Source organism: Beta vulgaris, chromosome 7 (genome assembly GCF_026745355.1).
Source record: "Beta vulgaris subsp. vulgaris cultivar EL10 chromosome 7, EL10.2, whole genome shotgun sequence".
NCBI lineage: Eukaryota > Viridiplantae > Streptophyta > Magnoliopsida > Caryophyllales > Amaranthaceae > Beta > Beta vulgaris.
In genome coordinates, this window is record NC_079208.1 from 6400628 (window position 1) to 6472716 (window position 72089).

The 72089-nt window shown below is 34.2% G+C and overlaps 4 protein-coding genes across 4 annotated transcripts; all 4 read right to left on the reverse strand.

Annotated features, from left to right (window-relative positions):
- Positions 1-4024: 4024 nt before the first annotated feature.
- Positions 4025-4830, reverse strand: LOC125491741 (uncharacterized). The gene has a single exon (XM_048633834.2). It carries the CDS (start codon positions 4770-4772, stop codon positions 4194-4196), a length of 579 nt encoding a protein of 192 aa, XP_048489791.1. The 5' UTR covers positions 4773-4830; the 3' UTR covers positions 4025-4193.
- A 21952-nt stretch (positions 4831-26782) lies between these two features.
- LOC125491739 (uncharacterized) lies at positions 26783-27361 on the reverse strand. Its single transcript, XM_048633832.1, has one exon. It carries the CDS (start codon positions 27359-27361, stop codon positions 26783-26785), a length of 579 nt encoding a protein of 192 aa, XP_048489789.1.
- Positions 27362-42191: 14830 nt separating this feature from the next.
- LOC125491738 (uncharacterized) lies at positions 42192-42770 on the reverse strand. The gene has a single exon (XM_048633831.1). It carries the CDS (start codon positions 42768-42770, stop codon positions 42192-42194), a length of 579 nt encoding a protein of 192 aa, XP_048489788.1.
- Positions 42771-50916: 8146 nt separating this feature from the next.
- Positions 50917-51495, reverse strand: LOC125499406 (uncharacterized). The gene has a single exon (XM_048648174.2). It carries the CDS (start codon positions 51493-51495, stop codon positions 50917-50919), a length of 579 nt encoding a protein of 192 aa, XP_048504131.1.
- Between the last annotated feature and the right edge of the window lie 20594 nt (positions 51496-72089).

The window sequence follows — 72089 nt, forward strand, 5'->3', positions numbered from 1 at the left end:
TGCGGGTGGTTGGCGTTGCGGTGGTGGCGCACAGGAGGCGCGATGATGGTTTGGTGTGGTAGAATGCGGCGGCGCTGCGGTCTACGAGGGTGGTGGGCAGGGGGTTTGGTTCGAAACAGAGGAGAAAGAGAGTTGCAAAAAAAAAACAGAGGAGCCACATGAACCCCCCTTTTCATGCTCTATTTCTAGTTTTAAATTCTTGTTTATTATAAACTTCATGTATCATCGTTCTCTAAAGAGGATGTGATTTTCTACAGAGGTTTTAATTTAGCTTGTAACTATCTATATATTGCGTTTAATCTCTCTCACATTGTGAGAGTTTGGAGATTTTGTTTTTGGGTTTTCATTTTCGTCTACAGATTAGTTTGTTCATGGGAATTTATGCAATGTCCCATGCAATATATGTTTTTCATAGATATTGCATTGAATTACGTTATTTTGTACTACAAAATCAGATCAATCTTTTTACTCCATCATTAAATATTGTATCAAATAATATCAATGTGACAATGTAAGAGAGGGTTTATATAAGCATTAGATCTCACAAACGATCATGGTTTGACCATAGTAGAATTATATTTCACTAGTACATAAACATCAATTTGTGTCGGATCCCACACCACTATTTGCGTCGAATCTGGGTCCGACGCGAGAGCTCTTGATGCAGGTTGTGCAGAACTAATCTACGTCGGATGACCATGCGACGCAAAAGATGAAAAAAAGCTTATACAAAATCAGTGCCATTTGCGTCATGTATAACACCAAATCTGACGCAAAAGGCCCAAATAGCTGAGCTATTTGCATCAGATGTATTGCCATAAAAGACGCAAATAGTTGATTTTTCATTAAAAAAAATTCTACGTAAATTCATCATTCATCACCAGTATAATTCATGCAAAAATAATCCACAACCAAATAATGAAATTTAGATCTGCAATTCAGAAACTAAACTGAAAAGAGGTTGAATTTATACATTGAGTATAAATTGTATTTTTACAAAACCTAATTACTGAATAATACAAATATTACAGAAAATAAAAAATAAGCAAATCAACAAAAGGAAAAAAATTCAATTGCATAGTTATAGAAAGTATAAAAACAAAATGCCTGATCTTCATTTTTAGTTGGTCATCGCCTTCTTAGAGACATCCGCCTGCTGCGACACTAGTGACGTCTTATAAGTTATATTCATCTACTTTCATTTTTATTTTTTTTCAGGGAAAACAAACTCAATTTTTTTTAATTGTTTGCAAGTTGATTGTTAATCGTTGAACTTGAATACTAAAATTATGTAGAATAGTTGATTCAAATCACTTCGATTTTGAAGATAAGGTGTTTGTTTAATGCTTAGTTGTTAAATTGATAATTTAACACTAACAAAAAATATTTTTCACTTTTGGCAATTGTCTATTACTCCATCCATCCCATAATATAGCGATTGCATTCCTTTTTGAGAGTCGTAAAATGTTGTCCCTATTGTGTAGAGCGTAGAGTATGTAGACTCATTTATGTGAGAAAACATAAGTTAGTTAGTAAGCCCAAAATCAAAAGTCGAAAATATGAGAAAGCCCAAAAGTCCAAGATAGAGTAATTAACTCTCATCACTTCATCAGTCGACTGTGTAAGTTTGTGCATTTTCTGCTGCTTTTCTGTTTCGAAGATGACTGTAAGGATGAACTACTCTCTGCCATAGTTTAGAGATGATTGTGAACTACTCTCATTGTGAACTACCAACTTGTAATAGTTTAGATTTTTGTGCTTGTTTTTCTTAGAAATTTGAGATATGTATTTATTTTATTGTATGGTGTGGAATGTTTTTAGAGATGATTGTCTTTTATAGAGAATCTTTGTATTAATGGTATATTATTTATGCTGAGAAGAATTTGAAATCTAATACTTCCTCCGTTTTTTATTAGATGTTACACTTTCCTTAAATTGCATGTTTCAAAATAGATGTTACACTTTTTTTTATTTCCTAAATTGGAAAGTTTTATGCTGCAAAGTTACTCACTTACCCTTACTTATAATAATTAACCAAAATTAAACTAACTTAATTTAATCTTATTATATACTAATCTAAATTAAATAAACCTCCTCCCTCTCTTCCACCACCCCTCGCTCCCCCACCACCTCAGATGCCCAATCCCTTCTCCCACCTCGCAGCCCCCTTCCCCACCACCACAACAGCCCCACCCATGCAAAACCTCCCCACCACCCCACCCACGAAAACCTTCCCCCCACCCACCGAAAACCACGTCATCTTCTTCGCGCAAAACCATAGGTCCTGCCAACTTCTTCGCGCAAAACCACATGTCCTCCATTTTCAGCGGTAGAGGTGGGGTTTTCGAGGCTGGGGTGGAGTTTTCGGCAGTAGAGGTGGGGTTTTGAGAGGCTGGGGTGGGATTTTCGGCGCGTGGTTGGGGTTTTCGGGTGGGTGGTTGGGGATTTCGGCGGTGGGGTGGGGTTTTCGAGTGGGTGGGTAGGGATTTCGGCGGGTGGGGTGGGCTTTTCGGTGGCTGGGGATTTCGGTGGGTGAAGTGGGGTTTTGGGTGGGATTTTCGGGTGGGTGGTGGGGTGGTGGTGGGAGTTTGCTGGGCTGCTGGGGTGGTGGTGGGGAACCAAGTTGGGGTCCTCTTTTCTCTCTCCTCCCTTCCCTTAAACCCCATATGCAATGGTCCCCACATGCTTAATCCCATACCCTTATTCTCTCCTAATCACTCCTTTAATTTGTGCCTAGGGAACCCAAATTTTCAAAAGTGTAACATCTAATAAAAAACGGAGGAAGTATATAAAATTAGTAAAAAAAATTTGATAAAACTTGATTAACGGTTAATGGTTAAACGGAAAACCGTGCCGAAAAACCGACTAACCGTTTATGCGGTTACCGGTTTGAACGGTTACGGTTCACAAATATGGCGAACCGATACTTTCGGTCACCGTCGCGAAATTTTATTTCGATACGGTTAACCAATCATGAACACCCGTAACTGCAGCACTGCCGACTTCCTATAGGTTATGTTCATCTACTTCCATTTTTCTTTTTTTCTTTTTTCAGGGAAAACAAACTCAAATGTTTTCTTAATTGTTTGCAAGTTGATTGTTAATTTTTGAATGTTGAGCTTGAATACTAAAACTAGTTGAATAGTTGATTCAAATCACTTCGATTTTAAAGATAAGGTCTTTGTTTAATATTTACCCTCCGTTTCCTAAAGATCTTCCCACTTACTGTTCCTACAGATACCAAGGAAAATCAAGTTGTGTGGGGGGCATGGTGTGAGTAAAGTAGGAGAGAGAAAGGGGTTAAAATAAATAAACAAATAAGAAGGGGTTAAAGTAGGAGAGAGAAAGGGAGTAAAATTGAATTAATAATGTAATGGTGGACCATATGATAGTGACATTGGACCATATGATAGTGACATGAGAGGGTAAATAGGAAAATTTGTTTTGCCAAATAAGGAATAAAGCAAAAGAGGGAAGACCTTTTGGAAACACCCTTAAACGGAAAGAGGGAAGATCTTTAGGAAACGGAGGAGTAGTTGTTAAATTGATAATTTAACACTAACAACAAATTAACAATTACTATGATAATCTATGAATGAAAAAATAAGTTAGTTTGAATTGATTGATTTATATGATAAATTGATTATTGGTTATTGATTTGATTTCAAATGAAATATATAGTAGATAATAATTAGTTTGTTTATGAACTGCATATAGGAAATGACATCTGGCTAAAAAAAATAAACGAAAAAAATCCGATCTTCGACTATTTGTATAATTATATATATATATATATATATATATATATATCTATTTTCATATGTTACGATTTATGGCGTACAATATTGAATAATGTTTTAGATTGTAATATTTATGGGGTCAAATATCGAGACCAAGATTCAATTAATTAATTAATTACATTAATGCGATTTGAAAAACTGATCACAATATGGTACGGTCTAATCCTTAATTTTGGTATTTGTTTTAGTATAAGAAAAAGATTTCATAGATATTTTTCACATCATACAACGAAACATTGCTGCTTACCTTATAAGCAGATTTATTGAAACATTACAAGTACATATTAGAAAGATGCATAATACGCAGACTACATGCTCAAGTACATAAAAACAAACAACAGTTCACAAGCCTCGCATCAGCTAGTGTAGTGCAAGGTCTGTTCAAACATTAGCTTAAGCAACAAGTGGAAGCAGGCGACCATAGTTATGAACCCAATTCGGAATAGCTTTGTTGTCGTTCTTCGCATCAATTGCTCCGGCGGTGCTATCACACTTAGGAGGTACCTGGATTAAAGCAACAGGGAACCACGGACTTTTACCTTTATCAGAATCGAACTGAAGGAAGTTGCCTAATTGGAAAACTTTGGCTTCGGTAACTGTCATGACCTCTCCAATTGGTTGGTTACCAAAGGTGAGCGTGACAGTCACTCCCTTGACATTGGTGAGCTGCCGATATTTTATGATCGCTGACATTTGGGGTTGGCAGACGACACGATTACCGATACCGAACATTGTCCTACTAACGGCACAAACACCTTGCAATTGAATCGATAACATGTGGGAGTCTACGTTGATAGGATCGCATCGAAAGTGCTCCACATAATCAGGGAAAAGCCCGGGAGGTATATCGTAATGACGCAAGATGTCAGAGACTGAATCAAAGCCCGGGCAGTCGGTAGTGGCGGAGGACAATGTTATAGTTAGGAGGAGGAGAGCGAGAGAGAGGGAGATCGTGGCTGTTTTTGGAGACATATTCACTGGATGAGTTTTGGATATTAAGAATAGAGATGTTTTAGTGCTAGAGCATGCAGATTATGCTTCTTTATTTATAGAGGGTATGTGAAGGACTTGAGTGTCATTTCATGTAACTTTCCTTGCCAATAATCATCTAAATAAAGAGCATCACGTGGTACAGTCCTTTGTTGATGAATACCTTTTAATATATTAACTAGTTATTAGGTCTGGGTTATGCCCCAAATAAGAGAAAATTTCATTTACTAATAGAATACTTTATAATAATAACACTAAATACAACTTAGCCTAGTGGTTAAGACTTTAGTATATGTACTTGAGCTCTTGGATCAAACCCTATACTATGCGATTCCTAAATTTTTTTATTGACATGGATTACATGAACTAAAACTCCCTAGGGAGAGCACAATGCGGCACAGTTTTTTGTTTATGCACGCCTTTTAATATATTTGTAGAGATATAGTTATTAGGTCCGACTATTTCCCGAGTAAGTTAAAATTTCATTTATTAATATAATACTTTATGATAATAACACTAAATACAATTTAGTCTAGTGGTTAAGACTTTAGCATATGTACTTGAGGTCTCGAGATCAAACCCTATACTACGCAATTTCTAAACTTTTTTTATTGTAATGGATTACATGATCTAAAACTCCATATATACAGAGAGCACCACGTGACACTTTTTATTGTTTATGCACGCCTTTTAATATATTTACTAGATTTTTTGCCGTGACGATGCCTCGGGCCAGTTACAATAAACAATTATGTTATTATTTTTAAATTTCATAATTTATTTTGCTACTTTTCGTATATTTTGTCCATTAAAAATTGAAAAATTCACGTCATGACGTGATAAGTAAAAAAAAAAATTGAAAAGCTTGAGTTTGAAAACAATACCTTAAAAGAAATTATGGTAAAAGAATATGACATCAATATTCTCTTGTAAGTTAAGTATTTTTAGTTAATTATAATCATTACAAGACTTCATCATATTTTATTTGAAACATTAAACAACAAAGTCATTTTATATTGATGGTTAAGCTCTTACTTTTCACTTCAAATATTTGCACCAGAAATAAAACATTTGCATTAGAAATTTGAGGAGAACCAAATATTTAACTAAATGTAATCCAAGAAATACTCATCATGGTAGAATGTTGTTTTGACTTTCATCACTTTCCAATAGTATTGTAGGTACATAAATTTCTCTGGATCCACAATCCATAACGCGCCCTCCAGGATGGGTAATAAGACCATCTACTTTGTTTAGATCGTCGAAAAAAGAATGAAGTTGAGCAGAACTTAAATACATTTTCTATATTTCAATTAATATCCAGTGTCTTGGGTTATGTTTGATAGAACAAAGATTATGATTATTTATCATAATCGTGCATTTTATTTAGAACATCTACATTGCTTGTTTTCACGGTATTGATTCAGGCAGAGATAACGCCTATCTTTGATAGTAACTATTGGATAGAAAATGGTCCTAACATTATTACTGTGCGCATAGATAATAATACATGAATTGAAATGAGTGGCTCATACGATTTAAGACCGATTGATGCGTTGCCATAGCTTGGACTCTTGCCAATTCGTGAAACACATTCCTACACCAGCGTCAAACATGATCGGCTTCTCACATCCCCTTCCTTCTGTGCTTTCATATATTTAACTCTTGCTGATTTGTGATACACATGTCCTGAATGGCGCCAAACATGATTTTTTTTTTTTTGATTTCGGCCAAACATTAATTGAAGTGGGGGACTACTAAGCTTACTCTTGGATCATAACTCTTAATTAAGACATCCTCCTGAATTTCTATGATTCACATGATGGCGTTGAATACTTATGTGTAATTATTTTTAATTTAACATATATAGACCATAGCAGGGGTGACGAGTTCACCTATAACTCTACTATTATTAGAATAACTTTGGGTCTTAACTTTGGGTCAACACAATACTTATGTCTAACTTTGGGTCCAGCCAATACATACTTTATTTGTTTTTGGGTTTCATCCTAAAAAGGCCTCATAATAATGAAGTAGGTTCAAACTAGGAAACTCTTGTTTGAAGTGCTCCCAAAATTATAGGAACATTTCTTAGTTAAGTGCAGGATTTGCTAAATGACGTCCTATTTTTTTTTTTTTTACTAACGCCCTGTATTTTTGTATAAAAATACGAAGGTATATCCTTCTCTTTCCCCTCCATTTCCATTCCCTCACTCATTCCCCTTCCATCCCCATCCATTCCTCCCTCTCATCTTTCACACTCTCTCTCTCTCTCGTCCATTGCATTTCCTCCATTAGGACTACAAGATTTCAAATTTTTTCGACAAGTTCACATTTTCCAACGACTTCAAGTTTTTTTTTACCATCTACTTATTTTACGGAAAAACGCTAATGTAATTAAAAAAATTCAAATAAAACTGATAGAATGTATTGAACCTGGCGCTTCGAACAACTTAGCACGGAGGGTCTCGGTCCCTATTTTGGTCAATTTTATTTAGCTTTATTAGAACATATGAAAATAGAGTAAAATTTAGAAATTGACTTGAATGCCGAAAAAGTGCCCAAGCGCTTAAAATAAGTACCCAACCACAGGTATATGCGCCTAAAATAGACGCCCAACCACAGGTACATGCGCCTAAAATGGGCGCCTATATACCTAATTTGTTGTTGGCATCAAGTATAAGGATGAAATTCTCATTCCTGCTTAAATGGGAGGTCTACATTTATATTTATCAAAATCTGAATACTAGTTCCGCATCGAGCGAGCTACTGCATAGTTAGAAAAAGAGAAGAACAGATGAGAGGAGAGAAATGGCAGAGAAGAGACTGAAAAAAAATCGTAGAGGAAAGACAAGGAATCAAAGGGGATGATCTAATTTTTGAAGTCTTGTGTTGATCTAATAAAGTCACGTGACAATAACCTGATACAATAGGTTAATTTTTTGCTAGGTCCTATTAAGTCATAAGAGGTCATAGTTAGGTTCTCGAGAGAATAGTTAATAGACGGAACCTATAAAAGACGATGGCGAATAGTTGATCCATCTAGCGTCAATTTTTCCTATTTTTTCATATACATTTAATTAAATTAGGCTATGTTGTACGACAAAATTACAACTTAGCTTTTCACCCATTTGGAAAGGATTGTACCAAATAATACCAATGTGACAATGTAAGAGTCGGTTTATATAAATGTTAGATCCATCTCACAAACGATCATGGTTCAGGGATAGGAGAATTATATTTGATTCAATTTAAGATGTATAACTTCATATCAATGAATTAACTTTAAGCCGATTAAAAAAATCTTTTGTTAAATGATCACAACGTGGTACAATGTAGTACTTTTGGTAGTTTTAGTACTAGCACTATATGCACGTGATGCGTGCGACTGTATATTATCTTGTATTTGGTAGATAATTCAACAACTGATCTCCTTTTAAACAATAATTTAGGTTATGTTTTTTATTTATTTAAACATACATATATTTTATAGACGTATTTATGAGTAGTAGTTCAATTTAATCTTATTAGGTAATTTAATATCAACTGATTGTGAGCCCGAAAAAAATTTGAATATTATCTAAGTTTTTTAATTATTTTATGGTTTCTTTATTCATGGTTATTTAAATTGTTATTGCAAAGTTTAGATGGTAAGAATCGTTGTAAATCTTTGTTTTAATAATTGTTTGGAAATTGATTTAGTCATTAGTTTATATTTTCAACTAGTTTTTAACCCGTGCAAAAATTGCACGGGAGCCATATTTGTATGCGATATTATAAACTATTTGTCAGACAAAAAGAGACATGTTATTAATGTCTTCAAAAATTTTGTTTAATGAGATTGATTGAATCAAATTGAATTGACAACACATTATGGAAAAAAAAAAACAATTGCACTTTATCTAAATTGATACATAAAAAATAAGGTCAATTACAACTCAATACACAATTGAAACATTTTGAAAAACTTCCTTATAAACCACACTGGTTGTAACAGATGAGTTGCCACAATCATTGTTATATATCAAGATTTTCAAACCCTGTTTTCTTGTAACTCTTCAAACAACGTTATGCAATAGTCCGTGTCTAAATACATAATCTAGGCTTAATAAGTGGGTAACTTTCTGCCGTAAAAGGGTCAATTTACTTATACAAAGCTGACTTGTTTAACGTTAAAAGTTGTCTTTTATATAAAAGTGACCCATTTTAAACTAAAAAGTGACCCATTTGGACTTGAAAGTGACTTGTTTTGACCAAAAGTAAAATAGTTTGATATAAACTTATTGTACATTGAATGCACATAATAGTAATTGAATATAAAACCCACTAATCCTAATAATTTTATCTTCCACCACTTCGTTATACACCCTCGTTCCTGTATTTTTTTTCCTCTTCTTCTTCCTCTTCCTCTATCTCTTTTCTCATTCTCTATCTTTCCCTTGAAAATTGCCAAAGCAACATGAGTAACGTAGAAGTTATATGTTTTTATTATTATGTTTTAATGAACTTATTCTCATAAATTTTCTAAGTTGTAGTACGTACCTATGTTCGATTTTGAAATATTAAGTTAGTGTTAAATTACTAATTAAAATTGCGAAAAAAGAAGACCTCCTCGTTGTGGAAAGTCTATGGATGTCATGCCAAACGTGCATGATGTGATAAGATATCCCGTTAGCAAGTGCGCTAATTTCCTGGAGAAAAATCAATTGAGCACTTATGGTTGCATCCACATTATGATCGATCTTGGTAATGCCAAAAACCCCACCCATGGTTCTGTAGAAGTGATGATTTAGAAGTTAAAAACAGAATAGATAAATTCATATTACTTTAGAAAGATAATTTCAATTTTTTTAATCTATATAAGCATATCCACCTACAACTTTCATACAGCCTAAAAGGTTTAATTTGTGAATAGGAAATCAGCTATGAGGTTTTCATATACTCTAAGCTTTAGTTTCTTTTTTTGAAGTAGGGATTTCAAATATTCAGCTAATAGGATAATATATCTGCTATTGGCATGTCCTATATTTTTTGGTCATATATGATGGTATCTTTAAATATTAAAGGGAGATAAAGTCATCCATATGCCCATCCATCACCCGTGGCAAGTACAAAATAAAAAATCATCCCTTTTCCACTACCTACTTCTATATCAGTACCTTCTAATACCCAACCCACCACCTATCTTGTCCTCCAAAAGATTCACTTTACATGCCAAAATATCCACCCCAGTTATGTTAATTAATTTTAAGTAAAAGTAACTATATATGTGTACTCCATCACTTTTGAGCAGCGTATATAATGTAGAAGTGTTATTAAAAAAATTCTACTGGCCATATAAATTATTATAAATTATAAAGTAGAACCTGGCACATACAATTGCAGATTATCTATTTAGCAAGTAATTTTGATTATAAGATAATATTATAAATATAGATGATTTGTTGTTTAACACAATTTTTTTACAATAATTATAATAATACATTAAATTCATTTCAAATATATTATTTTATACTTCCTCTGTTTCTTTTAACTTGCAACGGTTTACTTTTACACTATTCATAAACTCTAATTAGTTTATCTTTGGTGATTTATAGTTAATGAAAAACATATTCATGTGTAATTTTGTTATGCTATGATCTGGTAAGCTCAAACATCTAATTGTATTCAAGAACTTTGGAAAGTCTATGGATGTCATGCCAAAGGTGCATGATGTGATAAGATATCCCATTAGCAAGTGCGCTAATTTCCTGGAGAAAAATCAATTGAGCATTATGGTTGCATCCACATTATGATCGATCTTGATAATGCCAAAACCCCACCCATGGTTCTGTAGAAGTGATGATTTAGAAGTTAAAAACAGAATAGATAAATTCATATTACTTTAGAAAGATAATTCATTTTTTTTTTAATCTATATAAGCATATCCACCTACAACTTTCATAAAGCCTAAAAAGGTTTATATTTGTGAATAGCGAAATCAAGCTATGAGGGTTTCATATACTCTAAGCTTTAGTTTTCTTTTTTGAAGTCGGGATTTCAAAATATTCAGCTAATAGGATAATATATCTGCCCAGATATATTATCCTATTAGCTGAATATTTGAACCCGACTTCAAAAAGAAAACTAAAGCTTAGAGTATATGAAACCCTCATAGCTGATTTCCTATATTTTTAGATTTTTGTGCTTGTTTTTCTTAGAACTTTGAGATATGTATTTATTTTATTGTATGGTGTGGAATGTTTTTAGGGATAATTGTCTTTTATAGAGAATCTTTGTATTAATGGTATATTATTTATGCTGAGAAAAATTTGAAATCTAATACTTCCTCCATTTTTTATTAGATGTTACACTTTCCTTAACTTGCATGTTTCAAAATAGATGTTACACTTTTTCTTATTTCCTAAATTGGAAAGTTTTATGCTGCAAAGTTACTCACTTACCCTTACTTATATACAATTAACCAAAATTAAACTAACTTAATTTAATCTTATTATATACTAAACTAAATTAATTAAACCTCCTCCCTCTCTTCCACCACCCTTCGCTCCCCCACCACCTCAGATGCCCAATCCCCTCCCCCACCTCGCAGCCCCCTTCCCCACACCACAACAGCCCCACCCATGCAAAACCTCCCCCACCACCCCCACCCACAAAACCTTCCCCCACCCCCACCACTGAAAACCACGCCATCTTCTTCGCGCAAAACCATAGGTCTTGCCAACTTTTTCGCGCAAAACCACATGTCCTCCATTTTTAGCGGTAGAGGTGGGGATTTTGAGGCTGGGGTGGAGTTTTCGGCAGTAGAGGTGGGGTTTTGTGAGGTTGGGGTGGGATTTTCGGCGCGTGGTTGGGGTTTTCGGGTGGGTGGATTGGGGATTTCGGCGGTGGGTGGTGGGTTTTCGGGTGGGTGGGTAGGGATTTCGGCGGGTGGGGTGGGCTTTTCGGTGGCTGGGGATTTCGGTGGGTGAAGTGGGGTTTTGGGTGGCTGGGTGGGATTTTTGGGTGGTGGTGGGTGGTGGTGGGAGTTTGCTGGGCGCTGGTGGTGGTGTGGGAACCAATTTGTGGCGTCCTCTTTTATCTCTCCTCCTTCCCTTAAACCCCATGTGCAATGGTCCCCACATTGCTTAATCCCATACCCTTATTCTCTCTAATCACTCCTTTAATTTTTGCTAGCCAATCCTTAATTCAAACCCAAATTTCAAAAGTGTAACATCTAATAAAAAACGGAGGAAGTATATAAATTAGTAAAATTTTTTTGATAAAACTTGATTAACGGTTAATTAATGGTTAAACGGAAAACAGTACCGAAAAACGACTAACTGTTTAGGCGGTTACCGGTTTGAACGGTTACGGTTCGCAAATATGGCGAACCGATACTTTCGGTCACCTTCCGAAATTTTGTTTTCGATACTGTTAACCAATCATGAACACCGTAACTGCAGCACTGCCGACTTCCTATAGGTTATGTTCATCTACTTCCATTTTTATTTTTTTTATTTTTTCAGGGAAAACAAACTCAAATGTTTTCTTAATTGTTTGCAAGTTGATTGTTAATTTTGAATGTTGAACTTGAATACTAAAACTAGTTGAATAGTTGATTCAAATCACTTCGATTTTAAAGATAAGGTCTTTGTTTAATATTTAGTTGTTGAATTGATAATTTAACACTAACAACAAATTAACAATTACTATGATAATCTATGAATGAAAAAATAAGTTAGTTTGAATTGATTGATTTATATGATAAATTGATATATATATATCTATTTTCATATGTTACGATTTATGGCGTACAATAATGAATAATGTTTTAGATTGTAATATTTATGAGGTTAAATATCGATACGAAGATTAATTAATTAATTAATTACATTACTGTGATTTGAAAAACTGATCACAATATGGTACGGTATAATCCTTAATTTTGGTATTTTGTTTTAGTATAAGAAAAAGATTTCATAGATATTTTTCACATCATACAACGAAACATTGCTGCTTACCTTATAAGCAGATTTATTGAAACATTAAATACATATTAGAAAGATGCATAATACGCAGACTACATGCTCAAGTACTAAAAACAAACAACAGTTCACAAGCCTCGCATCAGCTAGTGTAGTGCAAGGTCTGTTCAAACATTAGCTTAAGCAACAAGGGGAAGCAGGCGACCATAGTTATGAACCCAATTCGGAATAGCTTTGTTGTCGTTCTTCGCATCAATTGCTCCGGCGGTGCTATCACACTTGGAGGTACCTGGATTAAAGCAACAGGGAACCACGGACTTTTACCTTTATCAGAATCGAACTGAAGGAAGTTGCCTAACTGGAAAACTTTGACTTCGGTAACTGTCATGACTCTCCAATTGGTTGGTTACCAAAGGTGAGCGTGACAGTGACTCCCTTGACATTGGTGAGCTGCCGATAGGATATGATCGCTGACATTTGGGGTTGGCAGACGACACGATTACCATACCGAACATTGTCCTACTAACGGCACAAAACACCTTGCAATTGAATCGATAACATGTGGGAGTCTACGTTGATAGATCGCATCGAAAGTGCTCCACATAATCAGGGAAAAGCCCGGGAGGTATATCGTAATGACGCAAGATGTCAGAGACTGAATCAAAGCCCGGGCAGTCGGTAGTGGCGGAGGACAATGTTATAGTATGAGGAGGAGAGCGAGAGAGAGGGAGATCGTGGCTGTTTTTTGGAGACATATTCACTGGATGAGTTTTGGATATTAAGAATAGAGATGTTTTAGTGCTAGAGCATGCAGATTATGCTTCTTTATTTATAGAGGGTATGTGAAGGACTTGAGTGTCATTTCATGTAACTTTCCTTGCCAATAATCATCTAAATAAAGAGCATCACTGGTACAGTCCTTTGTTGATGAATACCTTTTAATATATTAACTAGTTATTAGGTCTGGGTTATGCCCCAAATAAGAGAAAATTTCATTTACTAATAGAAATACTTTATAATAATAACACTAAATACAACTTAGCCTAGTGGTTAAGACTTTAGTATATGTACTTGAGCTCTTGGATCAAACCCTATACTATGCGATTCCTAAATTTTTTTATTGACATGGATTACATGAACTAAAACTCCCTAGGGAGAGACACAATGCGGCACAGTTTTTTGTTTATGCACGCCTTTTAATATATTTGTAGAGATATAGTTATTAGGTCCGACTATTTCCCGAGTAAGTTAAAATTTCATTTATTAATATAATACTTTATGATAATAACACTAAATACAATTTAGTCTAGTGGTTAAGACTTTAGCATATGTACTTGAGGTCTCGAGATCAAACCCTATACTACGCAATTTCTAAACTTTTTTTTATTGTAATGGATTACATGATCTAAAACTCCATATATACAGAGAGCACCACGTGACACTTTTTATTGTTTATGCACGCCTTTTAATATATTTACTAGATTTTTTGCCGGACGATGCCTCGGGCCAGTTACAATAAACAATTATGTTATTATTTTTAAATTTCATAATTTATTTTGCTACTTTTCGTATATTTTGTCCATTAAAAATTGAAAAATTCACGTCATGACGTGATAAGTAAAAAAAAATTTGAAAGGCTTGAGTTTGAAAACAATACCTTAAAAGAAATTATGGTAAAAGAATATGACATCAATATTCTCTTGTAAGTTAAGTATTTTAGTTAATTATAATTATTACAAGACTTCATCATATTTTATTTGAAACATTAAACAACAAAGTCATTTTGTATTGATGGTTAAGCTCTTACTTTTCACTTGAAAGATCACATGTTCGATACCTTGCACTTACACATTTTTTAAAAGTGAGGAGTACACATATTGACATAAAACATTTACAGTAGAAATAAAACATTTGCATTAGAAATTTGAGGAGAACCAAATATTTAACTAAATGTAATCCAAGAAATACTCATCATGGTAGAATGTTGTTTTGACTTTAATCACTTTCCAATAGTATTGTAGGTACATAAATTTCTCTGGATCCACAATCCATAACGCGCCCTCCAGGATGGGTAATAAGACCATCTACTTGGTTTAGATCGTCGAAAAAAGAATGAAGTTGAGCAGAACTTAAATACATTTTCTATATTTCAATTAATATCCAGTGTCTTGGGTTATTTTTGATAGAACAAAGATTATGATTATTTATCATAATCGTGCATTTTATTTTAGAACATCTACATTGCTTGTTTTCACGTATTGATTCAGGCAGAGATAACGCCTATCTTTGATAGTAACTATTGGATAGAAAATGGTCCTAACATTATTACTGTGCGCATAGATAATAATACATGAATTGAAGTGAGTGGCTCATACGATTTAAGACCGATTGATGCGTTGCCATAGCTTGGACTCTTGCCAATTCGTGAAACACATTCCTACACCAGCGTCAAACATGATCGGCTTCTCACATCCCCTTCCTTCTGTGCTTTCATATATTTAACTCTTGCTGATTTGTGATACACATGTCCTGAATGGCGCCAAACATGATTTTTAAATTTTTTTTTTGATTTCGGCCAAACATTAATTGAAGTGGGGGACTACTAAGCTTACTCTTCGATCATAACTCTTAATCAAGACATCCTCCTGAATTTCTATGATTCACATGATGGCGTTGAATACTTATGTGTAATTATTTTTAATTTAACATATATAGACCATAGCAGGGGTGACGAGTTCACCTATAATAGAAATTCGTATTGTCTAACTTTGGGTCCAGCAATACATATTTGTTTTTGGGTTTCATCCTAAAAAGGCCTCATACTAATGAAGTAGGTTTAAACTAGGCAACTCTTGTTGGAAGTGCTCCCAAAATTATAGGACATTTCTTAGTTAAGTGCAGGATTTGCTAAATGACGCCCTATTTTTTTTTTTCTACTAACGCCCTGTATTTTGTATAAAAATACGAAGGTATATCCTTCTCTTTCCCCTCCATTTCCAGTCCCTCACTCATTCCCCTTCCATCCCCATCCATTCCTCCTCTCATCTTGCACACTCACTCTCTCGTCCCTTGCATTTCCTCCATTAGGACTACAAGATTTCAAATTTTTTCAACAAGTTCACATTTTCCAACGACTTCAATTTTTTTTTACCATTTACTTATATTACGGAAAAACGCTAATGTAATTAAAAAAATTCAAATAAAACTGATAGAATGTATTGAACCTTGCGCTTCGAACAACTTAGCACGGAGGGTCTCGTCCCTATTTTGGTCAATTTTAGCTTTATTAGAACATATGAGAATAGAGTAGAATTTAGAAATTGACTTGAATGCCGAAAAAGTGCCCAAGCGCCAAAATAAGTACCCAACCACAGGTATAGGCGCCTAAAAAGGCGCCCAACCACAAGTACATGCGCCTAAAATAGGCGCCTATACCTAATCTTTTGTTGGCATCAAGTATAAGGATGAAATTCTCATTCCTGCTTAAATGGGAGGTCTACATTTATATTTATCAAAATTTTAATACTAGTTCCGCATCGAGCGAGCTACTGCATAGCTAGAAAAAAGAAAACAGATGAGAGGAGAGAAATGGCAGAGAAAGACTGAAAAAAAATCGTAGAGGAGAACATGAAATCAAAGGGGATGATCTAATTTTTCCTATTTTTCATATACATTTAATTAAATTAGGCTATGTTGTACAATAAAATTACAACTTAGCTTTTCACCTATTTGGGAAGGATTGTACCAAATAATACCAATGTGACAATGTAAGAGTCGGTTTATATAAGTTAAGATCCATCTCACAAACGATCATGGTTCGGGCATGGAGAATTATATTTGATTCAATTTAAGATGTATAACTTCATACCAATGAATTAACTTTAAGCCGATTAAAAAAATCTTTTGTTAAATGATCACAACGTGGTACAATCTAGTACTTTTGGTAGTTTTAGTACTAGCACTATATGCACGTGATGCGTGCGACTGTATATTATCTTGTATTTGGTAGATAATTCAACAACTGATCTCCTTTTAAACAATGACTTAAGTTATGTTTTTTATTTATTTAAACATACATATATTTTATAGACGTATTTATGAGTAGTAGTTCAATGTAATCTTATTAGGTAATTTAATATCAATTGATTGTGAGCCCGAAAAAAATTTGAATATTATCTAAGTTTTTTAATTATTTTATGGTTTCTTTATTCATGTTATTTGAAATTGTTATTGCAAAGTTTAGATGGTAAGAATCGTTGTAAATCTTTGTTTTAATAATTGTTTGGAAATTGATTTAGTCATTAGTTTATATTTTCAACTAGTTTTTAACCTGTGCAAAAATTGCACGGGAGCCATATTTGTATGCGATATTATAAACTATTTGTCAGACAAAAAGAGACATGTTATTAATGTCTTCAAAATTTTTGTTTAATGAGATTGATTGAATCAAATTGAATTGACAACACATTATGGAAAAAAAATAATTGCACTTTATCTAAATTGATACATAAAAAATAAGGTCAATTACAACTCAATACACAATTCAAACATTTTGAAAAACTTCCTTATAAACCACACTGGTTGTAACAGATGAGTTGCCACGATCTTTGTTATATATTAAGATTTTCAAACCCTGTTTGCTTGTAACTCTTCAAAACAATTAGTCCGTGTCTGAATACATAATCTAGGCTTAATAAGTGGGTAACTTTCTGCCGTAAAAGGGTAGTTTACTTATACAAAGCTGACTTGTTTAACGTTAAAAGTTGTCTTACATATAAAAGTGACCCATTTTAAACTAAAAAGTGACCCATTTGGACTTGAAAGTGACTTGTTTTGACCAAAAGTAAAATAGTTTGATATAAACTTATTGTACATTGAATGCACATAATAATAATTGAATATAAAACCTACTAATCCTAATACTTTTATCTTCCACCACTTCGTTATACACCCTCGTTCCTGTATTTTTTTCCTCTTCTTCTTCCTCTTCCTCTATCTCTTTTCTCATTCTCTATCTTTCCCTTCAAAATTGCCAAAGCAACATGAGTAAGTAGAAGTTATAGGTTTTTATTATTATGTTTAATGAACTTATTCTCATAAATTTTCTAAGTTGTAGTATGTACCTATATTCGATTTTGAAATATTAAGTTAGTGTTAAATTACTAATTAAAATTGCAAAAAAAGAAGACCTCCTCGTTGCGGAAAGTCTATGGATGTCATGCCAAAGGTGCATGATGTGATAAATATCCCGTTAGCAAGTGCACTAATTTCCTGGAGAAAAATCAATTGAGCACTTATGGTTGCATCCACATTATGATCGATCTTGAATGCCAAAAACCCCACCCATGGTTCTGTAGAAGTGATGATTTAGAAGTTAAAAACAGAATAGATAAATTCATATTACTTTAGAAAGATAATTCCAATTTTTTTTTTTAATCTATATAAGCATATCCACCTACAACTTTCATAAAGCCTAAAATGTTTAATTTGTGAATAGGAAATCAGCTATGAGGGTTTCATATACTCTAAGCTTTAGTTTCTTTTTTTAAGTCGGGTATTTTAAATATTCAGCTAATAGGATAATATATCTGCTATTGGCATGTCCTATATTTTTTGGTCATATATGATGGTATCTTTAAATATTAAAGGGAGATAAAGTCATCCATATGCCCACCCATCACCTGTGGCAAGTAAAAAATAAAAAATCATCCCTTTTCCACTACCCACTTCTACATCAGTACCTTGTAATACCCAACCCACCACCTATCTTGTCCTCCAAAAGATTCACTTTACATGCCAAAATATCCACCTCATTTATGTTAATTAATTTTAAGTAAAAGTAACTATATATGTGTACTCAATCACTTTTGAGCAGCGTATATAATGTAGAAGTGTTATTAAAAAAATTCTACTGGCCATATAAATTATTATAAATTATAAAGTAGAACCTGACACATACAATTGCAGATTATCTATTTAGCAAGTAATTTTGATTATAAGATAATATTATAAATATAGATGATTTTTGTTTAACACAATTTTTTTTACAATAATTATAATAATACATTAAATTCATTTCAAATATATTATTTTATACTTCCTCTGTTTCTTTTAACTTGCAACGGTTTACTTTTACACTATTCATAAACTCTAATTAGTTTATCTTTGGTGATTTATATTAATGAAAAACATATTCATGTGTAATTTTGTTATGCTATGATTTGGTAAGCTCAAACATCTAATTGTATTCAAGAACTTTGGCGAGTAGATTTCGTGCAATCCCAAGTTGCCTTCTTCTTTAGAAATTGAACTCATATAGACTTTTGTTCTCCTCTGATTTAAATCTGCACAATTTGTACGAAAATTTTTTGTTTCATAAATTTAAGATTTAAGATTTTTTTTTCTATAATCATGGTTTAGCTTGTGATTTGATATTTTTTAATTGTATATTAAATATACATTAAAATTGGCTTATAACCCATTTGTTGAGCGGCTGATTTAGTTAATGTCATGGTGGATCAATGAACCACAATTTTTTTACAAAAAAGTTGATTAAAAAGTACGGATAAAGTACTTCAAACAAATCATAATTTTACATTATCCACTTTGAAGTATAAATTTTTGTTTATTTAATTAAAGGGAGGTAGAACTCTTTTTAATCTATTAACAATTTTGATAACGTTAATCAGATAAACTCCTTTTCTTTTAGTTTGAAATTGAAGTATGAATTATGATAACATTACTTAGGTTTCAACTTTTCATATTTATTAACTTTAATGAACTTGTAATGAACCTTCAGTTTTAGACTACACTCATGACAATAATCAAAATATACAACACATTTAATTATATTGTACCTTATAAAATAACAAATCTAAAATATTACTTCTATGTCATTATTGATAGGGTGAGTAATATATAATGTAACGCCCGACCTCTAAACATTATTTTTAAGTTAATTAGTCCAATGTTAGCAGCGGAACTTAGATGGTCGGTGCGCTACTGTCATATTTTTCGTTCGAGAAAATACAAGGCAAACATTCGTTCATGACGCTAAACATATTATAGTTATTAAAATAAACATCTTAATTATATAAATATAAATAGCTAAGCATAGTGATTACGTAGTTATAGTTAAACTAAGTTTGTGTTCTAGTGATCATAAATTTAGATTACATAACCAATATAGTTTTTTTTCATAACGTAAAGTAGTTGATCATCCTCACTTCGTTCTACGCCATCCCGTCATCTTCATCAGTACCTAAAACCAAAAGCAAAATCGTGAGCCAAGCTCAGTAACATACTACCCTAACAACTTAAATTCATTTCAATTTATTTTATTTGCAAACAGGAGAAGAGAATATAGTAAAACAGATTTCAAATTCGTAATGAAATAATAGCAAAGTAAACAATTATAAATAGCATCTTGATACTTCATAAGTTCCCATTATATATCTTTTCATCTTTTAACATGGTAACTGGCGAGTATAACATGTGGACGTCTCCCACATGGATGATCCTCATGGACCCAACTCCCTTGTTGGATACACCACCATGCGATGATCCTCAAGGAACCCCGCTCCCTTTTTGGATACACCGCTCGCACCAAAATAACATGCGGTACCCCTCAAGGAGCCCGCTCCCTTTTCGGTGTACGGCGGTGCGAAGGTACGTGCACGACCATAAAGTAGATAAGCGTAACATTATACTCCATAACCTCTTTCGTTTCTTTTTATCATGTTTTGTTTGTTTAGCATTCATCGGCTAAGACATAGATCTTCCATGAATCATACTTGAGCATCAATAACTCATAAGATCATTATGTACGAAAATCATTCAAAGGCAATTTAATCCCACAATCCATATAAGAATCACATCGCAAAATTCTTAACATAATTATAAGGGTTTTTCTAATTATGCCCTCGTGTTTTTTCATTTTCTACGTTGTACCCCATCTTCTGGAATTTCTACACTATTCCCTTATGTTATCTATTTTTAATACAAAATGCCATTGCCGTTAAGTGGTTGTTATGTGGCCCGTTAGTGAAATTAATAGATTAATTAATTGAATTAATTTGAGTTGATGTAAAAAAAAACACGTGAGGGAAACTTTCCCACCAAAAAACTAGGGTTTGACTCGCTTTTATTAACTTCTTTCGCCTTCCCCAAATCTTAATCTTCTTCCTTTTCTCTTTGAAGCTCCTCTCCATCATCAACAATGTCAACTGCCATTTTTGCATTTTTTTGTGTGGTTGCACAGTGGACATATGATTAGATGAGGAGATGATGTAGATGTTTTTTTGCTCTGGGATTTTGTTTTTGGACAGGGTGCGAAGAAGAGGGAGTAAGGAAGATCAATGATCAAAACATGAGAGAGAGAGGAGGGGTATTTTATTTTCTTTTTTTTGTTCGAAAAAATTATAAAATTGATGGTAGGTGAACATTTAATGTCAAACCTAACGTCCGTAATTAATAAGCCCTCATTAATGGCATTTTGTTTAAAAATAGATAACACAAGGGCAAGTGAAGAAATTCCAGAAAGATGGGGTACAACGTAGAAAATGAAAAAACACAAGGGCATAACGTAGAAAAATCTAATTATAAACATCATTTCATAAACACATGTTGAAGGGGATCGTGGGTGTTAGCAATAGATGTTACCTCGATTCCTGCTTAATAACCTTGAAAGCCGGGGGAGGCTGTAATATCCTTTCCGTTTAATCTAACCATGAAATGACGCAACAAAATATATAAATATTCGATTTATTTTAACAACTAACCTTTAGTTATTAGTATTACTTTTACTCCCTCCGTTTCATTTTAATTGTTACACTTTGACATTTTACACTATTCACAAATTGCACTTTGACCCTCGTATGTGATTTATACGTGAATACAAACATAGTCATGTGGGATCTTGTTAGATTCGTCTTAGTATGTATTTTATTAATATGTACCTTTTATAATTTTTACAAATACGAAACTAGAGATATATATCGTCAAAGTTTTGCATTGACATGCGTGAAAAGTGCAAGTGTGTAGATTAAAATGAAACGGAGGGAGTATTATTGAATATCGTTATTGACGCTACATATATTCATTAAGCTTACGTTACTTTAATTAATAGAATTATAATTTTACTCGTCATATATTTGTACTATAGGTACCTTATTGATTTTAATAAGTAAATTAGCTTCAACAAAACAATTTTAGTTATCTTAAGCAAGCTAACCGAAAAAATCATAATATTCATTTACGATTTTTTCGGATTACAAGAGTAAATGGACAATTAGTGTTGCATAACTAAATTTGCTTAGTTTATAGAACAACTTGTCAACTTAACTATAATATATCCATTAAGCCTAACAAATTAAGTATGTGGATTTTATTGATTGGTTTAATTAAACTAAAACCAGATTTTAGGCCCATATTATGAATAATTAAAGATGGGTTATACTTGGACTCAAACTACAAAAGAAATCAAAGATTTAAAACAAGAGTGAAGAGGTATTTTCATACCTCTCCTTCACTGGCAGACAAAGAACAGGGGAGGAGGGAAGAAAGTTTGGCGATGGGGTCGGGGGTCCGGCTGCGAGGCGGGGCAACGGTGGTTCTTCGGGGTGGTTCATCGGCGCAAGGAGGAGAAAGAAAGGGGCCGCGAGAGGAAAAGAGAGTTGGGGTGTGAGAGAGAAGAAGAGAGTTAGGCGAGAGAGAGAAGAAGAGAGTTAGGCGAGAAAAGGAGGGAGAATACAAGTATGCGGGTGGTTGGCGTTGCGGTGGTGGCGCACAGGAGGCGCGATGATGGTTTGGTGTGGTAGAATGCGGCGGCGCTGCGGTCTACGAGGGTGGTGGGCAGGGGGTTTGGTTCGAAACAGAGGAGAAAGAGAGTTGCAAAAAAAAACAGAGGAGCCACATGAACCCCCCTTTTCATGCTCTATTTCTAGTTTTAAATTCTTGTTTATTATAAACTTCATGTATCATCGTTCTCTAAAGAGGATGTGATTTTCTACAGAGGTTTTAATTTAGCTTGTAACTATCTATATATTGCGTTTAATCTCTCTCACATTGTGAGAGTTTGGAGATTTTGTTTTTGGGTTTTCATTTTCGTCTACAGATTAGTTTGTTCATGGGAATTTATGCAATGTCCCATGCAATATATGTTTTTCATAGATATTGCATTGAATTACGTTATTTTGTACTACAAAATCAGATCAATCTTTTTACTCCATCATTAAATATTGTATCAAATAATATCAATGTGACAATGTAAGAGAGGGTTTATATAAGCATTAGATCTCACAAACGATCATGGTTTGACCATAGTAGAATTATATTTCACTAGTACATAAACATCAATTTGTGTCGGATCCCACACCACTATTTGCGTCGAATCTGGGTCCGACGCGAGAGCTCTTGATGCAGGTTGTGCAGAACTAATCTACGTCGGATGACCATGCGACGCAAAAGATGAAAAAAAGCTTATACAAAATCAGTGCCATTTGCGTCATGTATAACACCAAATCTGACGCAAAAGGCCCAAATAGCTGAGCTATTTGCATCAGATGTATTGCCATAAAAGACGCAAATAGTTGATTTTTCATTAAAAAAAATTCTACGTAAATTCATCATTCATCACCAGTATAATTCATGCAAAAATAATCCACAACCAAATAATGAAATTTAGATCTGCAATTCAGAAACTAAACTGAAAAGAGGTTGAATTTATACATTGAGTATAAATTGTATTTTTACAAAACCTAATTACTGAATAATACAAATATTACAGAAAATAAAAAATAAGCAAATCAACAAAAGGAAAAAAATTCAATTGCATAGTTATAGAAAGTATAAAAACAAAATGCCTGATCTTCATTTTTCAGTTGGTCATCGCCTTCTTAGAGACATCCGCCTGCTGCGACACTAGTGACGTCTTATAAGTTATATTCATCTACTTTCATTTTTATTTTTTTTTCAGGGAAAACAAACTCAATTTTTTTTAATTGTTTGCAAGTTGATTGTTAATCGTTGAACTTGAATACTAAAATTATGTAGAATAGTTGATTCAAATCACTTCGATTTTGAAGATAAGGTGTTTGTTTAATGCTTAGTTGTTAAATTGATAATTTAACACTAACAACAAAATATTTTTCACTTTTGGCAATTGTCTATTACTCCATCCATCCCATAATATAGCGATTGCATTCCTTTTTGAGAGTCGTAAAATGTTGTCCCTATTGTGTAGAGCGTAGAGTATGTAGACTCATTTATGTGAGAAAACATAAGTTAGTTAGTAAGCCCAAAATCAAAAGTCGAAAATATGAGAAAGCCCAAAAGTCCAAGATAGAGTAATTAACTCTCATCACTTCATCAGTCGACTGTGTAAGTTTGTGCATTTTCTGCTGCTTTTCTGTTTCGAAGATGACTGTAAGGATGAACTACTCTCTGCCATAGTTTTAGAGATGATTGTGAACTACTCTCATTGTGAACTACCAACTTGTAATAGTTTAGATTTTTGTGCTTGTTTTTCTTAGAAATTTGAGATATGTATTTATTTTATTGTATGGTGTGGAATGTTTTTAGAGATGATTGTCTTTTATAGAGAATCTTTGTATTAATGGTATATTATTTATGCTGAGAAGAATTTGAAATCTAATACTTCCTCCGTTTTTTATTAGATGTTACACTTTCCTTAAATTGCATGTTTCAAAATAGATGTTACACTTTTTTTTATTTCCTAAATTGGAAAGTTTTATGCTGCAAAGTTACTCACTTACCCTTACTTATAATAATTAACCAAAATTAAACTAACTTAATTTATATCTTATTATATACTAATCTAAATTAAATAAACCTCCTCCCTCTCTTCCACCACCCTCGCTCCCCCCACCTCAGATGCCCAATCCCTTCTCCCACCTCGCAGCCCCCTTCCCACCACCACAACAGCCCCACCCATGCAAAACCTCCCCCACCACCCCACCCACGAAAACCTTCCCCCCACCACGAAAACCACGTCATCTTCTTCGCGCAAAACCATAGGTCCTGCCAACTTCTTCGCGCAAAACCACATGTCCTCCATTTTCAGCGGTAGAGGTGGGGTTTTCGAGGCTGGGGTGGAGTTTTCGGCAGTAGAGGTGGGGTTTTGCGAGGCTGGGGTGGGATTTTCGGCGCGTGGTTGGGGTTTTCGGGTGGGTGGTTGGGGATTTCGGCGGTGGGGTGGGGTTTTCGAGTGGGTGGGTAGGGATTTCGGCGGGTGGGTGGGCTTTTCGGTGGCTGGGGATTTCGGTGGGTGAAGTGGGGTTTTGGGTGGGATTTTCGGGTGGGTGGTGGGGTGGTGGTGGGAGTTTGCTGGGCTGCTGGGGTGGTGGTGGGGAACCAAGTTGGGGTCCTCTTTTCTCTCTCCTCCCTTCCCTTAAACCCCATATGCAATGGTCCCCACATGCTTAATCCCATACCCTTATTCTCTCCTAATCACTCCTTTAATTTGTGCCTAGGGAACCCAAATTTTCAAAAGTGTAACATCTAATAAAAAACGGAGGAAGTATATAAAATTAGTAAAAAAAATTTGATAAAACTTGATTAACGGTTAATGGTTAAACGGAAAACCGTGCCGAAAAACCGACTAACCGTTTATGCGGTTACCGGTTTGAACGGTTACGGTTCACAAATATGGCGAACCGATACTTTCGGTCACCGTCGCGAAATTTTATTTCGATACGGTTAACCAATCATGAACACCCGTAACTGCAGCACTGCCGACTTCCTATAGGTTATGTTCATCTACTTCCATTTTTCTTTTTTTCTTTTTTCAGGGAAAACAAACTCAAATGTTTTCTTAATTGTTTGCAAGTTGATTGTTAATTTTTGAATGTTGAGCTTGAATACTAAAACTAGTTGAATAGTTGATTCAAATCACTTCGATTTTAAAGATAAGGTCTTTGTTTAATATTTACCCTCCGTTTCCTAAAGATCTTCCCACTTACTGTTCCTACAGATACCAAGGAAAATCAAGTTGTGTGGGGGGCATGGTGTGAGTAAAGTAGGAGAGAGAAAGGGGTTAAAATAAATAAACAAATAAGAAGGGGTTAAAGTAGGAGAGAGAAAGGGAGTAAAATTGAATTAATAATGTAATGGTGGACCATATGATAGTGACATTGGACCATATGATAGTGACATGAGAGGGTAAATAGGAAAATTTGTTTTGCCAAATAAGGAATAAAGCAAAAGAGGGAAGACCTTTTGGAAACACCCTTAAACGGAAAGAGGGAAGATCTTTAGGAAACGGAGGGAGTAGTTGTTAAATTGATAATTTAACACTAACAACAAATTAACAATTACTATGATAATCTATGAATGAAAAATAAGTTAGTTTGAATTGATTGATTTATATGATAAATTGATTATTTGGTTATTGATTTGATTTCAAATGAAATATATAGTAGATAATAATTAGTTTGTTTATGAACTGCATATAGGAAATGACATCTGGCTAAAAAAAATAAACGAAAAAAATCCGATCTTCGACTATTTGTATAATTATATATATATATATATATATATATATAATATATATATATATATATATATATATATATATATATATATTATATATAATATATATATATTATATATATATATATATATCTATTTTCATATGTTACGATTTATGGCGTACAATATTGAATAATGTTTTTAGATTGTAATATTTATGGGGTCAAATATCGAGACCAAGATTCAATTAATTAATTAATTACATTAATGCGATTTGAAAAACTGATCACAATATGGTACGGTCTAATCCTTAATTTTGGTATTTGTTTTAGTATAAGAAAAAGATTTCATAGATATTTTTCACATCATACAACGAAACATTGCTGCTTACCTTATAAGCAGATTTATTGAAACATTACAAGTACATATTAGAAAGATGCATAATACGCAGACTACATGCTCAAGTACATAAAAACAAACAACAGTTCACAAGCCTCGCATCAGCTAGTGTAGTGCAAGGTCTGTTCAAACATTAGCTTAAGCAACAAGTGGAAGCAGGCGACCATAGTTATGAACCCAATTCGGAATAGCTTTGTTGTCGTTCTTCGCATCAATTGCTCCGGCGGTGCTATCACACTTAGGAGGTACCTGGATTAAAGCAACAGGGAACCACGGACTTTTACCTTTATCAGAATCGAACTGAAGGAAGTTGCCTAATTGGAAAACTTTGGCTTCGGTAACTGTCATGACCTCTCCAATTGGTTGGTTACCAAAGGTGAGCGTGACAGTCACTCCCTTGACATTGGTGAGCTGCCGATATTTTATGATCGCTGACATTTGGGGTTGGCAGACGACACGATTACCGATACCGAACATTGTCCTACTAACGGCACAAACACCTTGCAATTGAATCGATAACATGTGGGAGTCTACGTTGATAGGATCGCATCGAAAGTGCTCCACATAATCAGGGAAAAGCCCGGGAGGTATATCGTAATGACGCAAGATGTCAGAGACTGAATCAAAGCCCGGGCAGTCGGTAGTGGCGGAGGACAATGTTATAGTTAGGAGGAGGAGAGCGAGAGAGAGGGAGATCGTGGCTGTTTTTGGAGACATATTCACTGGATGAGTTTTGGATATTAAGAATAGAGATGTTTTAGTGCTAGAGCATGCAGATTATGCTTCTTTATTTATAGAGGGTATGTGAAGGACTTGAGTGTCATTTCATGTAACGTTCCTTGCCAATAATAATCTTCTAAATAGAAAGCGTCACGTGGTACAGTCCTTTGTTGATGAATACCTTTTAATATATTAACTAGTTATTAGGTCTGGGTTATGCCCCAAATAAGAGAAAATTTCATTTACTAATAGAATACTTTATAATAATAACACTAAATACAACTTAGCCTAGTTGTTAAGACTTTAGTATATGTACTTGAGCTCTTGCGATCAAACCCTGTACTATGCAATTCCTAAATTTTTTTATTGACATGGATTTCATGAACTAAAACTCCCTAGGGAGAGCACAACGTGGCACAGTTTTTTGTTTATGCACGCCTTTTAATATATTTGTATAGATATAGTTATTAGGTCCGACTATTCCCCGAGTAAGTAAAATTTCATTTATTAATATAATACTTTATGATAATAACACTAAATACAACTTTAGTCTAGTGGTTAAGACTTTAGTATATATACTTGAGGTCTCGAGATCAAATCCTATACTACGCAATTTCTAAACTTTTTTTATTGTAATGGATTACATGATCTAAAACTCCATAGAGAGAGCACCACGTGACACTTTTTATTGTTTATGCTCGCCTTTTAATATATTTACTAGATTTTTTGCCTTGATGATGCCCTCGGGCCAGTTACAATAAACAACTATGTTATTATTTTTAAATTTCATAATTTATTTTGCTACTTTTCGTATATTTTGTCCATTAAAAATTGAAAAATTCACGTCACGACGTGATAAGTAAAAAAAATTGAAAAGCCTGAGTTTGAAAACAATACCTTAAAAGAAATTATGGTAAAAGAATATGACATCAATATTCTCTTGTAAGTTAAGTCTTTTTAGTTAATTATAATTATTACAAGACTTCATCATATTTTATTTGAAACATTAAACAACAAAGTCATTTTGTATTGATGGCTAAGCTCTTACTTTTCACTTCAAAGATCACATGTTCGATACCTTGCACTTACACATTTTTTTAAAAGTGAGGAGTACACATATTGACATAAAACATTTACATTAGAAATAAAACATTTGCATTAGAAATTTGAGGAGAACCAAATATTTAACTAAATGTAATCCAAGAAATACTCATCATGGTAGAATGTTGTTTTGACTTTAATCACTTTCCAATAGTATTGTAGGTACATAAATTTCTCTGGATCCACAATCCATAACGCGCCCTCCAGGATGGGTAATAAGACCATCTACTTGGTTGACTCGTAGATGAAAGAATGAAGCTATGTAAAACTTAAAATACAATTTCTATTTTTCAATATCCAATGTCTTGGGTTATGTTTGATAGAACAAATATTATGATTATTTTTCATAATCGTCATTTTATTTAATTTAGAACACCTACATTGCTTGTTTTCACGGTATTGATTCAGGCAGATCAGATAACGCCTATCTTTGATAGTAACTATTGGATAGAAAATGGTCCTAACATTATTACTGCGCGCATAGGTAATAATACATGAATTGAAGTGAGTGGCTCATACGATTTAAGACCGATTGATGCGTTGCCATAGCTTGGACTCTTGCCAATTCGTGAAACACATTCCTACACCAGCGTCAAACATGATCGGCTTCTCACATCCCCTTCCTTCTGTGCTTTCATATATTTAACTCTTGCTGATTTGTGATACACATGTCCTGAATGGCGCCAAACATCATTTTTTTTTTATTGATTTCGGCCAAACATTAATTGAAGTTTGGATCATAACTCTTATATAAGACATCCTCCTAAATTGCTATGATTCACATGATGGCGTTGAATACTTATGTGTAAGTATTTTTAATTATGCTCCTTAATTAACATATATAGACCGTAGCAGGACCAACGATTTTGCCTATAACTCCACTATCATTATAATAAAATTGTCTAAACTTTGGGTCCAGCCAACACATATTTGTTTTTGGGTTTCATCTCAAAAAAATTCATACTTAGGATTGGCAAAAGTTGACCCGACCTGATGATCCAACCTGAAACTGATCTTAAAAATCCGGGTTTAGGTTGAAATTTCCGACCTGAAATATAAAATAGGTCGACCCAATCCGACCCGGAAAATATAATGGGTTAGGTTCGGGTTGACTTTTTGAACCTGAAAATAACCCGAATAACCAGATTTAGAGGTCGGATTATTTCTAGGTCGGTTCAATTTGAAATTAACCCTGACATTTATAACTTATACAACCTATATTTTGTTATTCTTATTTTTATTAGGACCATCCCATTCCGGATCACCTAAATTTCATGTCATTAACACATACTTTCATAATTTAGCGTGTATAGTTGAATTCCATTTTAGGTCATTTTGGGGTCAACCTGAAATTGATAAGGTCGGGTTTGAGTTATGATTTTCGACCTGAAATTAGAATTAGGTCGGGTTTGGGGTAGGGGTAATTGACCTGAAATATAAATCAGGTCAACCTGAAACTGACCCAACCCGACCTGATTGCCAGCCCTACTCATACTAATGAAGTAGGTTTAAACTAGGTAACTCTTGTTGAAAGTGCTCCTGAAATTATCGGAACAATTCTTAGTTAAGAGTAGTTGAGTAGTTCCTAAGGTCTAGCAATATGTTAGTGGGTTGTTCATTAAATAATTTAGCATGTGTTAGTTCCATGTTGTTATATAGTATAGGAGCGGGTCTCATGCATTAAGCTACTACCTAGTCATGTGCCTAGATTTTATTTGTTGGTTTATTACTAAGCTTATTTAAGGCCTCATGTTGGTTCATTAATTAAGAGTTTTGCTAAATGACGATCTATTTTTTTCCTACTAACGTCCTGTATTTTTGTATAAAAATACGAGCGTATATCCTTCTCTTTCCCCTCTATTTCCCATTCCCTCGCTCATTCCCCTTCCATCCCCCTCCATTCCTCCTCACCTCTTCCATTCCCTCTCATCTTTCACTCTCTCTCTCTCTCTCATCCCTTCCATTTCTTCATTGAAGGACTACAAGATTTCAAAATTTTTCGACAAGTTCACATTTTCCAACAAACTTCAAGTTTTTTTTTACCATCTCGCTATATTACGGGAAAACGCTAATTAAATAAAAAAATTCAAATAAAACGGATATAATGTATTGAACCTGGCGCTTCGAACAACTTAGCACGAGCTTCTTGGTCCTTATTTTGGCCAATTTCATTTAGCTTTATTAGAACATATGAGAATAGAATAAAATTTAGAAATTGATTTGAATGCCAAAAAAGTGCCCAGGCGCCTAAAATAGGTGCCCAACCACATGTATAGTTGGTTAAAATATGCGCCCAACCACAGGTACATGCGCCTAAAATAGACACTCAACCACAGGTACATACGCCTAAAATAGGTGCCTATACCTGTGGTTCGACGCCTATTTTAGGCACCTGAGCACTTTTTCAACATTTTCAAGTCATTATAGTCCATTTTTTTTATTAAATGAATTATAAAATTTAATTAATATTAATAACGCAATAATGTGCCGGAAACGTTGCACGTAATGTAAACGAAAAGGTTGCCGGAGATGTTGTCGGAGGAGTGACAGCGTGATAATGCCATTCAACCTCCTTTAATGTGTGATGAGAGAGAGTGACCGGAAAATTGGTCGGAGGAGTGGTCGGAGGAGTCCTTGGATGATGAGAGAGTGTGAGGAAGTATGAGAGTGAGAGTGTATGAGAGTGAGAGAGTGAGGGAATGTATATGAGTATAAATACATAAGAAGTATGTATACATGTCGTTAATAAAAAATAGACATTTAGCAACCAAGTATATTAATGGAGTAGAATATAATGCATGGTTAATCCATTATGAATGGTGAATCTGCTGTTGGCATCAAGTATAAGGATGGAATTCTCATTCCTGGTTATATAAGAGGTCTACATTTATCTATCAAAAGCTGAATACTAGTTCCTCATCGAGCGTGCTACTGCATAATTAGTCCGTGTCTGAATACATAATCTAGGCTTAATAAGTGGGTAACTTTCTGCCGTAAAAGGGTCAGTTTACTTATACAAAGCTGACTTGTTTAACGTTAAAAGTTGTCTTACATATAAAAGTGACCCATTTTAAACTAAAAAGTGACCCATTTGGACTTGAAAGTGACTTGTTTTTGACCAAAAGTAAAATAGTTTGATATAAACTTATTGTACATTGAATGCACATAATAATAATTGAATATAAAACCTACTAATCCTAATACTTTTATCTTCCACCACTTCGTTATACACCCTCGTTCCTGTATTTTTTTCCTCTTCTTCTTCCTCTTCCTCTATCTCTTTTCTCATTCTCTATCTTTCCCTTGAAAATTGCCAAAGCAACATGAGTAACGTAGAAGTTATAGGTTTTTATTATTATGTTTTAATGAACTTATTCTCATAAATTTTCTAAGTTGTAGTATGTACCTATATTCGATTTTGAAATATTAAGTTAGTGTTAAATTACTAATTAAAATTGCGAAAAAAGAAGACCTCCTCGTTGCGGAAAGTCTATGGATGTCATGCCAAAGGTGCATGATGTGATAAGATATCCCGTTAGCAAGTGCACTAATTTCCTGGAGAAAAATCAATTGAGCACTTATGGTTGCATCCACATTATGATCGATCTTGGTAATGCGAAAAACCCCACCCATGGTTCTGTAGAAGTGATGATTTAGAAGTTAAAAACAGAATAGATAAATTCATATTACTTTAGAAAGATAATTCCAATTTTTTTTTTAATCTATATAAGCATATCCACCTACAACTTTCATATAGCCTATAATGTTTAATTTGTGAATAGGAAATCAGCTATGAGGGTTTCATATACTCTAAGCTTTAGTTTCTTTTTCAGAAGTCGGGATTTCAAATATTCAGCTAATAGGATAATATATCTGCTATTGGCATGTCCTATATTTTTTGGTCATATATGATGGTATCTTTAAATATTAAAGGGAGATAAAGTCATCCATATGCCCACCCATCACCCGTGGCAAGTACAAAATAAAAAATCATCTATCCCTTTTCCACTACCCACTTCTATATCAGTACCTTGTAACACTAGTGGAAAAATGAAGAAGGGCTGCGCTAAAAAAGGCATGTAGGGCTGCGCTTTTTGACAGCAGCCCTTTCAGTAGCAGCCCTTCACTTTTTAAGTAGGGCTGCGCTAGAAAAGCGCAACCCTTAAGCTAGAAGGGCTGCGCTAGTTAGGAAAAAGCGCAGCCCTTCTAGCCCAGAAGGGCTGCGCTAGTTAAGAAAAAGCGCAGCCCTTCTGGGCTAAAGGGCTGCGCTTTTTCCTAACTAGCGCAGCCCTTCCTACCAAAAAAAAAATAAAAATAAAAATTTTTTTTTGTCATTTTTTTACTCATAATCTCATATTTTCTGAAATTAAACAGAAGAGAAGAGAAACGAAACGAAAATACTAAACCCAAAACAATAAAAAGAATGAAACGAAAATGAAAAAAAGGAACAAAAACTAATATACAAAGAGAAGTATACAATAAGTATACAAGAACATTAATCAAAACAAAGATGAAAATACAAGAAATTATATAGAAAGAGAAGTATACAAGAACATTAATCAAAATAAACAAAGAGAAGCATACAAGAATAACATTAATCAAAATAAACAAAGAGAAGTATACAAGAACATTAATCAAAACAAAGAGAAGTATACAAGAACATTAATCAAAACATATAAACAAAGAGAAGTATACAAGAACATTAATCAAAACATATAAACAAAGGGAAGTATATAAGAACATTAATCAAAACATATAAACAAAGAGAAGTATACAAGAACATTATAGATCTGAAAATACAAGAACTACAACCTAATAATGTTTAAATACATAAAACAAAACCCAAATACATAATTTAAGGAAAAAAAAAATTTCGGAAAAACTTAAAATGGGTATTTGGAGGCTTAAACGAACTCGGATGGCTTAAAAAGCCTAAACGTCACAGCATAGCGGTGTGTTTGACTCGTTGGCTCGTTCCGCTTCCGAAAAGGTATCACAATAGGCAATCGGACTCCGTCGCCATGTTTAGTGCAAATCATTTCAAGGTTTTTGTCGCAAATGTTTATGGGAGATTTTGAGAGAGAAGAGAGGATGAGAGAGAAGAGAGGATGAGAGAGAAGGAGGAAAGGAATAATGAGGGACGTGAGAGAGGAGAGAGAATGAGAGATAATATATTTGACGAATCCCCGCTCAATATTTCAAAGCCCGCGATTCCGAAATTTCAAATTTTTTCAGGAAGGGCTGCGCTTTTTTAAAAAAGCGCAGCCCTTCACTTAGTAGGGCTGCGCTTTTTTAAAAAGCGCAGCCCTTCTTACCTACAGAAGGGCTGCGCTTATTTAAAAAAGCGCAGCCCTACTAGTGAAGGGCTGCGCTTTTTTAAATAAGCGCAGCCCTTCTGCTTAGTAGGGCTGCGCTTTTTTAAATAAGCGCAGCCCTTCACTAGTAGGGCTGCGCTTTTACGAAAAGCGCAGCCCTTCCTGCGCAGCCCTTTATGTTTTTTCCCCTAGTGTAATACCCAACCCACCACCTATCTTGTCCTCCAAAAGATTCACTTTACATGCCAAAATATCCACCCCATTTATGTTAATTAATTTTAAGTAAAAGTAACTATATATGTGTACTCAATCACTTTTGAGCAGCGTATATAATGTAGAAGTGTTATTAAAAAAATTCTACTGGCCATATAAATTATTATAAATTATAAAGTAGAACCTGGCACATACAATTGCAGATTATCTATTTAGCAAGTAATTTTGATTATAAGATAATATTATTAATATAGATGATTTGTTGTTTAACACAATTTTTTTTACAATAATTATAATAATACATTAAATTCATTTCAAATATATTATTTTATACTTCCTCTGTTTCTTTTAACTTGCAACGGTTTACTTTTACACTATTCATAAACTCTAATTAGTTTATCTTTGGTGATTTATAGTTAATGAAAAACATATTCATGTGTAATTTTGTTATGCTATGATTTGGTAAGCTCAAACATCTAATTGTATTCAAGAACTTTGGCGAGTAGATTTCGTGCAATCCCAAGTTGCCTTCTTCTTTAGAAATTGAACTCATATAGACTTTTGTTCTCCTCTGATTTAAATCTGCACAATTTGTACGAAAAATTTTCTGTTTCATAAATTTAAGATTTAAGATTTTTTTTTCTATAATCATGGTTTAGCTTGTGATTTGATATTTTTTAATTGTATATTAAATATACATTAAAATTGGCTTATAACCCATTTGTTGAGCGGCTGATTTAGTTAATGTCATGATGGATCAATGAACCACAATTTTTTTACAAAAAAGTTGATTAAAAAGTACGGATAAAGTACTTCACAAAATCATAATTTTACATTATCCACTTTGAAATATAAATTTTTGTTTATTTAATTAAAGGGAGGTAGAACTCTTTTTAATCTATTAACAATTTTGATAACGTTAATCAGATAAACTCCTTTTCTTTTAGTTTGAAATTGAAGTATGAATTATGATAACATTACTTAGGTTTCAACTTTTCATATTTATTAACTTTAATGAACTTGTAATGAACCTTCAGTTTTAGACTACACTCATGACAATAATCAAAATATACAACACATTTAATTATATTGTACCTTATAAAATAACAAATCTAAAATATTACTTCTATGTCATTATTGATAGGGTGAGTAATATATAATGTAACGTCCCGACCTCTAAACATTATTTTTAAGTTAATTAGTCCAATGTTAGCAGCGGAACTTAGATGGTCGGTGCGCTACTGCCATATTTTTCGTTCGAGAAAATACAAGGCAAACATTCGTTCATGACGCTAAACATATTATAGTTATTAAAATAAACATCTTAATTATATAAATATAAATAGCTAAGCATAGATGATTACGTAGTTATAGTTAAACTAAGTTTGTGTTCTAGTGATCATAAATTTAGATTACATAACCAATATAGTTTTTTTTCATAACGTAAAGTAGTTGACCATCTTCACTTCTACGCCATCCCGTCATCTTCATCAGTACCTAAAACCAAAAGCAAAATCGTGAGCCGAAGCTCAGTAACATACTACCCTAACAACTTAAATTCATTTCAATTTATTTTATTTGCAAACAAGGAGAAGAGAATATAGTAAAACAGATTTCAAATTCGTAATGAAATAATAGCAAAGTAAACAATTATAAATAGCATCTTGATACTTCATAAGTTCCCATTATATATCTTTTCATCTTTTAACATGGTAACTGGCGAGTATAAACATGTGGGACGTCTCCCACCATGTGATGATCCTCATGGAGCCCAACTCCCTTGTTGGATACACCACCATGCGATGATCCTCAAGGAACCCCGCTCCCTTTTTGGATACACCGCTCGCACCAAAATAACATGCGGTACCCCTCAAGGAGCCCGACTCCCTTTTCGGGTGTACGGCGGGTGCGAAGGTACGTGCACGACCATAAAGTAGATAAGCGTAACATCATACTACCATAACCTCTTTCGCTTTTATTTATCATGTTTTGTTTGTTTAGCATTCATCGGCGTAAGACATAGATCTTCCATGAATCATACTTGAGCATCAATAACTCATAAGATCATTATGTACGAAAATCATTCAAAGGCAATTTAATCCCACAATCCATATAAGAATCACATCGCAAAATTCTTAACATAATTATAAGGGTTTTTCTACATTATGCCCTCGTGTTTTTTCATTTTCTACGTTGTACCCCATCTTTCTGGAATTTCTACACTATTCCCTTATGTTATCTATTTTTAATACAAAATGCCATTGCCGTTAAGTGGTTGTTATGTGGCCCGTTAGTGAAATTAATAATGATTAATTAATTGAATTAATTTGAGTTGATGTAAAAAAAAAACACGTGAGGGAAACTTTCCCACCAAAAAACTAGGGTTTGACTCGCTTTTATTAACTTCTTTCGCCTTCCCCAAATCTTAATCTTCTTCCTTTTCTCTTTGAAGCTCCTCTCCATCATCAACAATGTCAACTGCCATTTTTGCATTTTTTTGTGTGGTTGCACAGTGGACATATGATTAGATGAGGAGATGATGTAGATGTTTTTTTGCTCTGGGATTTTGTTTTTAGGACAGGGTGCGAAGAAGAGGGAGTAAGGAAGATCAATGATCAAAACATGAGAGAGAGAGGAGGGGTATTTTATTTTCTTTTTTTTGTTCGAAAAAATTATAAAATTGATGGTAGGTGACACATTTAATGTCAAACCTAACGTCCGTAATTAATAAGCCCTCATTAATGGCATTTTGTATTAAAAATAGATAACACAAGGGCACAGTGAAGAAATTCCAGAAAGATGGGGTACAACGTAGAAAATGAAAAAACACAAGGGCATAACGTAGAAAAACTCTAATTATAAACATCATTTCATAAACACATGTTGAAGGGGATCGTGGGTGTTAGCAATAGATGTTACCTCGATTCCTGCTTAATAACCTTGAAAGCCGGGGGAGGCTGTAATATCCTTTCCGTTTAATCTAACCATGAAATGACGCAACAAAATATATAAATATTCGATTTATTTTAACAACTAACCTTTAGTTATTAGTATTACTTTTACTCCCTCCGTTTCATTTTAATTGTTACACTTTGACATTTTACACTATTCACAAATTGCACTTTGACCCTCGTATGTGATTTATACGTGAATACAAACATAGTCATGTGGGATCTTGTTAGATTCGTCTTAGTATGTATTTTATTAATATGTACCTTTTATAATTTTTACAAATACGAAACTAGAGATATATATCGTCAAAGTTTTGCATTGACATGCGTGAAAAGTGCAAGTGTGTAGATTAAAATGAAACGGAGGGAGTATTATTGAATATCGTTATTGACGCTACATATATTCATTAAGCTTACGTTACTTTAATTAATAGAATTATAATTTTACTCGTCATATATTTGTACTATAGGTACCTTATTGATTTTAATAAGTAAATTAGCTTCAACAAAACAATTTTAGTTATCTTAAGCAAGCTAACCGAAAAAATCATAATATTCATTTACGATTTTTTCGGATTACAAGAGTAAATGGACAATTAGTGTTGCATAACTAAATTTGCTTAGTTTATAGAACAACTTGTCAACTTAACTATAATATATCCATTAAGCCTAACAAATTAAGTATGTGGATTTTATTGATTGGTTTAATTAAACTAAAACCAGATTTTAGGCCCATATTATGAATAATTAAAGATGGGTTATACTTGGACTCAAACTACAAAAGAAATCAAAGATTTAAAACAAGAGTGAAGAGGTATTTTCATACCTCTCCTTCACTGGCAGACAAAGAACAGGGGAGGAGGGAAGAAAGTTTGGCGATGGGGTCGGGGGTCCGGCTGCGAGGCGGGGCAACGGTGGTTCTTCGGGGTGGTTCATCGGCGCAAGGAGGAGAAAGAAAGGGGCCGCGAGAGGAAAAGAGAGTTGGGGTGTGAGAGAGAAGAAGAGAGTTAGGCGAGAGAGAGAAGAAGAGAGTTAGGCGAGAAAAGGAGGGAGAATACAAGTATGCGGGTGGTTGGCGTTGCGGTGGTGGCGCACAGGAGGCGCGATGATGGTTTGGTGTGGTAGAATGCGGCGGCGCTGCGGTCTACGAGGTGGTGGGCAGGGGGTTTGGTTCGAAACAGAGGAGAAAGAGAGTTGCAAAAAAAAACAGAGGAGCCACATGAACCCCCCTTTTCATGCTCTATTTCTAGTTTTAAATTCTTGTTTATTATAAACTTCATGTATCATCGTTCTCTAAAGAGGATGTGATTTTCTACAGAGGTTTTAATTTAGCTTGTAACTATCTATATATTGCGTTTAATCTCTCTCACATTGTGAGAGTTTGGAGATTTTGTTTTTGGGTTTTCATTTTCGTCTACAGATTAGTTTGTTCATGGGAATTTATGCAATGTCCCATGCAATATATGTTTTTCATAGATATTGCATTGAATTACGTTATTTTGTACTACAAAATCAGATCAATTTTTTACTCCATCATTAAATATTGTATCAAATAATATCAATGTGACAATGTAAGAGAGGGTTTATATAAGCATTAGATCTCACAAACGATCATGGTTTGACCATAGTAGAATTATATTTCACTAGTACATAAACATCAATTTGTGTCGGATCCCACACCACTATTTGCGTCGAATCTGGGTCCGACGCGAGAGCTCTTGATGCAGGTTGTGCAGAACTAATCTACGTCGGATGACCATGCGACGCAAAAGATGAAAAAAAGCTTATACAAAATCAGTGCCATTTGCGTCATGTATAACACCAAATCTGACGCAAAAGGCCCAAATAGCTGAGCTATTTGCATCAGATGTATTGCCATAAAAGACGCAAATAGTTGATTTTTCATTAAAAAAAATTCTACGTAAATTCATCATTCATCACCAGTATAATTCATGCAAAAATAATCCACAACCAAATAATGAAATTTAGATCTGCAATTCAGAAACTAAACTGAAAAGAGGTTGAATTTATACATTGAGTATAAATTGTATTTTTACAAAACCTAATTACTGAATAATACAAATATTACAGAAAATAAAAAATAAGCAAATCAACAAAAGGAAAAAAATTCAATTGCATAGTTATAGAAAGTATAAAAACAAAATGCCTGATCTTCATTTTTAGTTGGTCATCGCCTTCTTAGAGACATCCGCCTGCTGCGACACTAGTGACGTCTTATAAGTTATATTCATCTACTTTCATTTTTATTTTTTTTTCAGGGAAAACAAACTCAATTTTTTTTAATTGTTTGCAAGTTGATTGTTAATCGTTGAACTTGAATACTAAAATTATGTAGAATAGTTGATTCAAATCACTTCGATTTTGAAGATAAGGTGTTTGTTTAATGCTTAGTTGTTAAATTGATAATTTAACACTAACAACAAAATATTTTTCACTTTTGGCAATTGTCTATTACTCCATCCATCCCATAATATAGCGATTGCATTCCTTTTTGAGAGTCGTAAAATGTTGTCCCTATTGTGTAGAGCGTAGAGTATGTAGACTCATTTATGTGAGAAAACATAAGTTAGTTAGTAAGCCCAAAATCAAAAGTCGAAAATATGAGAAAGCCCAAAAGTCCAAGATAGAGTAATTAACTCTCATCACTTCATCAGTCGACTGTGTAAGTTTGTGCATTTTCTGCTGCTTTTCTGTTTCGAAGATGACTGTAAGGATGAACTACTCTCTGCCATAGTTTAGAGATGATTGTGAACTACTCTCATTGTGAACTACCAACTTGTAATAGTTTAGATTTTTGTGCTTGTTTTTCTTAGAAATTTGAGATATGTATTTATTTTATTGTATGGTGTGGAATGTTTTTAGAGATGATTGTCTTTTATAGAGAATCTTTGTATTAATGGTATATTATTTATGCTGAGAAGAATTTGAAATCTAATACTTCCTCCGTTTTTTATTAGATGTTACACTTTCCTTAAATTGCATGTTTCAAAATAGATGTTACACTTTTTTTTATTTCCTAAATTGGAAAGTTTTATGCTGCAAAGTTACTCACTTACCCTTACTTATAATAATTAACCAAAATTAAACTAACTTAATTTAATCTTATTATATACTAATCTAAATTAAATAAACCTCCTCCCTCTCTTCCACCACCCCTCGCTCCCCCACCACCTCAGATGCCCAATCCCTTCTCCCACCTCGCAGCCCCCTTCCCCACCACCACAACAGCCCCACCCATGCAAAACCTCCCCCACCACCCCCACCCACGAAAACCTTCCCCCCACCCACCGAAAACCACGTCATCTTCTTCGCGCAAAACCATAGGTCCTGCCAACTTCTTCGCGCAAAACCACATGTCCTCCATTTTCAGCGGTAGAGGTGGGGTTTTCGAGGCTGGGGTGGAGTTTTCGGCAGTAGAGGTGGGGTTTTGAGAGGCTGGGTGGGATTTTCGGCGCGTGGTTGGGGTTTTCGGGTGGGTGGTTGGGGATTTCGGCGGTGGGGTGGGGTTTTCGAGTGGGTGGGTAGGGATTTCGGCGGGTGGGGTGGGCTTTTGGTGGCTGGGGATTTCGGTGGGTGAAGTGGGGTTTTGGGTGGGATTTTCGGGTGGGTGGTGGGTGGTGGTGGGAGTTTGCTGGGCTGCTGGGGTGGTGGTGGGAACCAAGTTGGGGTCCTCTTTTCTCTCTCCTCCCTTCCCTTAAACCCCATATGCAATGGCCCCACATGCTTAATCCCATACCCTTATTCTCTCCTAATCACTCCTTTAATTTGTGCCTAGGGAACCCAAATTTTCAAAAGTGTAACATCTAATAAAAAACGGAGGAAGTATATAAAATTAGTAAAAAAAATTTGATAAAACTTGATTAACGGTTAATGGTTAAACGGAAAACCGTGCCGAAAAACCGACTAACCGTTTATGCGGTTACCGGTTTGAACGGTTACGGTTCACAAATATGGCGAACCGATACTTTCGGTCACCGTCGCGAAATTTTATTTCGATACGGTTAACCAATCATGAACACCCGTAACTGCAGCACTGCCGACTTCCTATAGGTTATGTTCATCTACTTCCATTTTTCTTTTTTTCTTTTTTCAGGGAAAACAAACTCAAATGTTTTCTTAATTGTTTGCAAGTTGATTGTTAATTTTTGAATGTTGAGCTTGAATACTAAAACTAGTTGAATAGTTGATTCAAATCACTTCGATTTTAAAGATAAGGTCTTTGTTTAATATTTACCCTCCGTTTCCTAAAGATCTTCCCACTTACTGTTCCTACAGATACCAAGGAAAATCAAGTTGTGTGGGGGGCATGGTGTGAGTAAAGTAGGAGAGAGAAAGGGGTTAAAATAAATAAACAAATAAGAAGGGGTTAAAGTAGGAGAGAGAAAGGGAGTAAAATTGAATTAATAATGTAATGGTGGACCATATGATAGTGACATTGGACCATATGATAGTGACATGAGAGGGTAAATAGGAAAATTTGTTTTGCCAAATAAGGAATAAAGCAAAAGAGGGAAGACCTTTTGGAAACACCCTTAAACGGAAAGAGGGAAGATCTTTAGGAAACGGAGGGAGTAGTTGTTAAATTGATAATTTAACACTAACAACAAATTAACAATTACTATGATAATCTATGAATGAAAAAATAAGTTAGTTTGAATTGATTGATTTATATGATAAATTGATTATTGGTTATTGATTTGATTTCAAATGAAATATATAGTAGATAATAATTAGTTTGTTTATGAACTGCATATAGGAAATGACATCTGGCTAAAAAAAATAAACGAAAAAAATCCGATCTTCGACTATTTGTATAATTATATATATATATATATATATATATCTATTTTCATATGTTACGATTTATGGCGTACAATATTGAATAATGTTTTAGATTGTAATATTTATGGGGTCAAATATCGAGACCAAGATTCAATTAATTAATTAATTACATTAATGCGATTTGAAAAACTGATCACAATATGGTACGGTCTAATCCTTAATTTTGGTATTTGTTTTAGTATAAGAAAAAGATTTCATAGATATTTTTCACATCATACAACGAAACATTGCTGCTTACCTTATAAGCAGATTTATTGAAACATTACAAGTACATATTAGAAAGATGCATAATACGCAGACTACATGCTCAAGTACATAAAAACAAACAACAGTTCACAAGCCTCGCATCAGCTAGTGTAGTGCAAGGTCTGTTCAAACATTAGCTTAAGCAACAAGTGGAAGCAGGCGACCATAGTTATGAACCCAATTCGGAATAGCTTTGTTGTCGTTCTTCGCATCAATTGCTCCGGCGGTGCTATCACACTTAGGAGGTACCTGGATTAAAGCAACAGGGAACCACGGACTTTTACCTTTATCAGAATCGAACTGAAGGAAGTTGCCTAATTGGAAAACTTTGGCTTCGGTAACTGTCATGACCTCTCCAATTGGTTGGTTACCAAAGGTGAGCGTGACAGTCACTCCCTTGACATTGGTGAGCTGCCGATATTTTATGATCGCTGACATTTGGGGTTGGCAGACGACACGATTACCGATACCGAACATTGTCCTACTAACGGCACAAACACCTTGCAATTGAATCGATAACATGTGGGAGTCTACGTTGATAGGATCGCATCGAAAGTGCTCCACATAATCAGGGAAAAGCCCGGGAGGTATATCGTAATGACGCAAGATGTCAGAGACTGAATCAAAGCCCGGGCAGTCGGTAGTGGCGGAGGACAATGTTATAGTTAGGAGGAGGAGAGCGAGAGAGAGGGAGATCGTGGCTGTTTTTGGAGACATATTCACTGGATGAGTTTTGGATATTAAGAATAGAGATGTTTTAGTGCTAGAGCATGCAGATTATGCTTCTTTATTTATAGAGGGTATGTGAAGGACTTGAGTGTCATTTCATGTAACTTTCCTTGCCAATAATCATCTAAATAAAGAGCATCACGTGGTACAGTCCTTTGTTGATGAATACCTTTTAATATATTAACTAGTTATTAGGTCTGGGTTATGCCCCAAATAAGAGAAAATTTCATTTACTAATAGAATACTTTATAATAATAACACTAAATACAACTTAGCCTAGTGGTTAAGACTTTAGTATATGTACTTGAGCTCTTGGGATCAAACCCTATACTATGCGATTCCTAAATTTTTTTATTGACATGGATTACATGAACTAAAACTCCCTAGGGAGAGCACAATGCGGCACAGTTTTTTGTTTATGCACGCCTTTTAATATATTTGTAGAGATATAGTTATTAGGTCCGACTATTTCCCGAGTAAGTTAAAATTTCATTTATTAATATAATACTTTATGATAATAACACTAAATACAATTTAGTCTAGTGGTTAAGACTTTAGCATATGTACTTGAGGTCTCGAGATCAAACCCTATACTACGCAATTTCTAAACTTTTTTTATTGTAATGGATTACATGATCTAAAACTCCATATATACAGAGAGCACCACGTGACACTTTTTATTGTTTATGCACGCCTTTTAATATATTTACTAGATTTTTTGCCGTGACGATGCCTCGGGCCAGTTACAATAAACAATTATGTTATTATTTTTAAATTTCATAATTTATTTTGCTACTTTTCGTATATTTTGTCCATTAAAAATTGAAAAATTCACGTCATGACGTGATAAGTAAAAAAAAAAAATTGAAAAGCTTGAGTTTGAAAACAATACCTTAAAAGAAATTATGGTAAAAGAATATGACATCAATATTCTCTTGTAAGTTAAGTATTTTTAGTTAATTATAATCATTACAAGACTTCATCATATTTTATTTGAAACATTAAACAACAAAGTCATTTTATTTGATGGTTAAGCTCTTACTTTTCACTTCAAATATTTGCACCAGAAATAAAACATTTGCATTAGAAATTTGAGGAGAACCAAATATTTAACTAAATGTAATCCAAGAAATACTCATCATGGTAGAATGTTGTTTTGACTTTCATCACTTTCCAATAGTATTGTAGGTACATAAATTTCTCTGGATCCACAATCCATAACGCGCCCTCCAGGATGGGTAATAAGACCATCTACTTTGTTTAGATCGTCGAAAAAAGAATGAAGTTGAGCAGAACTTAAATACATTTTCTATATTTCAATTAATATCCAGTGTCTTGGGTTATGTTTGATAGAACAAAGATTATGATTATTTATCATAATCGTGCATTTTATTTAGAACATCTACATTGCTTGTTTTCACGGTATTGATTCAGGCAGAGATAACGCCTATCTTTGATAGTAACTATTGGATAGAAAATGGTCCTAACATTATTACTGTGCGCATAGATAATAATACATGAATTGAAATGAGTGGCTCATACGATTTAAGACCGATTGATGCGTTGCCATAGCTTGGACTCTTGCCAATTCGTGAAACACATTCCTACACCAGCGTCAAACATGATCGGCTTCTCACATCCCCTTCCTTCTGTGCTTTCATATATTTAACTCTTGCTGATTTGTGATACACATGTCCTGAATGGCGCCAAACATGATTTTTTTTTTTTTTGATTTCGGCCAAACATTAATTGAAGTGGGGGACTACTAAGCTTACTCTTGGATCATAACTCTTAATTAAGACATCCTCCTGAATTTCTATGATTCACATGATGGCGTTGAATACTTATGTGTAATTATTTTTAATTTAACATATATAGACCATAGCAGGGGTGACGAGTTCACCTATAACTCTACTATTATTAGAATAACTTTGGGTCTTAACTTTGGGTCAACACAATACTTATGTCTAACTTTGGGTCCAGCAATACATATTTGTTTTTGGGTTTCATCCTAAAAAGGCCTCATAATAATGAAGTAGGTTCAAACTAGGAAACTCTTGTTTGAAGTGCTCCCAAAATTATAGGAACATTTCTTAGTTAAGTGCAGGATTTGCTAAATGACGTCCTATTTTTTTTTTTTTTACTAACGCCCTGTATTTTTGTATAAAAATACGAAGGTATATCCTTCTCTTTCCCCTCCATTTCCATTCCCTCACTCATTCCCCTTCCATCCCCATCCATTCCTCCCTCTCATCTTTCACACTCTCTCTCTCTCTCGTCCATTGCATTTCCTCCATTAGGACTACAAGATTTCAAATTTTTTCGACAAGTTCACATTTTCCAACGACTTCAAGTTTTTTTTTACCATCTACTTATTTTACGGAAAAACGCTAATGTAATTAAAAAAATTCAAATAAAACTGATAGAATGTATTGAACCTGGCGCTTCGAACAACTTAGCACGGAGGGTCTCGGTCCCTATTTTGGTCAATTTTATTTAGCTTTATTAGAACATATGAAAATAGAGTAAAATTTAGAAATTGACTTGAATGCCGAAAAAGTGCCCAAGCGCTTAAAATAAGTACCCAACCACAGGTATATGCGCCTAAAATAGACGCCCAACCACAGGTACATGCGCCTAAAATGGGCGCCTATATACCTAATTTGTTGTTGGCATCAAGTATAAGGATGAAATTCTCATTCCTGCTTAAATGGGAGGTCTACATTTATATTTATCAAAATCTGAATACTAGTTCCGCATCGAGCGAGCTACTGCATAGTTAGAAAAAGAGAAGAACAGATGAGAGGAGAGAAATGGCAGAGAAGAGACTGAAAAAAAATCGTAGAGGAAAGACAAGGAATCAAAGGGGATGATCTAATTTTTGAAGTCTTGTGTTGATCTAATAAAGTCACGTGACAATAACCTGATACAATAGGTTAATTTTTTGCTAGGTCCTATTAAGTCATAAGAGGTCATAGTTAGGTTCTCGAGAGAATAGTTAATAGACGGAACCTATAAAAGACGATGGCGAATAGTTGATCCATCTAGCGTCAATTTTTCCTATTTTTTCATATACATTTAATTAAATTAGGCTATGTTGTACGACAAAATTACAACTTAGCTTTTCACCCATTTGGAAAGGATTGTACCAAATAATACCAATGTGACAATGTAAGAGTCGGTTTATATAAATGTTAGATCCATCTCACAAACGATCATGGTTCAGGGATAGGAGAATTATATTTGATTCAATTTAAGATGTATAACTTCATATCAATGAATTAACTTTAAGCCGATTAAAAAAATCTTTTGTTAAATGATCACAACGTGGTACAATGTAGTACTTTTGGTAGTTTTAGTACTAGCACTATATGCACGTGATGCGTGCGACTGTATATTATCTTGTATTTGGTAGATAATTCAACAACTGATCTCCTTTTAAACAATAATTTAGGTTATGTTTTTTATTTATTTAAACATACATATATTTTATAGACGTATTTATGAGTAGTAGTTCAATTTAATCTTATTAGGTAATTTAATATCAACTGATTGTGAGCCCGAAAAAAATTTGAATATTATCTAAGTTTTTTAATTATTTTATGGTTTCTTTATTCATGTTATTTGAAATTGTTATTGCAAAGTTTAGATGGTAAGAATCGTTGTAAATCTTTGTTTTAATAATTGTTTGGAAATTGATTTAGTCATTAGTTTATATTTTCAACTAGTTTTTAACCCGTGCAAAAATTGCACGGGAGCCATATTTGTATGCGATATTATAAACTATTTGTCAGACAAAAAGAGACATGTTATTAATGTCTTCAAAAATTTTGTTTAATGAGATTGATTGAATCAAATTGAATTGACAACACATTATGGAAAAAAAAAAACAATTGCACTTTATCTAAATTGATACATAAAAAATAAGGTCAATTACAACTCAATACACAATTGAAACATTTTGAAAAACTTCCTTATAAACCACACTGGTTGTAACAGATGAGTTGCCACAATCATTGTTATATATCAAGATTTTCAAACCCTGTTTTCTTGTAACTCTTCAAACAACGTTATGCAATAGTCCGTGTCTAAATACATAATCTAGGCTTAATAAGTGGTAACTTTCTGCCGTAAAAGGGTCAATTTACTTATACAAAGCTGACTTGTTTAACGTTAAAAGTTGTCTTTTATATAAAAGTGACCCATTTTAAACTAAAAAGTGACCCATTTGGACTTGAAAGTGACTTGTTTTGACCAAAAGTAAAATAGTTTGATATAAACTTATTGTACATTGAATGCACATAATAGTAATTGAATATAAAACCACTAATCCTAATAATTTTATCTTCCACCACTTCGTTATACACCCTCGTTCCTGTATTTTTTTTCCTCTTCTTCTTCCTCTTCCTCTATCTCTTTTCTCATTCTCTATCTTTCCCTTGAAAATTGCCAAAGCAACATGAGTAACGTAGAAGTTATATGTTTTTATTATTATGTTTTAATGAACTTATTCTCATAAATTTTCTAAGTTGTAGTACGTACCTATGTTCGATTTTGAAATATTAAGTTAGTGTTAAATTACTAATTAAAATTGCGAAAAAAGAAGACCTCTTGTTGGGAAAGTCTATGGATGTCATGCCAAACGTGCATGATGTGATAAGATATCCCGTTAGCAAGTGCGCTAATTTCCTGGAGAAAAATCAATTGAGCACTTATGGTTGCATCCACATTATGATCGATCTTGGTAATGCCAAAAACCCCACCCATGGTTCTGTAGAAGTGATGATTTAGAAGTTAAAAACAGAATAGATAAATTCATATTACTTTAGAAAGATAATTTCAATTTTTTTAATCTATATAAGCATATCCACCTACAACTTTCATACAGCCTAAAAGGTTTAATTTGTGAATAGGAAATCAGCTATGAGGTTTTCATATACTCTAAGCTTTAGTTTCTTTTTTTGAAGTAGGGATTTCAAATATTCAGCTAATAGGATAATATATCTGCTATTGGCATGTCTATATTTTTTGGTCATATATGATGGTATCTTTAAATATTAAAGGGAGATAAAGTCATCCATATGCCCATCCATCACCCGTGGCAAGTACAAAATAAAAAATCATCCCTTTTCCACTACCTACTTCTATATCAGTACCTTCAATACCCAACCCACCACCTATCTTGTCCTCCAAAAGATTCACTTTACATGCCAAAATATCCACCCCATTATGTTAATTAATTTTAAGTAAAAGTAACTATATATGTGTACTCCATCACTTTTGAGCAGCGTATATAATGTAGAAGTGTTATTAAAAAAATTCTACTGGCCATATAAATTATTATAATTATAAATGTAAACCTGGCACATACAATTGCAGATTATCTATTTAGCAAGTAATTTTGATTATAAGATAATATTATAAATATAGATGATTTGTTGTTTAACACAATTTTTTTTAAATAATATAATAATACATTAAATTCATTTCAAATATATTATTTATACTTCCTCTGTTTCTTTTAACTTGCAACGGTTTACTTTTACACTATTCATAAACTCTAATTAGTTTATCTTTGGTGATTTATAGTTAATGAAAAACATATTCATGTGTAATTTTGTTATGCTATGACTGGTAAGCTCAAACATCTAATTGTATTCAAGAACTTTGGAAAGTCTATGGATGTCATGCCAAAGGTGCATGATGTGATAAGATATCCCATTAGCAAGTGCGCTAATTTCCTGGAGAAAAATCAATTGAGCACTTATGGTTGCATCCACATTATGATCGATCTTGATAATGCCAAAAACCCCACCCATGGTTCTGTAGAAGTGATGATTTAGAAGTTAAAAACAGAATAGATAAATTCATATTACTTTAGAAAGATAATTCCATTTTTTTTTTAATCTATATAAGCATATCCACCTACAACTTTCATAAAGCCTAAAAGGTTTAATTTGTGAATAGGAAATCAGCTATGAGGGTTTCATATACTCTAAGCTTTAGTTTCTTTTTTTGAAGTCGGGATTTCAAATATTCAGCTAATAGGATAATATATCTGCCCAGATATATTATCCTATTAGCTGAATATTTGAAATCCCGACTTCAAAAAAGAAACTAAAGCTTAGAGTATATGAAACCCTCATAGCTGATTTCCTATATTTTTAGATTTTTGTGCTTGTTTTTCTTAGAACTTTGAGATATGTATTTATTTTATTGTATGGTGTGGAATGTTTTTAGGGATAATTGTCTTTTATAGAGAATCTTTGTATTAATGGTATATTATTTATGCTGAGAAAAATTTGAAATCTAATACTTCCTCCATTTTTTATTAGATGTTACACTTTCCTTAACTTGCATGTTTCAAAATAGATGTTACACTTTTTCTTATTTCCTAAATTGGAAAGTTTTATGCTGCAAAGTTACTCACTTACCCTTACTTATAACAATTAACCAAAATTAAACTAACTTAATTTAATCTTATTATATACTAAACTAAATTAATTAAACCTCCTCCCTCTCTTCCACCACCCTTCGCTCCCCCACCACCTCAGATGCCCAATCCCCTCCCCCACCTCGCAGCCCCCTTCCCCACACCACAACAGCCCCACCCATGCAAAACCTCCCCCACCACCCCCACCCACAAAACCTTCCCCCACCCCCACCCACTGAAAACCACGCCATCTTCTTCGCGCAAAACCATAGGTCTTGCCAACTTCTTCGCGCAAAACCACATGTCCTCCATTTTTAGCGGTAGAGGTGGGGATTTTGAGGCTGGGGTGGAGTTTTCGGCAGTAGAGGTGGGGTTTTGTGAGGTTGGGGTGGGATTTTCGGCGCGTGGTTGGGGTTTTCGGGTGGGTGGATGGGGATTTCGGCGGTGGGGTGGGGTTTTCGGGTGGGTGGGTAGGGATTTCGGCGGGTGGGGTGGGCTTTTCGGTGGCTGGGGATTTCGGTGGGTGAAGTGGGGTTTTGGGTGGCTGGGTGGGATTTTTGGGTGGGTGGTGGGGTGGTGGTGGGAGTTTGCTGGGCTGCTGGGGTGGTGGTGTGGAACCAAGTTGGCGTCCTCTTTTATCTCTCCTCCCTTCCCTTAAACCCCATGTGCAATGGTCCCCACATGCTTAATCCCATACCCTTATTCTCTCCTAATCACTCCTTTAATTTTTGCCTAGGGAACCCAAATTTTCAAAAGTGTAACATCTAATAAAAAACGGAGGAAGTATATAAAATTAGTAAATTTTTTTTGATAAAACTTGATTAACGGTTAATTAATGGTTAAACGGAAAACAGTACCGAAAAACCGACTAACCGTTTATGCGGTTACCGGTTTGAACGGTTACGGTTCGCAAATATGGCGAACCGATACTTTCGGTCACCTTCCCGAAATTTTGTTTCGATACTGTTAACCAATCATGAACACCCGTAACTGCAGCACTGCCGACTTCCTATAGGTTATGTTCATCTACTTCCATTTTTATTTTTTTTATTTTTTCAGGGAAAACAAACTCAAATGTTTTCTTAATTGTTTGCAAGTTGATTGTTAATTTTTGAATGTTGAACTTGAATACTAAAACTAGTTGAATAGTTGATTCAAATCACTTCGATTTTAAAGATAAGGTCTTTGTTTAATATTTAGTTGTTGAATTGATAATTTAACACTAACAACAAATTAACAATTACTATGATAATCTATGAATGAAAAAATAAGTTAGTTTGAATTGATTGATTTATATGATAAATTGATATATATATATCTATTTTCATATGTTACGATTTATGGCGTACAATAATGAATAATGTTTTAGATTGTAATATTTATGAGGTTAAATATCGATACGAAGATTTAATTATTTAATTAATTACATTACTGTGATTTGAAAAACTGATCACAATATGGTACGGTATAATCCTTAATTTTGGTATTTGTTTTAGTATAAGAAAAAGATTTCATAGATATTTTTCACATCATACAACGAAACATTGCTGCTTACCTTATAAGCAGATTTATTGAAACATTACAAGTACATATTAGAAAGATGCATAATACGCAGACTACATGCTCAAGTACATAAAAACAAACAACAGTTCACAAGCCTCGCATCAGCTAGTGTAGTGCAAGGTCTGTTCAAACATTAGCTTAAGCAACAAGGGGAAGCAGGCGACCATAGTTATGAACCCAATTCGGAATAGCTTTGTTGTCGTTCTTCGCATCAATTGCTCCGGCGGTTCTATCACACTTGGGAGGTACCTGGATTAAAGCAACAGGGAACCACGGACTTTTACCTTTATCAGAATCGAACTGAAGGAAGTTGCCTAACTGGAAAACTTTGACTTCGGTAACTGTCATGAGCTCTCCAATTGGTTGGTTACCAAAGGTGAGCGTGACAGTGACTCCCTTGACATTGGTGAGCTGCCGATAGGATATGATCGCTGACATTTGGGGTTGGCAGACGACACGATTACCAATACCGAACATTGTCCTACTAACGGCACAAACACCTTGCAATTGAATCGATAACATGTGGGAGTCTACGTTGATAGGATCGCATCGAAAGTGCTCCACATAATCAGGGAAAAGCCCGGGAGGTATATCGTAATGACGCAAGATGTCAGAGACTGAATCAAAGCCCGGGCAGTCGGTAGTGGCGGAGGACAATGTTATAGTTAGGAGGAGGAGAGCGAGAGAGAGGGAGATCGTGGCTGTTTTTGGAGACATATTCACTGGATGAGTTTTGGATATTAAGAATAGAGATGTTTTAGTGCTAGAGCATGCAGATTATGCTTCTTTATTTATAGAGGGTATGTGAAGGACTTGAGTGTCATTTCATGTAACTTTCCTTGCCAATAATCATCTAAATAAAGAGCATCACGTGGTACAGTCCTTTGTTGATGAATACCTTTTAATATATTAACTAGTTATTAGGTCTGGGTTATGCCCCAAATAAGAGAAAATTTCATTTACTAATAGAAATACTTTATAATAATAACACTAAATACAACTTAGCCTAGTGGTTAAGACTTTAGTATATGTACTTGAGCTCTTGGTATCAAACCCTATACTATGCGATTCCTAAATTTTTTTATTGACATGGATTACATGAACTAAAACTCCCTAGGGAGAGCACAATGCGGCACAGTTTTTTGTTTATGCACGCCTTTTAATATATTTGTAGAGATATAGTTATTAGGTCCGACTATTTCCCGAGTAAGTTAAAATTTCATTTATTAATATAATACTTTATGATAATAACACTAAATACAATTTAGTCTAGTGGTTAAGACTTTAGCATATGTACTTGAGCATCTACTTGGTTTAGATCGTCGAAAAAAGAATGAAGTTGAGCAGAACTTAAATACATTTTCTATATTTCAATTAATATCCAGTGTCTTGGGTTATTTTTGATAGAACAAAGATTATGATTATTTATCATAATCGTGCATTTTATTTAGAACATCTACATTGCTTGTTTTCACTGTATTGATTCAGGCAGAGATAACGCCTATCTTTGATAGTAACTATTGGATAGAAAATGGTCCTAACATTATTACTGTGCGCATAGATAATAATACATGAATTGAAGTGAGTGGCTCATACGATTTAAGACCGATTGATGCGTTGCCATAGCTTGGACTCTTGCCAATTCGTGAAACACATTCCTACACCAGCGTCAAACATGATCGGCTTCTCACATCCCCTTCCTTCTGTGCTTTCATATATTTAACTCTTGCTGATTTGTGATACACATGTCCTGAATGGCGCCAAACATGATTTTTAAATTTTTTTTTTAATTTCGGCCAAACATTAATTGAAGTGGGGGACTACTAAGCTTACTCTTCGATCATAACTCTTAATCAAGACATCCTCCTGAATTTCTATGATTCACATGATGGCGTTGAATACTTATGTGTAATTATTTTTAATTTAACATATATAGACCATAGCAGGGGTGACGAGCTCACCTATAACTCTACTATTATTAGAATAATATTGTCTAACTTTGGGTCCAGCCAATACATAGTTGTTTTTGGGTTTCATCCTAAAAAGGCCTCATACTAATGAAGTAGGTTTAAACTAGGCAACTCTTGTTGGAAGTGCTCCCAAAATTATTGGAACATTTCTTAGTTAAGTGCAGGATTTGCTAAATGACGCCCTATTTTTTTTTTTCTACTAACGCCCTGTATTTTTGTATAAAAATACGAAGGTATATCCTTCTCTTTCCCCTCCATTTCCAGTCCCTCACTCATTCCCCTTCCATCCCCATCCATTCCTCCCTCTCATCTTGCACACTCACTCTCTCGTCCCTTGCATTTCCTCCATTAGGACTACAAGATTTCAAATTTTTTCAACAAGTTCACATTTTCCAACGACTTCAATTTTTTTTTTACCATTTACTTATATTACGGAAAAACGCTAATGTAATTAAAAAAATTCAAATAAAACTGATAGAATGTATTGAACCTTGCGCTTCGAACAACTTAGCACGGAGGGTCTCGGTCCCTATTTTGGTCAATTTTAGCTTTATTAGAACATATGAGAATAGAGTAGAATTTAGAAATTGACTTGAATGCCGAAAAAGTGCCCAAGCGCCAAAATAAGTACCCAACCACAGGTATAGGCGCCTAAAATAGGCGCCCAACCACAAGTACATGCGCCTAAAATAGGCGCCTATACCTAATCTGTTGTTGGCATCAAGTATAAGGATGAAATTCTCATTCCTGCTTAAATGGGAGGTCTACATTTATATTTATCAAAATTTTAATACTAGTTCCGCATCGAGCGAGCTACTGCATAGCTAGAAAAAGAGAAGAACAGATGAGAGGAGAGAAATGGCAGAGAAGAGACTGAAAAAAAATCGTAGAGGAGAGACATGAAATCAAAGGGGATGATCTAATTTTTCCTATTTTTTCATATACATTTAATTAAATTAGGCTATGTTGTACAATAAAATTACAACTTAGCTTTTCACCTATTTGGGAAGGATTGTACCAAATAATACCAATGTGACAATGTAAGAGTCGGTTTATATAAGTGTTAGATCCATCTCACAAACGATCATGGTTCGGGCATGGGAGAATTATATTTGATTCAATTTAAGATGTATAACTTCATACCAATGAATTAACTTTAAGCCGATTAAAAAAATCTTTTGTTAAATGATCACAACGTGGTACAATCTAGTACTTTTGGTAGTTTTAGTACTAGCACTATATGCACGTGATGCGTGCGACTGTATATTATCTTGTATTTGGTAGATAATTCAACAACTGATCTCCTTTTAAACAATGACTTAAGTTATGTTTTTTATTTATTTAAACATACATATATTTTATAGACGTATTTATGAGTAGTAGTTCAATGTAATCTTATTAGGTAATTTAATATCAATTGATTGTGAGCCCGAAAAAAATTTGAATATTATCTAAGTTTTTTAATTATTTTATGGTTTCTTTATTCATGTTATTTGAAATTGTTATTGCAAAGTTTAGATGGTAAGAATCGTTGTAAATCTTTGTTTTAATAATTGTTTGGAAATTGATTTAGTCATTAGTTTATATTTTCAACTAGTTTTTAACCTGTGCAAAAATTGCACGGGAGCCATATTTGTATGCGATATTATAAACTATTTGTCAGACAAAAAGAGACATGTTATTAATGTCTTCAAAATTTTTGTTTAATGAGATTGATTGAATCAAATTGAATTGACAACACATTATGGAAAAAAAATAATTGCACTTTATCTAAATTGATACATAAAAAATAAGGTCAATTACAACTCAATACACAATTCAAACATTTTGAAAAACTTCCTTATAAACCACACTGGTTGTAACAGATGAGTTGCCACGATCTTTGTTATATATTAAGATTTTCAAACCCTGTTTGCTTGTAACTCTTCAAACAATTAGTCCGTGTCTGAATACATAATCTAGGCTTAATAAGTGGGTAACTTTCTGCCGTAAAAGGGTTAGTTTACTTATACAAAGCTGACTTGTTTAACGTTAAAAGTTGTCTTACATATAAAAGTGACCCATTTTAAACTAAAAAGTGACCCATTTGGACTTGAAAGTGACTTGTTTTGACCAAAAGAAAATAGTTTGATATAAACTTATTGTACATTGAATGCACATAATAATAATTGAATATAAAACCTACTAATCCTAATACTTTTATCTTCCACCACTTCGTTATACACCCTCGTTCCTGTATTTTTTTTCCTCTTCTTCTTCCTCTTCCTCTATCTCTTTTCTCATTCTCTATCTTTCCCTTGAAAATTGCCAAAGCAACATGAGTAAAGTAGAAGTTATAGGTTTTTATTATTATGTTTTAATGAACTTATTCTCATAAATTTTCTAAGTTGTAGTATGTACCTATATTCGATTTTGAAATATTAAGTTAGTGTTAAATTACTAATTAAAATTGCGAAAAAAGAAGACCTCCTCGTTGCGGAAAGTCTATGGATGTCATGCCAAAGGTGCATGATGTGATAAGATATCCCGTTAGCAAGTGCACTAATTTCCTGGAGAAAAATCAATTGAGCACTTATGGTTGCATCCACATTATGATCGATCTTGATAATGCCAAAAACCCCACCCATGGTTCTGTAGAAGTGATGATTTAGAAGTTAAAAACAGAATAGATAAATTCATATTACTTTAGAAAGATAATTCCAATTTTTTTTTTTAATCTATATAAGCATATCCACCTACAACTTTCATAAAGCCTAAAATGTTTAATTTGTGAATAGGAAATCAGCTATGAGGGTTTCATATACTCTAAGCTTTAGTTTCTTTTTTTGAAGTCGGGATTTTAAATATTCAGCTAATAGGATAATATATCTGCTATTGGCATGTCCTATATTTTTTGGTCATATATGATGGTATCTTTAAATATTAAAGGGAGATAAAGTCATCCATATGCCCACCCATCACCTGTGGCAAGTAAAAAATAAAAAATCATCCCTTTTCCACTACCCACTTCTACATCAGTACCTTGTAATACCCAACCCACCACCTATCTTGTCCTCCAAAAGATTCACTTTACATGCCAAAATATCCACCTCATTTATGTTAATTAATTTTAAGTAAAAGTAACTATATATGTGTACTCAATCACTTTTGAGCAGCGTATATAATGTAGAAGTGTTATTAAAAAAATTCTACTGGCCATATAAATTATTATAAATTATAAAGTAGAACCTGACACATACAATTGCAGATTATCTATTTAGCAAGTAATTTTGATTATAAGATAATATTATAAATATAGATGATTTGTTGTTTAACACAATTGTTTTTTACAATAATTATAATAATACATTAAATTCATTTCAAATATATTATTTTATACTTCCTCTGTTTCTTTTAACTTGCAACGGTTTACTTTTACACTATTCATAAACTCTAATTAGTTTATCTTTGGTGATTTATAGTTAATGAAAAACATATTCATGTGTAATTTTGTTATGCTATGATTTGGTAAGCTCAAACATCTAATTGTATTCAAGAACTTTGGCGAGTAGATTTCGTGCAATCCCAAGTTGCCTTCTTCGATCTTTAGAAATTGAACTCATATAGACTTTTGTTCTCCTCTGATTTAAATCTGCACAATTTGTACGAAAATTTTTCTGTTTCATAAATTTAAGATTTAAGATTTTTTTTTTCTATAATCATGGTTTAGCTTGTGATTTGATATTTTTTAATTGTATATTAAATATACATTAAAATTGGCTTATAACCCATTTGTTGAGCGGCTGATTTAGTTAATGTCATGGTGGATCAATGAACCACAATTTTTTTACAAAAAAGTTGATTAAAAAGTACGGATAAAGTACTTCACAGAATCATAATTTTACATTATCCACTTTGAAGTATAAATTTTTGTTTATTTAATTAAAGGGAGGTAGAACTCTTTTTAATCTATTAACAATTTTGATAACGTTAATCAGATAAACTCCTTTTCTTTTAGTTTGAAATTGAAGTATGAATTATGATAACATTACTTAGGTTTCAACTTTTCATATTTATTAACTTTAATGAACTTGTAATGAACCTTCAGTTTTAGACTACACTCATGACAATAATCAAAATATACAACACATTTAATTATATTGTACCTTATAAAATAACAAATCTAAAATATTACTTCTATGTCATTATTGATAGGGTGAGTAATATATAATGTAACGCCCCGACCTCTAAACATTATTTTTAAGTTAATTAGTCCAATGTTAGCAGCGGAACTTAGATGGTCGGTGCGCTACTGTCATATTTTTCGTTCGAGAAAATACAAGGCAAACATTCGTTCATGACGCTAAACATATTATAGTTATTAAAATAAACATCTTAATTATATAAATATAAATAGCTAAGCATAGATGATTACGTAGTTATAGTTAAACTAAGTTTGTGTTCTAGTGATCATAAATTTAGATTACATAACCAATATAGTTTTTTTTCATAACGTAAAGTAGTTGATCATCCTCACTTCGTTCTACGCCATCCCGTCATCTTCATCAGTACCTAAAACCAAAAGCAAAATCGTGAGCCGAAGCTCAGTAACATACTACCCTAACAACTTAAATTCATTTCAATTTATTTTATTTGCAAACAGGGAGAAGAGAATATAGTAAAACAGATTTCAAATTCGTAATGAAATAATAGCAAAGTAAACAATTATAAATAGCATCTTGATACTTCATAAGTTCCCATTATATATCTTTTCATCTTTTAACATGGTAACTGGCGAGTATAGACATGTGGGACGTCTCCCACCATGTGATGATCCTCATGGAGCCCAACTCCCTTGTTGGATACACCACCATGCGATGATCCTCAAGGAACCCCGCTCCCTTTTTGGATACACCGCTCGCACCAAAATAACATGCGGTACCCCTCAAGGAGCCCGGCTCCCTTTTCGGGTGTACGGCGGGTGCGAAGGTACGTGCACGACCATAAAGTAGATAAGCGTAACATTATACTGCCAGAACCTCTTTCGCTTTTATTTATCATGTTTTGTTTGTTTAGCATTCATCGACATAAGACATAGATCTTCCATGAATCATACTTGAGCATCAATAACTCATAAGATCATTATGTACGAAAATCATTCAAAGGCAATTTAATCCCACAATCCATATAAGAATCACATCGCAAAATTCTTAACATAATTATAAGGGTTTTTCTACGTTATGCCCTCGTGTTTTTTCATTTTCTACGTTGTACCCCATCAATCTGGAATTTCTACTCTATTCCCTTATGTTATCTATTTTTAATACAAAATGCCATTGCCGTTAAGTGGTTGTTATGTGGCCCGTTAGTGAAATTAATAATGATTAATTAATTGAATTAATTTGAGTTGATGTAAAAAAAACACGTGAGGGAAACTTTCCCACCAAAAAACTAGGGTTTGACTCCCTTTTATTAACTTCTTTCCCCTTCCCCAAATCTTAATCTTCTTCCTTTTCTCTTTGAAGCTCCTCTCCATCATCAACAATGTCAACTGCCAATTTTGCATTTTTTTGTGTGGTTGCACAGTGGACATATGATTAGATGAGGAGATGATGTAGATGTTTTTTTGCTCTGGGATTTTGTTTTTGGGACAGGGTGCGAAGAAGAGGGAGTAAGGAAGATCAATGATCAAAACATGAGAGAGAGAGGAGGGGTATTTTATTTTCTTTTTTTTGTTCGAAAAAATTATAAAATTGATGGTAGGTGACAAATTTAATGTCAAACCTAACGTCCGTAATTAATAAGCCCTCATTAATGGCATTTTGTTTAAAAATAGATAACACAAGGGCATAGTGAAGAAATTTCAGAAAGATGGGGTACAACGTAGAAAATGAAAAAACACAAGGGCATAACGTAGAAAAATTCTAATTATAAACATCATTTCATAAACACATTTCGAAGGGGATCGTGGGTGTTAGCAATAGATGTTACCTCGATTCCTGCTTAATAACCTTGAAAGCCGGGGGAGGCTGTAATATCCTTTCCGTTTAATCTAACCATGAAATGACGCAACAAAATATATAAATATTCGATTTATTTTAACAACTAACCTTTAGTTATTAGTATTACTTTTACTCCCTCCGTTTCATTTTAATTGTTACACTTTGACATTTTACACTATTCACAAATTGCACTTTGACCCTCGTATGTGATTTATATGTGAATAAAAACATAGTCATGTGGGATCTTGTTAGATTCGTCTTAGTATGTATTTTATTAATATGTACCTTTTATAATTTTTACAAATACGAAACTAGAGATATATATCGTCAAAGTTTTGCATTGGCATGCGTGAAAAGTGCAAGTGTGTAGATTAAAATGAAACGGAGGGAGTATTATTGAATATCGTTATTGACGCTACATATATTCATTAAGCTTACGTTACTTTAATTAATAGAATTATAATTTTACTCGTCATATATTTGTACTATAGGTACCTTATTGATTTTAATAAGTAAATTAGCTTCAACAAAACAATTTTAGTTATCTTAAGCAAGCTAACCGAAAAAATCATAATATTCATTTACGATTTTTTCGGATTACAAGAGTAAATGGACAATTAGTGTTGCATAACTAAATTTGCTTAGTTTATAGAACAACTTGTCAACTTAACTATAATATATCCATTAAGCCTAACAAATTAAGTATGTGGATTTTATTGATTGGTTTAATTAAACTAAAACCAGATTTTAGGCCCATATTATGAATAATTAAAGATGGGTTATACTTGGACTCAAACTACAAAAGAAATCAAAGATTTAAAACAAGAGTGAAGAGGTATTTTCATACCTCTCCTTCACTGGCAGACAAAGAACAGGGGAGGAGGGAAGAAAGTTTGGCGGTGGGGTCGGGGGTCCGGCTGCGAGGCCGGGCAACGGTGGTTCTTCGGGGTGGTTCATCGGCGCAAGGAGGAGAGAGAAAGGGGCCGCGAGAGGAAAAGAGAGTTGGGGCGCGAGAGAGAAGAAGAGAGTTAGGCGAGAGAGAGAAGAAGAGAGTTAGGCGAGAGAAGGAGGGAGAATACAAGTATGCGGGTGGTTGGCGTTGCGGTGGTGGCGCACAGGAGGCGCGGTGATGGTTTGGTGTGGTAGAATGCGGCGGCGCTGCGGTCTATGAGGGTGGTGGGCAGGGGGTTTGGTTCGAAACAGAGGAAAAAGAGAGTTGCGAAAAAAAACAGAGGAGCCACATTGTAACCGTCTTGAAAATTAAAAGAATTTACTTAACGATAATTGTAATTATTTATTATATATTCTTATTTTATTCGAATTGGAAAATTAATATTATATTTATTATGATATATTAAAGTTATTTACGAAATTAAATTTCGTAATTTACTGTGGTTTTATTTCATATTTTCATAAAATAGGTCTAATTGGGTTAAGTATTGTAGTTAAAAAAAAAAGAAAAGAAAAGAAACCAACCTCATTTACTATTTTCTTCCTCCTCATTTCGTGTCTCATTGAGAGACAACCAGAGGACTTCTTCCTCTTGCTTCTTGTCTTGAGTTCAAGGTGCCACAGAGGTTTCTCACGAAATCATCACAAATCCACCAAAACTGACCTTCTAATTCTTCAACCAATCGAAGAAGCTAAAACCCCATATCTATCTCCTTCTCGTGAAAAACCCGAAGCCCCTCACCTTCCCTGTGAAAACCCGAAACCAGACCCCTCGAAAGCCTGCGCTCCTGCCTTGCCGGTGTTTTCTCAAGCTCGCCGGAGCTTCGCCATGCCGCCGTTCCCCCCCATGTGTTGTTGATGCTCTACTCCCTTCCCATCTCTTTCTCTGCTCTGTTCGTGCTCTGTCGTCATTGCGCAGCTCGCGTGCCGTCGCGGTGCTGCTGCTGGTGGCTGCGTGGTGGTGGTGTTCCGTTAATGATGCGCCGCTGTCATTGTGGTGTTGTTCTGCTCTTGTTCTCTTTCCTTTGTTCTTGCTCGTTGATGTCGCAGTGGTTGATGTTGTTGTTCTGCCGTCGCGGTCGACTTGCGTTGTTGTCGTCGCCACCTCGGTGTTGGTGGTACACCGAGTACCGAAGGTACTAATCCTAGTTATGAGTTATTACGGCTGTTATCAATTATCAATTTGATTTCTAGTCTTTGAGTCAAATTATCAATTTAATTGTGGATTGTTGTTGTTGTGAATTGATATATCAACTTGATTTGTACTTATGTTGGTTGATTGATCAAATATGGCACTTTAGGTTGTGAATTGGTTGTGACAAACTCAAATTGGAGTAGCTCCTTCACTTTATTAATAAACATAGTTGATCTGTTGTTGGTTGTGGTAAGGAAGTATGATTAGAAATTCTTAAGTTAGTTCAATAAAAGTTACTAGTTTCATTTGATTAATGGGAAGCCTTATTCTAGTTACATTGAATAGTAAGTTATACAATTAGATTAATGTTCTTAATTAGAGATTGCCATTAAGATTTATGGAATGGTTTGTATTAACTAAGTTAGTCGAATTGATTTATATTTCGAAAATCAGTGGGAGTAGTTCCCGAGTATCATTATTGTTGTGGTGTTGAGAATTGTTAACTAAGGAAATTGAATAAGTTGAGTTATGTGTGTCATTGAATTAATAGGATTAGAAAGCTATGACTTAATGAGGGTAATGTAAGTTGGGTAATGTAAGTTCCTTTGGTCCCAATGATAGTAGAATGTTGTTAATCTTTCTACGGTTATTGTATTGCCAAGAATAGTAGTAATTTCAGTTTATTGTTCTTGGTAAGTTAAAAGTATCACGATTAAGAAGTTCTTAATATATAAATTAGTTAGCCAATGACTATTTGTATAACTTTAAAGAATGAATTGGTTATGTCAGTTTAGTTAACTAAAGAAAGAAAAAGGATTAATTAAGTATTGATAATATCAAGATTGTTAGAAGTATACTCTATTGCAACGTCCATCTCCTATTATAATCGATTTAATGTGATGAGGGAATACCCTATAAACGGCTTAATGTAGTAAAGTTAGAACACTATTTATAATTTACTAAAAGGGAGTTAATATGTCTATTCTTTTTAGTAATACTTGCTAAATAAAGTTGGTAGTTCAGTAAGCTATTCCTATGTTGGTTATAAGGCAAAACATTATCCACTTGAGTTAATCAAGGTTAACTTGTACGAGATTCGGTTTGATTGACTTTTAAATAAAGGATGTGAGTTGGTTGAAGCTGGGAATAGTTCTAATATAATTGACCAATGTTAATGAAATGGAGAGTATTGAAGTTAACTTACCTAGTAATGTATCAAGGATGCGTTTTATAAAGAATTTCCGTTTAATGGCTATAGATGGAGTAAAGTAATAAAGTCAGATTATCAGATTAGTATCTACTAGTTTATATTAGTGTTGGAATTTAACTACTACGTAATAAATATAAGTTGTGAAATACCTTAAAGAGGCCTCAAATATATGTTTGAGTAGTACCCTAAGTACATGAGTTGGACTTCGCCTATGTGATTATGAGTACACTATTGTGAGTGGATTCATCGTTGATTTTTGTAATTAATGTTCAGCTAATGGTAACTACTTCATATCAATATTGTCTTAAGAACCTAAAGAATTGGGATGTGTAAGTTAACTCTCCTTAGTTAATTCTAAGAGAGAGACTTATTGTACTTGTTAGTGTATTATTTGATGACAATTGTTATCGTTAGGGAGATAAATGTCGATTGATAACCATGAAGTATAAAAGAGTACAAACTATTATAAGCGAGAATATAAGTTATGCATTTGTGAATTAGTAACTCTCGTATATAAATTATTATAGTTTACAAGTTCTATGATTGAAATTGACTGGAACCTAGTTGCATAACTACACTGAACTTGAAATTCATAAGAAAGCATGATGGCATGTGATTATAGTTTTCTAGAGTGAAGTCTTTTAGTATGGTTGGTTATGCAACAATTGTCTATAATTACTAAAGCTATCGGATGAGTTCTAAGAATGATTGGTTGAGTTGTGAACGATAATGGAAAGGAATCTGAAAGGGGAAAGTAGCCTCGTCTGAGTCGACGGATGAGGTGACATGAACAGTGCCCCATGGACTGTGAACCTTGGGGGCCCCACAGGGAAACCTGCCCATTGCTCTGTGGGGCGATAATCGGGCGATATATCAGGTAATGTGAAACCTGTGGATGGCTGATGAAATCAGCGGAAAAATGTACTCCGGACTAGTCGCGGTTATTGGCCAAAAGTAAAGCGAATGGTTGGGTGACGACCCCCACTGTCGGAGTGTAAGCTTTGTCTCCTCCGCCGCGTTCTCTTTCCCCCTGGTTAAAAAGAATGTTATCTCAGAGTATGAAAGTTATATCGATAATGGATTCCCGATAAGGAATCGTATCGTGGTAAGTTGTTTCGATATTGGATTCCCGATAAGGAATCATATCAGGTAAGTAATGAATGTTTATTCAATATATGAATATGAATATCGATATTGGTTTCCTGATAAGGAAGCATATTATGGTAAGTGATAGTAACGTTAGATTCCTAATGAGGAATCATATCTTGTTATGTGGATTCCTGATAAGGAATCGTATCTCGTTATTGAATTCCCGATGAGGAATCGTTATGATAGGGAAAGTTATTATGTTATTTGTTGCCTGATAAAGGTTTGTGTAGAACAGTTTAAAGGATTGATTAATAGAGTATGAAAGCATAAGTTTGGATTCTGATAAGAAATCAAGTAAAGGAAGTAAAGTTTATTACTTATATCAAAGTTGGTGACCTCATATTCCTACTATGGAATCGTGGTAAGTTAAAAGGTTGATCAAATGAGAATATATGAAACGTATCATTGTTAGGAGTCACCTTAGCGTGTTTGCTACTATGTGATTAATGATGTATTATGAAATGTGGAACTAGAAATATAATATGTATGTTCAACAAGATTATTGCTGCTAAGCATGCTATGATGGATGTGATTGTTGAACTTATGTTGATTGCTGAGTCGTTATTAAGTAAAAGCCACCAAAGCATGTGTTAAGCTTATTTATGGGTTTAGTACTCAGCTTTGCTGATGTGTGTACATTGTTTTGTCATTTCTGTGGCCTGTCATTTGGTGGGTGGCAGTATTTTATATGTTTCAGGTTGAAACCGTGAGTTATTCTTTTGCAAGTTGAAGGGAATACGAGATGGTGCAGTATTATATTTGTTATTGTAGTGAGGACGCTCCACTTGTAATAGTTAATCGTTTATTTTCAATAATTTATTTCTTCATTTAAGAATCGTTAGCTAGTGCTCCTGATTCTCTGTTGGTTGCTGCTCCGCGAAAGCGTTGAGGTTGTTCAGCTTTGGGATTTGAAAATATTTTATCTATTGAAATTGTAACAGGTTCATTTTATTTCTCGCTTTAGCGTTATCCTATTTTCAAAGGAAACTCTGTCGGATTTTCTGTAGAAATTTATGGGAATAGAGTCTAAGAATCAGGGGGTAGTTGCAATAGTTAATCAATTTGATTAGAATTCGGAATTGAGTTCCACACTCTCCGATGTAGTTCGGTGAGTGTGATGGTAATAGTTCGGGTTATCTCGACCAGAGTCTCTTTCGCTGTGCTTAATCCTCTATAAGCTGGTCGGGGAAATCCAGGCTGTTACAAGTGGTATCAGAGCTTGAGTAGTTTTTGGATACGCTATGATCTTCATATCATAGTGTAAGGATTGAAAATTGGTTTAATGGTTTAACTAAAGGGTTAGGTATAAATGAATCAAGCCGTATGAGTGTTTGCGCTTACGCGTGTACTATATGAATCCATGTATTTGGATGGATATTAAGTATGAGTATATTTACCAATGTGTACAATGTTATCTTGTTATGACTTGATAGTCTATAATATTATTTACTTAGACGGTGTATTTCAAGAAAACTTGTATGATTTGGTTAAGCAAATGAATTTCAAACGAGATCTCTGCAAATGAGATGATTGAAATCCAATGGCAACAAGTTTGCCCCTTTTGCTCTTTGCTCCTTGATATTGCGAGTCAAGTCGAAGTAGAGATCTTCTTTGCTCCTTGATTTCGCGTATCAAGTTGAAGTAGAGAATCAGAAGATGATGGTAGAATGGAGGCTGGCTATTCATGTCTTTGGAACTTGAGATTTTGGTTTTCCTAAAATAATTGTTTGCAAGTTTCGAGGACGAAACTTTTGATAAGGGTGGTAGTATGTAACCGTCTTGAAAATTAAAAGAATTTACTTAACGATAATTGTAATTATTTATTATATATTCTTATTTTATTAGAATTGGAAAATTAATATTATATTTATTATGATATATTAAAGTTATTTACGAAATTAAATTTCGTAATTTACTGTGTGGTTTTATTTCATATTTTCATAAAATAGGTCTAATTGGGTTAAGTATTGTAGTTAAAAAAAAAAGAAAAGAAAAGAAACCAACCTCATTTACTATTTTCTTCCTCCTCATTTCGTGTCTCATTGAGAGACAACCAGAGGACTTCTTCCTCTTGCTTCGTGTCTTGAGTTCAAGGTGCCACAGAGGTTTCTCACGAAATCATCACAAATCCACCAAAACTGACCTTCTAATTCTTCAACCAATCGAAGAAGCTAAAACCCCATATCTATCTCCTTCTCGTGAAAAACCCAATGCCCCTCACCTTCCCTGTGAAAACCCGAAACCAGACCCCTCGAAAGCCTGCGCTCCTGCCTTGCCGGTGTTTTCTCAAGCTCGCCGGAGCTTCGCCATGCCGCCGTTCCCCCCCATGTGTTGTTGATGCTCTACTCCCTTCCCATCTCTCTTTCTCTGCTCTGTTCGTGCTCTGTCGTCATTGCGCAGCTCGCGTGCCGTCGCGGTGCTGCTGCTGGTGGCTGCGTGGTGGTGGTGTTCCGTTAATGATGCGCCGCTGTCATTGTGGTGTTGTTCTGCTCTTGTTCTCTTTCCTTTGTTCTTGCTCGTTGATGTCGCAGTGGTTGATGTTGTTGTTCTGCCGTCGCGGTCGACTTGCGTTGTTGTCGTCGCCACCTCGGTGTTGGTGGTACACCGAGTACCGAAGGTACTAATCCTAGTTATGAGTTATTACGGCTGTTATCAATTATCAATTTGATTTCTAGTCTTTGAGTCAAATTATCAATTTAATTGTGGATTGTTGTTGTTGTGAATTGATATATCAACTTGATTTGTATTTATGTTGGTTGATTGATCAAATATGGCACTTTAGGTTGTGAATTGGTTGTGACAAACTCAAATTGGAGTAGCTCCTTCACTTTATTAATAAACATAGTTGATCTGTTGTTGGTTGTGGTAAGGAAGTATGATTAGAAATTCTTAAGTTAGTTCAATAAAAGTTACTAGTTTCATTTGATTAATGGGAAGCCTTATTCTAGTTACATTGAATAGTAAGTTATACAATTAGATTAATATTCTTAATTAGAGATTGCCATTAAGATTTATGGAATGGTTTGTATTAACTAAGTTAGTCGAATTGATTTATATTTCGAAAATCAGTGGGAGTAGTTCCCGAGTATCATTATTGTTGTGGTGTTGAGGATTGTTAACTAAGGAAATTGAATAAGTTGAGTTATGTGTGTCATTGAATTAATAGGATTAGAAAGCTATGACTTAATGAGGGTAATGAAGTTGGGTAATGTAAGTTCCTTTGGTCCAATGATAGTAGAATGTTGTTAATCTTTCTACGGTTATTGTATTGCCAAGAATAGTAGTAATTTCAGTTTATTGTTCTTGGTAAGTTAAAAGTATCACGATTAAGAAGTTCTTAATATATAAATTAGTTAGCCAATGACTATTTGTATAACTTTAAAGAATGAATTGGTTATGTCAGTTTAGTTAACTAAAGAAAGAAAAAGGATTAATTAAGTATTGATAATATCAAGATTGTTAGAAGTATACTCTATTGCAACGTCCATCTCCTATTATAATCGATTTAATGTGATGAGGGAATACCCTATAAACGGCTTAATGTAGTAAAGTTAGAACACTATTTATAATTTACTAAAAGGGAGTTAATATGTCTATTCTTTTTAGTAATACTTGCTAAATAAAGTTGGTAGTTCAGTAAGCTATTCCTATGTTGGTTATAAGGCAAAACATTATCCACTTGAGTTAATCAAGGTTAACTTGTACGAGATTCGGTTTGATTGACTTTTAAATAAAGGATGTGAGTTGGTTGAAGCTGGGAATAGTTCTAATATAATTGACCAATGTTAATGAAATGGAGAGTATTGAAGTTAACTTACCTAGTAATGTATCAAGGATGCGTTTTATAAAGAATTTCCGTTTAATGCTATAGATGGAGTAAAGTAATAAAGTCGATTATCAGATTAGTATCACTAGTTTATATTAGTGTTGGATTTAACTACTACGTAATAAATATAAGTTGTGAAATACCTTAAAGAGGCTCAAATATATGTTTGAGTAGTACCTAAGTACATGAGTTGGACTTCGCCTATGTGATTATGAGTACACTATTGTGAGTGGATTCATCGTTGATTTTGTAATTAATGTTCAGCTAATGGTAACTACTTCATATCAATATTGTCTTAAGAACCTAAAGAATTGGGATGTGTAAGTTAACTCTCCTTAGTTAATTCTAAGAGAGAGACTTATTGTACTTGTTGTGTATTATTTGATGACAATTGTTATCGTTAGGAGATAAATGTCGATTGATAACCATGAAGTATAAAAGAGTACAAACTATTATAAGCGAGAATATAAGTTATGCATTTGTGAATTAGTAACTCTCGTATATAAATTATTATAGTTTACAAGTTCTATGATTGAATTGACTGGAACCTAGTTGCATAACTACACTGAACTTGAAATTCATAAGAAAGCATGATGGCATGTGATTATAGTTTTCTAGAGTGAAGTCTTTTAGTATGGTTGGTTATGCAACAATTGTCTATAATTACTAAAGCTATCGGATGAGTTCTAAGAATGATTAGTTAGTTGTGAACGATAATGGAAAGGAATCGAAAGGGGAAAGTAGCCTCGTCTGAGTCGACGGATGAGGTGACATGAACAGTGCCCCATGGACTGTGAACCTTGGGGCCCCACAGGGAAACCTGCCCATTGCTCTGTGGGGCGATAATCGGGCGATATATCAGGTAATGTGAAACCTGTGGATGGCTGATGAAATCAGCGGAAAAATGTACTCCGGACTAGTCGCGGTTATTGGCCAAAAGTAAAGCGAAGGTTGGGTGACGACCCCCACTGTCGGAGTGTAAGCTTTGTCTCCTCCGCCGCGTTCTCTTTCCCCCTGGTTAAAAGGAATGTTATCTCAGAGTATGAAAGTTATATTGATAATGGATTCCCGATAAGGAATCGTATCGTGGTAAGTTGTTTCGATATTGGATTCCCGATAAGGAATCATATCAGGTAAGTAATGAATGTTTATTCAATATATGAATATGAATATCGATATTGGTTTCCTGATAAGGAAGCATATTATGGTAAGTGATACAAACGTTAGATTCCTAATAAGGAATCATATCTTGTTATGTGGATTCCTGATAAGGAATCGTATCTCGTTATTGAATTCCCGATAAGGAATCGTTATGATAGGGAAAGTTATTATGTTATTTGTTGCCTGATAAAGGTTTGTGTAGAACAGTTTAAAGGATTGATTAATAGAGTATGAACATAAGTTTGGATTCTGATAAGAAATCAAGTAAAGGAAGTAATTTTATTACTTATATCAAAGTTGGTGACCTCATATTCCTACTATGGAATCGTGGTAAGTTAAAAGGTTGATCAAATGAGAATATATGAAACGTATCATTGTTAGGAGTCACCTTAGCGTGTTTGCTACTATGTGATTAATGATGTATTATGAAATGTGGAACTAGAAATATAATATGTATGTTCAACAAGATTATTGCTGCTAAGCATGCTATGATGGATGTGATTGTTGAACTTATGTTGACTGCTGAGTCGTTTTTAAGTAAAAGCCACCAAAGCATGTGTTAAGCTTATTTACGGGTTTAGTACTCAGCTTTGCTGATGTGTGTACATTGTTTTGTCATTTCCGTGGCCTGTCATTTGGTGGGTGGCAGTATTTTATATGTTTCAGGTTGAAACCGTGAGTTATTCTTTTGCAAGTTGAAGGGAATACGAGATGGTGCAGTATTATATTTGTTATTGTAGTGAGGACGCTCCACTTGTAATAGTTAATCGTTTATTTTCTATAATTATTTCTTCATTTAAGAATCGTTAGCTAGTGCTCCTGATTCTCTGTTGGTTGCTGCTCCGCGAAAGCGTTGAGGTTGTTCAGCTTTGGGATTTGAAAATATTTTATCTATTGAAATTGTAACAGGTTCATTTTATTTCTCGCTTTAGCGTTATCCTATTTTCAAAGAAAACTCTGTCGGATTTTCTGTAGAAATTTATGGGAATAGAGTCTAAGAATCAGGGGGTAGTTGCAATAGTTAATCAATTTGATTAGAATTGGGAATCGAGTTCCACACTCTCCGATGTAGTTCGGTGAGTGTGATGGTAATAGTTCGGGTTATCTCGACCAGAGTCTCTTTCGCTGTGCTTAATCCTCTATAAGCTGGTCGGGGAAATCCGGGCTGTTACACACATGAACCCCCCTTTTCATGCTCTATTTCTAGTTTTTTAAGTTCTTGTTTATTATAAACTTCATGTATCATCGTTCTCTAAAGAGGATGTGATTTTCTACAGAGGTTTTAATTTGGCTTGTAACTATCTATATATTGCGTTTAATCTCTCTCACATTGTGAGAGTTTGGAGATTTTGTTTTTGGGTCTTCATTTTCGTCTACAGATTAGTTTGTTCATGGGAATTTATGCAATGTCCCATGCAATATATGTTTTTCATAGATATTGCATTGAATTATACGTTATTTTGTACTACAAAATCAGATCAATCTTTTTACTCCATCATAAAATATTGTATCTAATAATATCAATGTGACAATGTAAGAGAGGGTTTATATAAGCATTAGATCTCACAAACGATCATGGTTTGACCATAGTAGAATTATATTTCACTAGTACATAAACATCAATTTGTGTCGGATCCCACACCACTATTTGCGTCGAATCTGGGTCCGACGCGAGAGCTCTTGATGCAGGTTGTGCAGAACTAATCTACGTCGGATGACCATGCGACGCAAAAGATGAAAAAAAGCTTATACAAAATCAGTGCCATTTGCGTCAAGTATAACACCAAATCTGACGCAAAAGGCCCAAATAGCTGAGCTATTTGCATCAGATGTATTGCCATAAAAGACGCAAATAGTTGATTTTTCATTAAAAAAAATTCTACGTAAATTCATCATTCATCACCAGTATAATTCATGCAAAAATAATCCACAACCAAATAATGAAATTTAGATCTGCAATTCAGAAACTAAACTGAAAAGAGGTTGAATTTATACATTGAGTATAAATTGTATTTTTACAAAACCTAATTACTGAATAATACAAATATTACAGAAAATAAAAAATAAGCAAATCAACAAAAGGAAAAAAATTCAATTGCATAGTTATAGAAAGTATAAAAACAAAATGCCTGATCTTCATTTTTCAGTTGGTCATCGCCTTCTTAGAGACATCCGCCTGCTGCGACACTAGTGACGTCTTATAAGTTATATTCATCTACTTTCATTTTTATTTTTTTTCAGGGAAAACAAACTCAATTTTTTTTAATTGTTTGCAAGTTGATTGTTAATCGTTGAACTTGAATACTAAAATTATGTTGAATAGTTGATTCAAATCACTTCGATTTTGAAGATAAGGTGTTTGTTTAATGCTTAGTTGTTAAATTGATAATTTAACACTAACAACAAATTATTTTTCCCTTTTGGCAATTGTCTATTACTCCATCCATCCCATAATATAGCGATTGCATTCCTTTTTGAGAGTCGTAAAATGTTGTCCCTTTGTGTAGAGCGTAGAGTATGTAGACTCATTTATGTGAGAAAACATAAGTTAGTTAGTAAGCCCAAAATCAAAAGTCGAAAATATGAGAAAGCCCAAAAGTCCAAGATAGAGTAATTAACTCTCATCACTTCATCACTCGACTGTGTAAGTTTGTGCATTTTCTGCTGCTTTTCTGTTTTGAAGATGACTGTAAGGATGAACTATTCTCTGCCATAGTTTAGAGATGATTGTGAACTACTCTCATTGTGAACTACCAACTTGTAATAGTTTAATTTTTGTGCTTGTTTTTCTTAGAAATTTAGAGATATGTATTTATTTTATTGTATGGTGTGGAATATTTTAGAGATGATTGTCTTTTATAGAGAATCTTTGTATTAATGGTATATTATTTATGCTGAGAAAATTTGAAATCTAATACTTTTCCTTTTTTATTAGATTACACTTTCCTTAAATTGCATGTTTCAAAATAGATGTTACACTTTTTTTTATTTCCTAAATTGGAAAGTTTTATGCTGCAAAGTTACTCACTTACCCTTACTTATAATAATTAACCAAAATTAAACTAACTTAATTTAATCTTATTATATACTAATCTAAATTAATTAAACCTCCTCCCTCTCTTCCACCACCCCTCGCTCCCCTACCACCTCAGATGCCCAATCCCTTCTCCCACCTCGCAGCCCCCTTCCCCACCACCACAACAGCCCCACCCATGCAAAACCTCCCCCACCACCCCCACCCACGAAAACCTTCCCCCCACCCCCACCCACCGAAAACCACGTCATCTTCTTCGCGCAAAACCATAGGTCCTGCCAACTTCTTCGCGCAAAACCACATGTCCTCCATTTTCAGCGGTAGAGGTGGGGTTTTCGAGGCTGGGTGGAGTTTTCGGCAGTAGAGGTGGGGTTTTGCGAGGCTGGGGTGGGATTTTCGGCGCGTGGTTGGGGTTTTCGGGTGGGTGGTTGGGGATTTCGGCGGTGGGGTGGGGTTTTCGGGTGGGTGGGTAGGGATTTCGGCGGGTGGGGTGGGCTTTTCGGTGGCTGGGGATTTCGGTGGCTGAAGTGGGGTTTTGGGTGGCTGGGTGGGATTTTCGGGTGGGTGGTGGGGTGGTGGTGGGAGTTTGCTGGGCTGCTGGGGTGGTGGTGGGGAACCAAGTTGGGGTCCTCTTTTCTCTCTCGTCCCTTCCCTTAAACCCCATATGCAATGGTCCCCACATGCTTAATCCCATACCCTTATTCTCTCCTAATCACTCCTTTAATTTGTGCCTAGGGAACCCAAATTTTCAAAAGTATAACATCTAATAAAAAACGGAGGAAGTATATAAAATTAGTAAAAAAAATTTGATAAAACTTGATTAACGGTTAATGGTTAAACGGAAAACCGTACCGAAAAATCGACTAACCGTTTATGCGGTTACCGGTTTGAAAG

Coding starts and splice junctions, on each gene's coding strand:
- LOC125499406 (XM_048648174.2), bottom strand. CDS start 51,495: ATGTCTCCAAAAACAGCCACGATCTCCCTCTCTCTCGCTCTCCTCCTC.
- LOC125491738 (XM_048633831.1), bottom strand. CDS start 42,770: ATGTCTCCAAAAACAGCCACGATCTCCCTCTCTCTCGCTCTCCTCCTC.
- LOC125491739 (XM_048633832.1), bottom strand. CDS start 27,361: ATGTCTCCAAAAACAGCCACGATCTCCCTCTCTCTCGCTCTCCTCCTC.
- LOC125491741 (XM_048633834.2), bottom strand. CDS start 4,772: ATGTCTCCAAAAACAGCCACGATCTCCCTCTCTCTCGCTCTCCTCCTC.